The following is a 72,089-nucleotide window of genomic DNA, read 5'->3' on the forward strand; positions in this document are numbered from 1 at the left end:
CCCATTTATATTTCCTACTAGTTGTAGATTAGTAAAAAATAAGTAACTTCCAAGTGACATTGTCATTCTTTGTAGTTGCAAAGAGGAAAATCAAATTCTGAAAAGTTGAGTGTTGAGTGCATATTGTATTACCCTTGTCTAGATGATTGCATTTTATATATTAACAAATATGACAATAAATAGATATGTCAGAATGTGGGCATTATAGGTATAAAAATCAAGAAATGAGGAAAAGTCATAGGGCCCTCCCGACAAGATATTGAGGCACATGTTTATAATCCCATGGATTCAAAGGCTCACTCTTTTGTTGTAAATAACTAGTGATGTTGTGGGGGTGGCATGCCTCATATAGAGTGAACCACGAGTTATATGGATACCATCAAATTCAATAGCCATGAAGCATATAGAGGATACATGGCCCAACAAATTCAAGGATGAAATATGAAGACATCAATTGAGCATAGTCATGTAATAGATTAAGCTATATTCCTTAGGAACACCAATTCCAGTGGTAGTGATCAAATAACAATACCCCCCCATCATTGACTATTAAGAATGAACATTCTATCTTAGTTCTTATAGTCCATGGTATAATACAAATGAAGGGAAGTGATGACTTCCTCTAACCACTAACCATAAATTGAAGCAATTATGGAAAGGGATACATGTATGATGTATCAATACCTGCTCCAATATGTAAATATTTTACATTGTATTATGTATGTGCATAAATCACACGTAATTATCTAGGCCTAAGAGTTTGGTCTAGTAAACATTTGGATCGATTGTTTATATGTGCAACATTATTTGACATACTTATATACATAAAAAAATTATTCCTCCCATAGGCCACCATTATAGAAAGATTAGCATCTAACTTTCCTCCCATAGGCCACCATTATAGAAAGATTAGCATCTAACTTTCAATGGTAAACTAGAGAGCACTAAGACATGATATATTGTTACCAACATATTGGATTAGGGAGTGTAAAAGAGGGAAGGGGAAACAAATTGTACAATTGTTCTATTCAAATGGAGAACCTATGTTTGATAATTCTATATTTTTTGACACCTTTGTCAAGAAAACACTCATTAGGATCAAGAGAAAATTGGTATTTTATGAATTTTCATATCGAGAGAGATTTAAGATTTAATATTTACTAGATCCCATGCATATATTAAAAAAAAATCATTTCTTTAAGGAGGCATATACTATCTAAAGGAAAGTGACTTATTGGGTGTTAGGAGACATAATAATTCTTCAAATACTAAAAGGAAACATTTTCCAATAAAAGAAAGTAAGAGAGACATATGCTTCTTGTTCTTGTAAAAAATGTAATGTCCCACATGTTCATAAGAAATATGATACTTCTATGGAAAACGATGATATATTAGGTGTGAAGGAACCTTTCTTATAGGAGTCGACTTAATGATACTGCTTCACTATAAATCACATTTGTTAGGGCTAAAGTCACATGCACATTTAAACATGTTAAGGTTACTTATGTATATTACATGCTTATTTTGCTACTGTGTAGAGATGTTATCGATCTTGATGTCACACTACATAACATGTCCGAGTTGAATTTTTGGTTGAGGGAGTAAGCTCAAGCCAATTCACCAATAAGCCTAATAATTTCCTGCTCTAATGGGTAGAATTTCATATAAATGTTTTGCAAAAAAGGGGATTCATATTTTCCCAAGGATTATATTGGATCTTACTAGATATACTATACTTGGAGTGTATCTTCTAACAATCTATTTCTTTATAAAGGAAGGGCCTATGAGAAAATTAACTATTCCAAAATGTGTGGAGATTCAATAATATTTTATTGGTTTGGTGGGTTGCTCGTTCTTCAATTCAAACATTTCATTGATAAAAATGATTTTCTTTTATTAATATAAAATCTTAATTAAATATAAGAAATCATATCTTATCATTATCATTTAATTAATTTTATCAATAATGGAAAATTTCTTATCATGATGGAAACCCTAATGTCTTCAATCGCCGCCTTGGTTTTGGAAGAGCTTTTGCTTCAAGACTATGATATTTGTTAGAAACCCCCTCATTCTAGTGCACTAGATGAAAATTCAGAAAATAGGGGAGATTTTTTTTTGTAGAAGGCTTTTCCCAGCTCTAAAGCTAATGCCAATTTTGTTATGTAACTAGTTCACTAAATAGAAGAAAAGATATATCAAAGACTTGAGAAATAGCCTCTTCGAGGGGGGAACCTCCTTTACATCACATAAATGAATAATTCTTGGATGATACAAATGATAAGACCTCCTTGGTATGTATAGGAGTCTAAGGGACCACAATATACTCAGAGCCTACATAACAATAACAATGTAATGACACAACAATAACAATTGTGGGCTTCTATGGGGCATAACAATAACAACACGGGGAATACATGGGCACAACAATAGCAATAGTGGCCTACACTAACAATAACAATAAGGGGAATACACTAGTATTATAGGGACCTAACATGCCCCTGTCCTTCAAAAAAGTGTTTCCCTCAACACCTGAGTAGTTTCATATGCTTCTGTTTAAAATGCTCATCCTCCCATGTGGAATTTCCAGCGGGTAAGTTCTTCCACTTAATGAGATACTCTAAAATCAATCAATTTTGTAGTTGTCAGGTTCATGTTTTTGTGACTGCTACAGGCTCAAATATGATTTTTCCTTCTCTGTTAAGTTTTGGCAACACTTTATGTATTGGGATCTTGTCACTGATAACCTTCTTTAAGCATGAAACATGGAAAATTTGGTGTACTCGGGAAGATGCAGGAAACTCAAAGTTGTATGCCACAGTACCAATCTTTTATAACACCTTGTAAGGACCATAGTACTTGGGTGATAATTTATTATCCTTCTTAGCTTGCTTGAGGGATATTTGTTGGTATGGTTTTAGCCCTAAAAATACCCAATCACCTACATCTAAACTTCTTTCACTACAATGTTGATCTACATTTTGTTTCATTTGATTATGTACCAAGGTGAGGTTATCCTTTAAGAGTTGGAAAACTTGTTGTTTATGCTCGATGTGATCTTCCACTGCCTGAACCTTAGAATTTTCTCTTAAAGATGATGTGATGGATGGTGGATAATATCCATAAAGTACCATAAATGGGGTCATTTTTGCTGCAATATGGAAGGAAGTGTTATACCACCATTCAGTTAGAGGTAACCACTTCACCCATTGTGTTTGTTTATCAGATACAAAGCAACGAAGATATCCTTCCAAACATTTGTTCACTATCTTAGTTTTCCCGTTAGATTGAAGATGATAAGATGAACTATGAGCTAATTGAGTACCAAGAAAGAAAATAATTCCGTCCAAAAATTTCCAGTGAAACAGGGATCTTTGTCACTTACAATAATCTTTGGGTTTCCATATAGATTTTGAATTGTTTCCATAAATGTAGTAGCAACTATAGTGGCTTTAAAAAATGATATAATGCACAAAAGCATGCATACTTGGTAAGTCTATCAACTACCACCATGATTACACTCTTTCCTTCAGACTTGGGTAAACATGTGATAAAATCAATTGATACCTTCTCCCAATGCTGGCTTGGAATGGCTAAAGGTTGTAATAGACCCGAGGTCTTAATTGTCTCAACTTCATTTTGTTGGCAAACCAAACATTCTTCCACAAACTTCTGAATATCAGATTTAAGGCCATCCCAAAAAAATTCCTTCTTGATCATGTGGTAAGTTTTTGAAATCCTAAGTGCTCTCCTAAGGGGGAGGTGTGCAATTCCAAAAGAATATTTTACTTGAATTGGGAATTATTACAAAGATATAAGCGGTCTTTGGACCCTAATTAATCATTTTTCCAGCTAAATGTATCAGATGTACTGGAATCAAATGAATAGAATGATCATGATCATGAATACGTGGAGGCCTTTGGGAGTCTCAAATACCTTAGAATGATTGTCTAAGTCTTTTTGGAGATATCGAGAAATATATAATTTCGATGTTTGAACCTCTAGTGAGCATAACTGTGCAATTACACCCCATTATTCTTTCTTCAAAAGTTTTTTCATGCCATTAGAGATGGTTATCTTTCCTGGGGTCACTGTTACACCCCTTAATTCAACGTCCTTTCCTTCCCAAAAAAAATTCAAGAAAAGTTCTTGAAAATTAAAAGTTATCATCCCCAAAGATTGTAACCATTGGACTCCTAATACAACATCAACACCACCCATTGTAATGGAAAGCATTGGACTGTTCAATACATATTCCCTAATGGTTAGCTTGATATTGTGAAACTTTCTAGATAAATTTATAGTCCCTCCATTTGCAACCATCACTTCACACATTGGTGCTAGATATAACAAGCAATTCAATTTCTTGGCTATCTTACAATAGATAAAATTATGGGTACTACCCAAATAAATCAACACTATTACCTTTTTATTCTTGATATCCTTCTATCTTGAGAGTTTAAGGAGTGGTAATTCCTACCAATGCATTAGAAGATGTAGTCAGATTCATTTCTTCTTTCTCCGGGGTTGTATCCTGGTGTATATCCTCCTCTTTTGATGTTTCTTGTTCCTTTTCTTTGTCCTATTCATAATCTATGTAGAATAATTTCTTCTCAACACACTTATGACCTTTAGTGTATTTGATCTTATAACTATAATAAATCCCATTTTTCTCTTTTTCCTCGAATTTTTGTGGCGTCAAACTTGTAGTTTGTGGATGGCTAGGAGAAGAAACACTTCCATGTTTATAGTTATGAGTGGTAGACTTCCTTGTTGTTGTAATTTTGCTTTCAACTTTTCTTGCCACGATGAATTCCTTCTCCAAAGAATCAGGTCCCCAAAGGCAAACATCATGTTGGATGTTATCCTTCAAAGTCCCTATGAAGACATCAATTCTATGGTCCTCTGGAATATCAGTTACCCTCATATTCAATTTTTTTGAAGTCTTCAATGTGCTATACCATTGAACCATTTTTTTTGAGATTTATCAATTGACTAAAGAAGGTGTTGCACTTTGTATCCTCATAATGTGTTATCATTTCCTCCATAAAAAATGACCAAGTAACATGTGTTTTACAAGAACAAATCCATCGATACCATACAAATTGAGTGAGTTATAAATATAAAGATGCAATGTGTACCTTTTATGTGTGTTGCACATCAAGTATATCCAAATATTGTTCCATTCGTAGTATTCATGTTATCGTATATTTGCCATCAAACTTCCTCATATCTATCTTTGGAATGTGGTGGTTCTTAAATACCACATTGGAGTCTCTAAAATGATAATTCATATTTCTTTTGTCCTCATCGTGATTTTCAAGGATTACCCTGTCACCACTGGGAAGCCTTTCTCGCAACAACTTTGTCAACCCTTCCAACTCGACATTCATTGTGTCCATGTATACTTAAAAAAAAATCCATGTTGCCTTTTATTTTTGCTTCTAAACCATTCATCTTAGATTCCAATTCATTTTTTGTTACTCTTTGCAAGAGCAAAATTTGTTGCACTTACTCTTGTAATTTTGATATATCATGTTGCATTTCTTCGTCTTCTTCATGTGTCATAGTAGAGTTGTTTGGTTTCTTACAAGGTGTATCTATTTTTTTCCTTAGAGGAATTTTCAAATCAAACAATGATATATATGCTTCACTATACCCTTTGAATCACTTCAAACAATTTTTTTAAACAAAAGTTATGCAAAAAAAATAAAAATACACACATTTTTCTTGCTTTTAGGAGGACGACATTGAAACTATTTTATCTCTACAATTTTATCCTCCCAAGGTTTGAAATTTTGTCTTGTAGTAGCTCTCCAAGTCTTATTTCCAATGCCACAAGTGAGATCGAGATTAGATTCCTGAAGAAAGCTTTATTCCCAATCTCCCACGATGACCTGATTATAGACTTGTTCAGTAGAGAGAATTTCTACAAAGTGTCACGTGTCATTGTTTCAACATTCGACTCTGTAAATGATACCCCAAAAATTATAGTCCATTTAAATTCGATTCTCAGAGAGAAAGTTATGATTATTTTCCGTAGGTCACCCATTTGAGATGGAATTCTAGAGTCTGCATAAACCCTAACTTGGATCATATCTCCAAAAATATATCGAACAAAGATCTGAAATTAGTACACAAATTTCATGAATATTTCGGCTCCACGTGGTTGCAATTTTAGCTTCTGGAGCCTCATAGAAAAACGTTATAGTGAAAATTCCAATATGACCCGTTTGAAGATGTGAAACCCAAGAATCCAAAGCCCTGATACCAAATGTTATGCAACCAACTCACAAAATAGAAGAAAAGATAGATCTACAACTTCATAAAGAGCCTATTCGAGGGGGCAACCTCATTTACATCATATAAATGAACAATTATTGGATGATACAAATGATAAGACCTCCTTGGTATATATAGGAGTCTAAGGTGTCATAATATCATGAGAGCATACATAACAATAATAATGTAAGGGCACAACAATAACAATATTTCGTTTCTATGGGGAACAACTATAACAACATGGGGAATACATGGGCGCAACAATAACAATAGGGGGCTATACTAACAATAAAAATAAGGGGAATACACTAGTATTATAGGGACCTAGCAATTGTTTTAGATGTATTGAATTTTTCCATCTTTGTGAGGCCAATCTCTGGGGATTTCTTCTAAATTTAGGAGAATGTTTCCGATATTGTCTCTATGCTCATAGACATAATCCATGATTGAACCGGAATCCCCTACGCCTTATGCAACTCGTCCATAGAGGAAGATAGGTTTAAGAATGGAAATCGTTTAAAGATTATGACATAGCCAAGGATAATACATTCTTCTTGGTTTCAAGATTAAACAGTGGAGCTAGAAGTTGGGATGGTAGATACTTTGAGGATGTCTTAAAGCCAAGGTTTTCACATACAACTCTTAAAGATCTCTCGATTCTAGCCTTCATTGTGGGTTAGGAAGAAGAGAATCCAACTATCAAAGTGAAAAGTCTTCAACCTACTAGTACTCGCATAGATTATTTGCAACATGCCATTACTTTTCATTTTAATGGATTATGGCCTTTGGCAAGTGCGCTTCTAGAATGGGTGCACCAAACCTAGTCACCGAATATTGATCTTTTTTTTTTCAAAGTGTTTGTTTGTAGTACACTTCAAAAATCTTCAAGATCATTAAATGATCTTTTGGGGCTATTCTTAGCGCTTCTTCAAGCAATGATTTCCTATTTTTAACCCTCTTTCTGTGTCAGATCTGGTCACTCTAGTTGGGGTAAGACTCTTCAACACCTTAGCTGATCTGGGTAATTCACTTAGCCATTTCATTAAGGTAGATATAGATAGGCTTGAGAAGGTTATTGTTGCCTTTTCTCGCATATATGGTTAAATAGATCTCACTAAAGAGTTGTTGGAAAAAATCCTCATCAATTGAAACAACATAGTTTATTCACATCCACTAGACTACGAACACACAACTTTCTTGTTGTAGGATTTGTCAACATCTCAATCATCTCTAGACTTCTTGTCCTCCTTCTGAAGTGATCTCTCCCCCCTGAATCCCATGCATAAGGTCCATGCCTAGCAAGATGCAAAATATGAAATGGTTCTATGAATTCATTAGTTGAAAAACAAACCCACATGCAATAACCAAAGACATCTATAGCCAAATCAAGTCCTTAATCCTTAGGTAGCCCCATGTCATCCCTGAGACATCGGGGCCCAACATTTGAAGGGAGATGTAAGAGGCACATCATTGGCCTTCACTATGAAATGAGCAAGCATAAACATTGCTAGAAATTAGATCACTTGGATAGGACCAACATTTGAAGGGAGACGTAAGAGGCACATCATTGGTCTTCACTATGCAATGAGCAGGCATAAACATTGGAAGGAATTAGATCACTTGGATAGTAATAAGGAAACAACAAATATTGTGGAACCACCATAAATGAAATTGTCTCAAAACCTATACATCAAATAGATTAATGTGCAAAAGAAAAGAAGAAAAAACAAATTCTTGATCTAAACATTGAAACCAAAATCTTTATATATATATATATAGTCTTGAACTATATTGATTACATTACGAGAACTTAGATCACTTAGATAGTAATAAGGAAACAACAAATATTGTAGAACCCCATAAATGAAATTGTCTCAAAACCTATACATCAAATGGATTAATGCGAAAGGGAAAAAAAAAAAAACCAAAATCTTAATATATATATATATGGTCTCGAACGTTGATCTAATGAAATGATATAAGTTATTATTTTTATATAAATTTTTTTGTTTTTTTATTTTTAGAAACAAAGAATGATTTTGTTTTGTTTTAATAATCTTACATCTAAATATTACCACCAGAAAGCCCAACTGCGATTGTAGATTCCAATCACTGTAAAGCCCAGCTGCGACGTAATTGGTAATGTGTAAACTTTGTAGATTCAAATCAGTGGAGAGGTTAACCGCATAGTGAAAATCAATGACTGATAGTAAATTGTTAGCATTATGGCCAAGCCTGGCAAAAACTTAAATCTACAATCAAGTTTGGATTTGCAATGAATGGTGAATAAATAGACATTCATCAATAAAACAAGCATATATTATCCTTCTGGTTGGAACAAAATATAGTAGTTTTTTTAATTTAAGATATAACTTTTAACCATTATTTAATTTAAAGATTTTCATATAACTAATTTACTTACTACTCGTTTATTTATCTGATCAGGGATCCATAATCCCACCTCCACACAGCATCACTCAGCGATTCGACTGTTAAAACATACAACCGTCATCACCTCAAAATTTTACCCATAACGGCACTGGATCGTCATTGTCTACAGCACTGGAGTTCACAATCGTGTCTTCAAACTCTTGAAGTGGGGCGCTGTAAAAATTGGGATACGAACCATAGGGCTCATATCCTGTAAGCAGTGTTAAGAGATTGCCATGTTCGGCGATAATGTTAGCGAGCTCTACTTGTGTGGACTCCAGTTGCAATTGCAGCTCTGCTAATTTTCTCTGGAGATCATTGATAACTCCTACACAGCCATGGACAGGATCTCGAATTCTTTCTTCTGCTTCGTACACCATGCTGCTTACAGCATCACCTCTCTTCTCGGCCGGAAGCTCCTATCCAAAATTCACACAATCAACCACTTAATCACATATACTTTTTACATTTAATTTTAAAGCTGGAAGATTGTAAGAGAACAAAAGTAGAAACTGCGAGCACGCTCTCAATGAGTTTACTATTTCTTAGTGTAGAGGTTTTCAGTTACACCAAAAGTTATAGTTGGCTGTAAATTTTTCAAATCCTTAATTAGGATTTTTAGGGTTCTCAAAGAAAAAATTATTAGTGAAGAGATTTGCAGTTACATCATTGTAATTAGGTAAGTAGATCCCAGAGTAAAAATTATAGTAGATCCCCAGAGTGAAAATTATAGATTCTATAGAGATGTCCTGATTCGTCCAATTCTAATATCTCTATTGTGAAAATTAATAATAAAAAAATTTACAGTTACACCAAAACCCTTAAATATTAATAAACTTTCCAAACAAATAACTAAAATCCCCTGAATCAAAATTAGAGATTCAATAGAAATACCATGATTCCTCCCACACTTAGGGATTCCACTAATTTATTTCAAAAGTTGGACCAAGGTGGGAGATTAATTTAACTTTAGGGAATTGATAATAGTCCAAACAATATTTTTGCATTTCAAATATGCAATGTTGTGCCGTAACAAACCTGTAGTAATTTGACGACGCGGCCATGTCCGAACACTCTGTGTACCGATATGAACTTCTGGGGTTCGCTCTGCGGAAAATATGGCGCGAGTACGCATTTATCTGAACATTTTTTTCTCTGGATCCTGCAACCACTGCAAGCAGAGGTCTCTTCCTTCCAACCAGACAGATCGCTCATCTGCACAACAATTGCACACCAAATCAGACTTCTTCTCACACTACATCTCTTAGCTTCGAAATATGATATTATAATATTACGAGTAATTCAGCTTATTATTGCTTGCCTTGCCGCTAATATTTGTTGTCACGGTCCGTGCAGCAGATCTCGAAACCTGTGGATCCTGGACCTGAAAGGAGGAAGGCAAAGACAATGATAAACAGATGAGAAGAAGCGCGCTAAATAGATAGGTCTGTCTGTGGGGATGGAGGTCCTAGACATGACGACGACATTAAATGTATCTTGACCTACCTGACTAGTTTTGAATTTGAATGCATAAACTTTACCTGGATTTAAATTCCAAGGGGATATTTTTGAGTAGGTCCTTGCATTTTGGAGTTTAGGTTTTTGTGGAGTCATACAAGTAAATTTGGTTCAAAAGCTATTAGATATATTTTTGGTATTATAGTTGTAATGATTAAGGTTTATGTTCGATTTTTATGATAAAAGATAAATAAATAGTTTTATAATTTATAATTATTTAGAAAGTCAAATAGTCTTACGGTGCCAACCGTGGTCGGTGTGGCAATCTGAAACTGACCATCCACTGCGCGGAATTGTTATGGAAATTCCATGAGGAGAACAGACAGTGACGTGGCGGCGTTATGAGCTGCATGTTCAATCTCGCTTGCCAGTTGCAACCTGTATTTTCGGAGAAGGCAATTGAAAGGAGGAGATTGGTCGGCAACCGGCCAGCTAGTAGTAATGTACGCTACACTAGGAGTCTTAAATTCGTTGATAGTACATTGAAAACCAAAGGAAAAATCACGTACCCTTTATTGGTATTGATGAGTCTCTCACTTAGTCAATTCAACTTTTGACGTTTTGTATTTTTAGGTTTAAAATTTGTCTAAATGATAAATGGTTTTTTTCGGAGAATTTTTATATCACGTTATTTTTTTTTCTAATAATCGAAAATGTGAATATATATTATATCAAAACATTAGGCTGGGGTCCAGCTAATCTACCAAATATGTATATGGCAAAGTTTTGATACAAAATTTCGATAATGGACCTACCGTCCTTGTGGTTATACCTAGATACCTAAAGTTTCCAATACGTCGTCCATTTATAAATTCTGTTTTGGTTTTTTTATTAGAATATGTTACTTAAATGGTAAGTGTGGATAGATTTTATTGATGTTTTTAGTGTGTTTTTTGGAAGTCTTTTTGTGGATTTTTCTAGCTTAATTTCTTTAAAATTGGGTGGGAATTCATTGAAATCACAAGTTCAATGGATAAACCCTGCACAATAGAAGTGCCCTAAGGGTTTTTTATGGTGTTGAATCCATATATAAAGTCAACAAACTAGTTTAAATAGCACAAATCAAGATTTCACCTCAAATTTTTCCACCGGATTTCCGCAACAAAAACTCCAAAAAATAATCGAACTATAGACAACTCAATTTTATTACTTATTCTTTTTTATAAATATTCTAGGTATACAAAGTCAATGATTTAAATAATTCTAGCTAACCTATATATATGGGGTTGGAAATTTTTATATCCATCAAAATTAAGAATTTAGTATATTTTCTTAACATTATTTTTTAATATTAATAATTTAAAATTAAGAATTTAGTATATTTTCTTAACATTAATTTTTAATATTAATAATTTAAAAGTATTTTTCAAACAATAGTTATATAATTATAAATATTTATTTGGCCTAGAGTACGTTTTAAAATTTTGGCTTGGAGTATTTCTTAAAACTTTAGGTTTGCTAAAAAGAATTTTTTTGGATGTAACCACCCAAGACTTAGAGGCATTAGGAACCACTAACAGGTAATTTTAGGTGGTGTGGTTTTCCTTGAATAACAATGATGAGTCAAATTGCATTCACTAATAGCAACTAGTGATGGATATCCCCTCTACTAGTTTAACAACTAAGTTATAATAGATTTTCCATATATATATATATTCTTATTTTTTCTTTTTCCAAACATTATTTACTCAACCCTAGAATATCTATAATAGTTTATTTTATTAGTTGTGCAATAACGTTCCCCTATGGGAGTGTTAATGTGAGTAATGACGAGACTTGGGGGGTTGTGCCTACCACCCTTAGACGTGATGTGCATTTACAAGGAGGGGATGCAACCACCCCCTTGCATGCATTCACATGCAAAACCCCAAATGGCCTGAACTTATTATAAACCTGTCCAAATGATGTCTTGCAGAGTAGTTAGTGGTGGATTGAGGGGAGGAGGCGAGGCTAGGTCCTTGGCCTCCTTATGGGTGCTTTCTGACCTAGTCGGTGGTGAATGGTGCTTCGTATTCTAGTTTGTGTCTGTTGTAATGAAACAAAGATAGGGCTCTTCGTCTTGCGAGGGTGTTGGTGGCAGAAATGAACTGCCTTTGGTGTTCAGGTCTCTAGTTTGAAGCTTGGAACCTTAGCATGTGGTGGGATGGTGTGGACTTCACTTTCAACCCCCTGCGCTAGAATTCAGGTTGATTCCTCCCATTCCCTGACAATTTTTTTTGACTTATGTGTTTGGGTAAGGTCTTAGGTTGTAGGTTTGATTTCTATATGTTGGGGTCTTTAGATTTAGTCTATTTGTTGGATTCACAAGGTTTTGGCAACAAGTTTTCATCTTTTTCTTAGGAATCTCCTTACATTTGTAATGTTGGTTCTATTGCTAAATTTTGTGATAGATTTAGTGAGCATTGTCTAATGAATTGTAAGGTTTGGGCTAGAAGATTTTTTGGTTTTGGCTTCCTAGGTGTCTAAGAGTTTTCTGCGACCTCGGTTCAATGTAATGTGTGTGTTTGGGCATATATTTAATGGTGTTGGGGAAGGGGACCTTTTAAGAGGTTTCTGTGACTATTATACAACACCCAAGTGATTCCCGCGGGTCTAAGGTCCATGTCACGAGTTTTAGGGATGATTTAGTGGGTTGGAGCTCTATCTCTAACATGGATGTGTCTACTTTCATTTCTTATTTTTTGCATGTAGATGCATTTATAATAGCTGCTCCAGGTGTGCCCACCCAGTTTCAAACATCTCTCTTAGGCAGAAAATGCACTGTAGGCATCAGGGAGGGGGCAACAATCCATAGGGGTAGAAAGGAGCAAGGATTTTTGCTCATGAATTGGTTGTCACACACTTTAATGCATTTCTGCTAGAAATAAGGAAAGAGACACGTAAATTAGAAACTCAAGTTGGGGTGGAGAAATAATCCCACTCTGATTCAAAAATATTAGAGGATATGTCTACTTTTATTCCTAACCTTGGGCACACTAAGGGAAGGAAGAAACAATATATAAACTCTGTCGCCTTACATTGAAAAATGAAAACCATGTTGGGGCTTGTCTTAAAGGAAAAACAAGTGGGGTGGTATAATGTCTTCACCGCCTTAGAAGATATCAATAGAATGTTAAGGAATCAACGCTTTTGCTTGGAAAAAAATTGATGGTCATCTTTCTCAAGTTAAGGGGCATATCCTAGCGAATTTGATAATGAGGATCCACCAGACCCATCAAGTTCGGGCAAAAGGATCCCATGCAAATGTATTTCTCTAAAAATAATTAAAAAGTATTATCTATTAGCTTTCTTTCATTCTATCTACTCAATTTTGCTTCAGCCCAGTGAAAAGGGCTTATGCTTTTATGATGTATTCAAGTCTTAGTTTTTTATATGTCAAATATGGCCTGACACCATGAGGGCTTCACTAACAACGAGATACCATACCATGTGCATCCATATTGGGGCAGAAAAAATGAGGAAAACACAAAATCATATATTGAGCATATAATAGAGGGTAAATGGTTTTTATATATTGTTTATCAATATGTGTATTATAGGGAATTATTTATAACTGGCCAAGCAGAGGGAAAAAAATAGGTATGATGGAGAAATTTGTGGGAGTATGAGAGTGTATGGAGAAATCTCTAGTCCAGAGTAAGTCAAGAGTCTATTTTCAGTCAGCGCTTCTAGATTTTTGCGAAGTCTGGGCCTGAGATGGACTTGAAAAAATACTTATCCCAAATCAATTTAGCTAGATTTTGGAGAAAATTTTCCAAGGTTCTTTTATAAATTTTTGATCAGATATAATCTTTTGTGCCTATCTATCTTGAATTGATCATCTAACCAAAGGAGAAAAAATAGGGAAGGGAGAAATGTTTCAAGGTAATGAAAATGGGGAAGGTGGTAATATGGCTCCATGGCTCACTGAAATAAACACTCTTCATCCAACCCTTTAAACTTTTGCCTCCTGGTAAGTCACTACTTAGTTTTTTCTTGGCTTGTCATTCTATCTCGTGGGAACCTTGGAGAGATTAATTAATTAATGTATATTTAAATGCATGTTGTTGCAGACCCTCATGATGCAAAGGTGTGCATGAAGGATGTGGGTATCTATGGTAGATATTTCCACTATTTGAGGGTATGATGTTTTGTTTATGTATGCTTTTAACATAGTTTAAGAGTTGTCAGATCTATAGGACATCCTCTAATATAAAATTGAATTTATTCATAATTTGATCTAGAATTTTGGGATTTAAGGTCTGGTTGAACACATCACTTATAAGTTTCTTAGTTATGAATGGATAGTCCCCCAATTTTCTGCAAATTGTGAAATGGAATTTCAACCTATAAGATACTCTTTTTTTGTGAATGGATTTCCTACCTCTGTTTATTGATACGTTAAATGTAGTTGTTATATTTGTGCAGTTCATTGCACCCACTGCAAATAAAGGGAATAGTTAGATAACCACAATAAAACTAGTTTTAGGGGGTTTTGATGTGCTTTCCACAAGAAAGGGATAATGTATCTCTTTTTTTCATTTTACACATAATAGTAATATGAAGGTCTTTGTATTAGATATTGAACATTCATCACCAAGGTGTAGGGGAATTGTTTATAGGCCATGTAGATATTAAAGTAGGTTAAAATAAGGATCAATCAATCAATGGATATGTACTATGTATTATTTGGATGATCTAATATGTAGTATATATTTTTGGATGATCTAATATCAATTGAGTAAAAATTATGTTTTCCAACTAATTCCGGCTAGATGCACATTCTACAGTGCAACATGGGGAATTATGTCATCTAATTGCAGCTAGATGCACATTCTACATTCAAGCATGGGGAACTACGTTCACTAATTAAAGTTGTATGCACATTCTACTCCTTTAAGATTGAGATCCTGAAATACCCTATATCATGGTAGATATCTACATCCTATCTATTCAAAAAGTACCTAGCTCTATATGTCTAATAATTAAGGCCACCCCTAAAGTCCTAGGATATATCCCATAGTGTGATAGGACTTCCTAGTGAGTCACATCTATCACTATAGGGTTAGAATCAGATTCACTAGTAGGATATCTAGATCCTCCAATTAGCCCTGATGGGTAGCCTAGTTGGATGAAGCCCCTACCAAGTCATTACCCCTTTGTCATGAGGTGCAAGTTCAGTTATCCTTGGGTATATCAGGGTCAAGGCTTGACATTTTTGTCAACTAGGCGCGAGGCCCCTTCGGGTAGGCTTGCCTGTCTAAGGGTGTTGCGAGGAAAAAAATATCTAGATCCTCCAATTGTAGATTCAAGTAGAGAACAAACAGACCAGTCTACAACCCAGTATGGGGAACTGTGTCACGCTTGAGTGAGTGTAATGTTATGCCCAAGGACATATCATATTACCTAGTATGGGGGAGTTGTGTCAGGAGTGATTGACTGTAACATTGGTTGTCCTAGAAGGTGTATCATATAGCCTAGTAGGAGAAGTTTTCTTTCAAATGGGTTTAACATTATTTGTATCTAGATGCACATTTTAGAGTCCAATATGGGGATGTATTATATGCAGTATAGTATGGGGATGAGTTATAAGTGTAGTCATGAATGAGTGTAACATTGGTGTTATGTTTACTTTTCACATTAAATACATATAGAGAGAGATAGATATGTCTTAACTTCTTAATCCTAGATCTATCAAGTAGCAAAAGTTAATCCCATATTTATCAAGTAGGAGTAGGGATGGAATTATTTTAGGTGTATTTTTTTATAGAACTATTTTTACTTCATCAAAAGGGCTTACATGTCCAAAGATTTGATGCCTCTTCTTGATTAAGATGAAGTTGAAGTTAAGATAGATCTAGATTGGTCATATATCATTTTCAAAGAGAATGATGTATGGAAACCTATTATAAGAGACTCCAAGCCTATTCATGATGGTTGAAGGCAATTGACAAAGGAACTCAATGGCTATTACGTGCATGTTCCTTCTACAGTGTGACGTTCTCTTTACCAACTTCTAACTTCCTCGTGTGCTAGCTGGAAAGGTAGACCTTGTTTAGGAATTTGTGATTTTATGGATAATAATCCGTTGTGGTAGTTTTAATTCTTTTACTTAGGGTAGTTATATGTTTAAGTTTAAGGGTGTTTAGCTCATGGAAGTTTCTTTAGCAATCGACAATTTTACTTAAAAAACTAGCTTTCTTGGTTTTGGTTTCAAACATTATGGTGTGTAGAATTTATCGTAAAACAACCAATGGTGATTGGTCATGAGTATGCTAGAATGATTGAGGAGGTCGGAAATGAAGTGAGACACTTGGCTCCTGGTGATCATGTAGATTTGGAGCATGTAATATTGTGCTGGTGATGTGAGAAATGTAAGTAAGGTTCCTACAATATGTGTCCCAACGTGAAGTTCTTTGTAGCACCTCTCGTGCATGGTTCCTTGGCCAATCGCATTTGTATTTCCATCCCCTTTTTCTTACATAAGAGTAACAACAGGAAACAAAGGAGTTTTTTTTATATGTACCTTTATATGAACCCAATATAATGGATGTCTTTATACCATCTGGATTCTAGAGTTTTCTTGTATGTGTTCAAACATTCTCTCATGATATATTTGGAAAGATGGACATGCGTGATTTGGAAAATCATTTGCGATTTAACAAGTCATTAATATTCTTGATTTGTATATCCTATGTATTGTTATCAATCTTTCATTATTGAATGTTTATATACCATAGTCCAAGTTCACACTATCAAATGCACTTGGTAGCTTGGTTGTAATGTTTCTATAGAATGTTAAATAAGTAATATATAGATGGTTCATCTCATCAAGCAAATCCATCTGTGCAGGTTATTTTTCATTCTCTAGTTGTTGATAGAAACATTATATCGTTGGTGGAAAACTGTGTACTTGACATGGGAAAATGTGACTTAAGCTACGATTTTTGACATCGAGAACATATGCTCAAAAATATTTTAGAACCTTATTTATTTGGTGTTTGTTTGGATGAAGGAAATCATGCCCCACAAATTTTGAAAGAAGGAGAACACATTGTATTACTTGATTTACCTAGGCCTAAGGGTATTGAATTAGAAAAGTCTCAAGGTAGTTCTATAAAGCATGATGTTGGTGAAACATCTCTTCCATAGCATGAGATTCATGCAAACTTGTTCCCTGCACTTACAAAAACATCCTTCTTTTGCCCAAGCTGGCTACATTATTGCATCTAGGAAGCAATGCTTGGATTTTCTTGCCTGGTTCCCTTTCTCACATTGTCCAAGATACAAATCCAAGTTATATACCTTTTCCATAACTAGGTAGTCTGTGCCAATTTCACATCCATTAGACTGATGAGGTTAGGAAACCTACTGTATTAAAAGGCAAGGATAAGGAAAATGATCAAGATAGTTTCACTAATATAAATGATAATACATATTTTCATTTTGATGGTTCCTTTAGTGAAGAAAGTGTTATCACCTAGATTGACCTCAGGCTGAAGGGAGGCAATCCTAGTGTAACCACAAACCAAGCTTAGCCATGTAGTTATCCCTACGAGGCTAGGAGAGGTCTCTCTCCGTAAGGATCTCAGTCAAGATGACAAGATCAGGTAAAGGATTTTAGGTTAGGTATAGTAGCACGAAATTTTGATTGGATTTTGAAGGAGTTTTTCCAGATCAGGAGGAGCTAGGTAGTTTAGGTTTGGGAAATTAGGTTAGAAATGCAGGGTGTTCTATGGGGCAAGGTAGGCAGAGGCTTTAACACTCTTGGGCTTGATGGGGTGAGATTTTTAAGACTGGTGAGAAGCTAATAAGGGCATGTGACAACTATGGATCCTTCTTGGACTACAGAAAACATGAAATGATGAATGGTTTCCCAAGGCAGAGCACTGATACAATGGATTCTACCTATCAAATTTGAAAACATTCAACTAGAAGCAATGAAATGTTATATGGAATACATAAAACATATAAAAATATAATCACAGAAGAATAAACTGTACTAGAACTCCATACTACAGGGATCCCATAAAAATAGCTGCAAATCTTATTAATTTCCTACCAAACTGCTTACAAAAGGTGTACAATCAATGTCTGAGCATCTAGCTGAGTCCAACCCTTTACAATGAGAAAGAAGAAGAAGATATAGACATGATTTCAATATCCTCCCATCCTCAAGGGTCGAATCCCTAAGATGAGGAGCTAATCTAACTAATACTGAACAAGAAATAGGAATATAGGCATCATCAACAACTTGCCTCTAAAAGTGAAAAACTGATTCATTTGAGCTCAAACTAACTTCTATAGAAATGAATCTACCCTCTATCACTATTTATCTATCATAATTACATGCCAAGTAATCATTTACAATACCAAATCATCCACCATGAGATATAATCCATGATTACAGTCAAAAAACTGGAAAAATATAAACCCTGAGCAAAACTGTCAAAAGCGCAGCGCTACTGGCCAAAAGCACATCACTAATTTTAGGTCCCTTTTGGAGGCCTTCCCAGAATCCAAATTGAGCCCATAATAGCTCATTGGAAAGGTATTCAAGTCTACTTTCCAAAACACCTAGAGTTTCTGAACTTGATGCTCATTTGACCCATCAAAACTTGATTCTCCCAAGACTACTTCTGTGTGTCCAAACAGTGGCAGAAAGGTCACTTTTAAGGTGTTTTTTGACCTTTTGGTGGGCCAGTTCTTCCCCAAAAAAATTGAAACGTGCTAGGGTGCATGTCCTCATCACTTTGAATCCAAAAATGTAAACCATTTCTTCAATGGGTGCCCCTAGGAAAAGCGCAGCGCTAGTGGCGCTGCGCTTATAGGCAGTTTTCCTATGTATTGAAATCCAAAATTTGCAAATGACAAAATATGCTCAAAAATTCCCAAAAATTGGTGAGAAGAACCATAATCATGTGCTCTAATTAGCCAAGGAAGCTTCAGCTAGCATCCTAAGTCTATCCTCCTCTTTCTTTCCTTTCAAGGCTCACATTAGCCTAGTTTTCATTCTCTTGACCCTCATATTGTAAATATTGTTTCGAGTCCTATAATGATAGGCCATGTGTCTGATCATCTAATTATCATTTTTGGCCTTTTGTAGCAGCTTCTCAAGGTGTAGGTTGACTTTTTAAAGCCAAGTCTCCCTATCATCTTCAATCTCCTGCTCAATAGGAGTCAAAGTGACTTGTGCTTCTTTGCCACTTTGTCATTCCAACTTGAGCATTTATAGCTCCACGAGGACTTGTTTGTCACTCAATTGTTTGTTTTCTTGATCCAAGTATGCAATGGCGTATTTGGCCGTCTCCAAATTGTTTGCCAAAGCTTGCACTTGAGCTTCTCTTTCCCGTATGATGATGTCTTTGATGGTTTCTTCGTCCTGAGCCTCTAAGTCAATGATTTGAACCCCATGACGATCCTCATGCTGAGTCAAGTCAAAGTCCCTTTCCTCCTCATCATCAAGACTCTGCTCTGGCATCTTTTCCTTGCCTTTGTGTAGCTGCTGCACCTGTACCTATTGTGTCGATGAAGAAGGCAAGGCCCCTTCCACATCCTGTGGAGAAAACACTTGCCTATGAGCTGATGAAGAAGGCAAGGCCCCTTCCACATCCCATGGAGAAAACACTTGCCTATCTACTGCAAATAATCTCCTAGTGCCCCTCTGATATGTCATGTAGATGGGCACCTTAGTAGTTCTTGTCTCCTTGGCTTCCTCATCTGTTTTCACTGGGCTAGAAGGTCCTCCTATTTCTTGAGGCACTGGTGAAGGAATTTGAGGACCTCTGAAGATCTCATGAGAAATAAAGGTCTCCCAAGGGATGTTAAGGAGACTGAGATGATGAAGCACAATGACCTTGATCAGAGAGTAATGATAAAGGTTGCTCATCTGCTGAGGGTAAGCATTCCTTTAGACAATAAAAGCCATCTTGTTGACACTCTTCAACAAGTAGTAAGGGAGGTTTAACATCCTCACCCTAGTAAAATGCATGAGGAGCCTGATGTGATAAGTGTATAGCCTGGAGAACCTGCCCTCACAAGTGAAATACTTCATGATGATTTTCATCATGGGGACATACTTGTTCTCAAGAAACCTAAAAGGAAATAGTCTCTTCACCTGATTTTTATACTGGGGTTTAATATAAGGTTCATAATAGAACTCATCTAGATCTTGGCGCTTGAACCAGTTCTCCCCTACATTAGGAATCCTAGTGGCATCTGAAATAATTGATCTGGATTGGATCCTAAACAATATCTAAGTTTTCATGACTTTCTCAAATTATGCCAAAAGATTCAAGTCTTAGAAAAATCAAGCTATCAAAAGGAATCCTCATGACAGTTGCAATTGTGTCCAGAGTGGAGCAATGAGGACCCTCGGTCGAGCGCGCAGACCATTGGCCCATGGTAATGTGCGCTGGCACAAACTGGCAAAATCGGAGGTTAGTTTGAGAAACAGAGTTATATTATGATACGCGATTAGTGCTAAGCTCTAATCGCGTATCGTAGGGTGTCCCCCTCAGTGAAGGAAATCCCCAAAGCACTCGGACCAGAAATCTCTATGAAATGCAGAAAAGTAATGCATTCGGTTCCATAGTGCGGGATTCCACAAATCAGTAGGATATCGGAAGGCCTTGAGGTAGTAAGCAGCTTTGACTGAGTCTCGCCCGATGCCACACATTGAGCGACATGCGTCCGGTGGATGAGAGAGAAAACTGCCCACATCGGACGGGTAAATGTCATGGAACTTGCCCACCCGATATGCACGATGACCGTAGGATCTAGGGGGCCCAAATCAACAGTGGAGGTGCATCTCGATAAATGACCAGATTTGACAAGGTTGTAGAGCAAGATTACAGGGGATTTGAAGTCCAACATGGAAGATGAGTTGGCAAATGAATCGTATTTCACGGGCGATCTTGAACCAAACAGAATTAATGGCCATTCAAATATGATTCAAGGAATTTGACACCCAGTTTGTTAGGAAATAGGTGGCCACCTCCCTGCGAAGCATTACACAGTGATGATGATGCAAACCAAGGAATTCGAATGAATAGGGGAAGGGAAACCAGAATGATGAGAAGAGGAAACGAACTGATAGAAAGCAGACTAGCTTTAAAGCCATGAACTGACAAAGAAAGCTTGAGAGGGAGAAGTTAGTTAGCCGCAGAAAGCTAAGAGCAGAGAAAAAAGAGTAGAAGTCGAGCTGACTTGAAGGCAACATCCAGCCAGACAGAGCTAGAGAGAGAGCCAGAGAGTCTATGCACTCCAGAGAAAGCTTGAGAGGTTCAAGCGAGCTCCTCGGCTTAGGCTTGTCATGTATGAGTTTCAAATTTGGCTCATACTAATGTGACCAGTAGAGGTCAAGTACCAGTAAGGAGAGTCTGTGTACTCAAATCCTACTAATTCATATATGTTGAGTGAGACTCAAATGGAGCTCACTGTTGTAAAGAAACTCTACTTTGAAAACATAATAGAAAAGCCACTACTAAAAACTGGACTAGGAGATGTAGCCCAGGAGTATTGGGTGAACTTCTTATTAAACTTGTTGTATTACATGTTTCTCTGTTATGTTTTCTCTAACTACCTCAGTGTCTACGTATTTTGCAATCTTATCGATCCATTACATAAAGTAACATAGGCACATCCATGCACGAGTCTGTAATACCTTTAAATTCTTTGTCTTGGATAAATTCCATATCAAGTGGTATCAGAGCTCAAGTTTACTAAGTTAGACAAGCTTGTGCTAGATTTTGTTATTGAATGCTAACTAGATCAAAGCTTAAACTAGGAGAAGGAGAGTTGATTGAAACTAACCCTGAAATTGGAAGAGTCTATCCTAAGAGGAAAATGTCAGAAGAAACTCCCTTGGAATCAGACCCTCAGTTCATGGATAGTTTCATGACCATGAGAGCCATGGTAGAGGAAATGTTTAGAGAATTTAAGAAAGGTAGAGAGGAAGATTCATCAAAATCCAAACAAGATAAAGGTGCAAAAGAATCCTTCCTCCATGAATACTCTAAAGGAAAGGGGAAAGAAGAAAAACTTCCCACACCTCCTAGTAGCCCTAAAAACAAAAAGAAAACATCTTTGATTAAATTAGATGTTAAATCTGATTTACCAATAAATGATGGAGAGTTGAATGCAGAGAAGCTGGATAATTGCATTAGACAGATTGATGTTTATTGTAGAGTGCAGAATATCGATTAAGACAGTAGCAAGATTCAGCTGGCTAGCCTATGCCTTGGAGGCACTGCCTTTGTATGGTGGGAAGGCGGGACACAAGCTGACTTGAATAAGCATGGTAAAATTCTTTCTGTCTGGAGTGAATTTGTTTCTGTAATTAAAAAATAGTTCTATCCATTAGCTTATATGCAGCAAGCCATGGTGAGTTGGCAAATTCTTCGACAATTAAAAGGGAAAAGTGTACAAAGTTACACTCAAGAATTTAGGAAAAGAGCTTTGATTCTAGGAATTTCTTTAGACTCACCTGAAACTCTGCTAAAGTATATAGGTGGTCTACACAGCTACTTAAGGCACACAATTCTCATGTTTAATCCCACTAGCATAGATGAGGTATCTATTCAAGCTACACATCTAGAGGCTAGAGGAAAGAATGTGAACCTAGAAGTTGGGGGATCATCAAAACCCATTGCAAGTAAGAATAAGGAGAAAAGAAAATAGAAATGGAAAGAGAGGAAGACAAATACTATACGGAAGGCCAAATATTCATGCACTCACTGTAAGAAGGATGGGCATGATGATGAACACTGCTAGATTTTGCATTCGAAGCTGAAACCCAAGAAGTTCGAGGGCAAGAAGAAGAAGACTATTGTAGTTATTCAAAAAGATTTGGGGTCAGACTTAGGAGATGAAACAAAAATTTTAGCCACAAGTATAAAAGGTAAAATTTTTGAAGCATCTACTAGTACTTCTGCATAATCTACTGATAATGAATAAAATGAGAGGAAAAGGCATGAGTTGTTTCACATTAGAGTTGTTTACACGAATCAAAAGATTGATACTTTGTTTGATAGTGGCTCACAAGTAAATTTAAAAACTATGAATCAATTGTAAAGAAGTTGCGACTACCAACCACACCTCACAAAAAGCCATATCCATTAGGTTGGTTAGGTGATAAAGCAGAACTACAAGTGACTAGACAATGTAAACTTAGGTTTTCTTTTGGGTCATCATTTGTAGATGAGGTTGAGTTAGATATAGTTCCTTTGGATATATGTGGAATTGTTTTAGGAAGTCTTTACTTGTATGATAGGAAAGCTATTTTCTATAGAGCTGAAAAAAAGTATCAACACGTTAAATATGGAATCGAATATATTGTAAGAGCTCATAAACTCAAGAATAATTATACTCTCATAAACTCAGGGCAGATGAAAAGAATTGTAAATTCATGCAAACAATTTTTACTGATGGTTGTAAAGGAAAAGAAACCTGATAAAACCAATGTGTTTGAGGGTTGTAATGCTAAACAGGAAGTTGATTTAGAAAAAGTTGTTTCAAAATATGATATAATATTTCAAGAACCTAAAGGTCTGCGATGCAAAAAGGAAATAGTACATGATATTAATTTGTAACAGGATGCTCCATTGCCTAACATCAGAATGTACAAGTTGTCTACTTTAGAGAATGCAGAAATCAAGAAGCAGGTACAGGAGCTGCTCGAGAAAGGGTTCATAAGACCTAGCACATCGCCTTGTGGGTCTCCAATTGTCTTAGTGAGAAAGAAAGATGGCTCATGGAGAATGTGCATTGATTACCAAGCATTGAATAAGATAACGATAAAAAATCATTATCCCCTTCCTCGCATAGATGATCTATTAGATCAGTTGAAAGAAGTTGTTTATTTTTCCAAGTTGGACTTGCATAGTGGATATCATCAGGTTAGAGTTGCAGAGCAAGATGCACGGAAGACTGCTTTCAAAACAAAGCAGGGATTATATGAGTGGTTGGTTATGCCTTTTGGCTTAACTAATGCTCCTACTACTTTCATGAGAGTAATGAATGATGTACTCAGACCTTTTCTTGATGATTTTGTCATTGTATATTTGGATGACATTCTTATATTTAGTAAAACATGGGAAGAACATTTAAAGCATGTTAAGTAGACTCTAGATGTTTTGAGGAAAGATAATCTTTATGTTAAGCTCTCAAAATGTGAATTTGGAAAAACATCTTTGAATTATTTGGGTCATATTGTAGGGGGTGGTGAATTGAAGATAAATTCCTCTAAGGTTGCAGTCATTGTAAACTGGCCTAAACCCAAATCTGCTACCTAGAAGCTTCTTAGGAGCAGCACAATATTGGGGAAAGTTTATTTCTAACTTTTCCTTAATTGTAGCTCCCTTACATGCTTTAACGGGATTGAACAAGGTGTTTCAGTGGGGAGGCAAGCAACAAAAAGCCTTCGATACCTTGAAGAAAAAGATTAGTACAACACCAATACTAGCACTGCCCAATCTTCAAAGACCATTTGAGACTGAAATGGATGCCAGTGACTATGCCATGGGAGCAGTGTTGATGTAGCACGGTAAACCCATATGTTATCATTCTGAGACATTTAATTATGCAGTAGTTGATTATCCCACATATGATAAAGAATTGTATGCATTAGTACAGAGTGTGAAAAAGTGGAAACATTACCTAATCAGAAAAGAGACAGTTATACATATTGATCATCAACCACTTCAATATTTACACTCACAAACTAAGTTGCAACACTCAAGACACTATAGGTGGATGGGTTTTCTATAACAGTTTCATCTTGTCATTAGATATAAAAAGGGCATACACAATAAAGTTGTAGATATGTTGTCCAAACCGATCATAAGTGCATCCACTATGCTTAAGCATAATTCAGTATTGCATGAAAGCTACATTGAACAGTATGCTCAAGATATAGATTTTAAAGATGTATATGCAACTTTAAGTCATGGAAAACAAGTAGAAGAATTGGATTATCATGTTAAAGACCAACTCTTGTATCATTTGGGAAAATTATGCATTCCTCAAATAGAAAGAGTAAAGATAATTCGAGAAGCACATACTTCTCTAATATCAGGTCACTTTGGTGTAAGTAAAATAGTTGCACAGCTGCAAAATTTTTTGTTATTGACCAAAAATGAATGAGATAGTTTCTAGATATGTAAGAGGGTGTACCATGTGTGCTAAAAGCAAGCCCAACAATAGAAAACTAGGCTTGTACACTCCACTACCAGTCCCTTCTCATTCTTGGGAAAGTGTTTCCATGGAATTTGTTGGAGGACTACCTAAATCTAGAAAAGTTCATGAGTATTTATATGTTGTTGTGGATAGGTTCAGCAAAATGTGTATTTTAATACCTTGTAAGAAACAGATTACAACTGAACAAACTGTAAAGGTGTTCTTTCAGCATGTATGGGTTCATTTTGGATTACCCACTTCCATTATATCTGATCAAGATACCCGATTTGTTGGGAAATTTTGGTCAAGTCTGTGGGAATTAATGGACACCAGACTGAAAAAGAGTACAAATTTTCATCCGCAAACAGATGGCCAAATAGAAGTGGTCAATAGTACAGTCATCCAGTTGCTCAGAGGCTACTATAACAAGCATCCCAGGCTTTGGGATGAACATTTATGTAATGTACAACATGCTTACAACTGAGCTAAGAATTCTCCTACACAAAGATCTCCTTTTGAGACCTGTTTTGGTTTCACACCAAGGTCTCCCTTGGATTTTGTCTATGGTAAAGACATAACAGTTGATGGACACAGTGATGTGGAAAAGGCAACCAAGTTCATCGAACAAATCCAAGAGATTCACCGGGCAGTACAGGAACAACTGGAAAAGAGCCAAGCCAAGTACAAGGAAAGGCATGACAAGCATCGAATGGAGCATAGTTTCCAAGTTGGTGATCAAGTCTGGCTGTATATCAGCAAAGACAGAATGCAAGGTGAAGGTAAGAAGCTGAAGCCAATACGTTATGGACGTTTCAAGATACTTGAGAAAATTGGTGAGAATGATTTTCGCCTTGATTTACCAGCTTACATGCACATCTACTCAGTTGTTAATGCAGATAGCTTGAGACTATTTGAGCCTTCATTAATTGAAGATCCTGAAGAGCAGAGTCAATTTCCTTCTATTGATGATCTGTTGCTTGAATATCTTAATGCATTGCAGGAAGATACAGTTCTGGACAAGAAGGTGAGAACTACGCGCAGAAGGGATGTTGAGTACCTAAGAATTGGACTCAAAGGTTCAAAGCCAAGCAGTGCGAAATGGTTAGAAATTGGGCAAGCGAGGAATCAATAACCTAACTTGATCGATGCTTAAAAATAAACTTTTGGTGGTCCAAAAGATTTTCTAGTGGGAAGGCCGTGATTCGAATTGGATCCTAAACACTCTCTAAGTTTTTATGACTGTCTCAAATTATGCCAAAAGATTCAAGTCTCAGAAAAATCAAGCTATCAGAAGGAATCATCATGATAGTTGCAGTTGTGGCTAGAGAGGAGCAACGAGGACCCTCGGTCTAGTGTGCAGACCATTGGCCTATGGTAATGCGTGCTGGCACAAACTGGAAAAATCGGAGGCTAGTTCAAGAAATGGAGGTAGATTCTAATAAGTGATTAGCTAAGCGTTAATCGCGTATCGCACGACATCCCCCTCAGTGAAGGAAAGCCCCGAAGCACCCGGACCCGAAATCTCTATGAAATGTGGAAAAGTAATGCATTCGGTTTCGCAGCACAAGATTCCACAAACCGGTAGGATATCAGAAGGCCTCGAGGCGGTAAGCAGTTTTGATTGAGTCCCGCCTGATACCACACATCGAACAACACACATTTGGCAGATGAGAGAGAAAACCGCCCGCATCAGACAGGTAAATATCATGCAACTTTCCCAACCGATATGCATGATGACCATAGGATCTAGGGGGCCCAGATCAATGGCGGAGGTGTGTCCCGATAAATGACCGGATTTGACAAGGTTGTAGAGCAAGATTACAGGGGATTTGAAGTCTGACGTGGACGATGAGTTGGCAAACGATTTGTATTTCATGGGCGATCTTGAACTAAATGGAATTAACGACCATTCAAATATGATTCAAGTAATCTGATACCCAGTTCGTTAGGAAACGGGTGGCCACCTCCCTACGAAGCATTGCACAGTGATGATGATGCAAACCAAGGGATTTCGAACAGATAGGGGAAGGAAAACCAGAATGCCGAGAAGTGGAAAGGAACCGATAGAAAGTAGACTAGCTTTAAAGCCATGAACTGACACAGAAAGCTTGAGAGGGAGGAGTTAGTTAGCCATAGAAAGCTAAGAGCAAAGAATAGAGAGTAGAAGCCAAGCTGACCTGAAGGTAGCATCGAGCCAGACAGATCCAGAGAGAGAGCCATAGATTCTGTGCACTCTAGAGAAATCTTGAGAGGTTCAAGTGAGCTCCTCGGCTTAGGCCTGTCATGTATGAGTTTCATATTGGGCTCGTACTACTGTGACCAGTAGAGGTCAAGTACCAGTAAGGAGAGTCTGTGTACTCAAATCCTACTAATTCATATCTGTTGAGTGAGATGCAAATTGAGCTCACTGTTGTAAAGGAACTCTGCTTTGAAAACATAATAGAAAGGCCACCACTGAAAGTTGGACTAGGAGACATAGCCCAGGAGTATTGGGTGAACTCATTATTAAACTTGTTGTATTACATGTTGTCATGTTATGTTTCCTCTAACTACCTTAGTGTATACGTATTTTGCAATCTTACCAATCCATTGCATAAAGTAACATAGGCACATCCATGCACATGAGTCTATAATACCTTTAAATTCTTTGTCCTAGATAAATTCTAGATCAATAATGGAAGATGAAATGGTGAAATTTACCCGAGCAAGAGTCACCCTATTGTCCTGAAGGTGTGCTACAAAAATTCTAGTGAGCTCCGTGTGATATTGAACTCTCTCAACCTGTTCACAGAATTCATCGCAACAAAGGTATCTGAAGCATGTGATAGCTAACTCAGAGACCTGCAATTCCCTAAGGTTTGATGGCTCTTCTCTGATGATCTTGCCTCCCTTGTGTGGTTTTCTCAGTTGCATGGCTCTATCAGCTGAAGTGTCATTGATTGTGTTCTCCTCCTAATAGTGTTGGTCTTCCAGGTCCATGTTTGCAAGTTTGAGGTGTATGGAAATGAGGAATGAGGGGATAGAAGATGAGCTTGTGGCTAGGAAATGAATGGAGGAGTAGGAAATGAGAGGGAGGGTTTTGTTTGCTTGAGATTTTCTTTTGGGAAAAAGGACAAAGGGGAATGTGAATGATATGGAATAATGGTAAAGGGGAAAAGGGATAGGGTGATAGTGAAATGGGGATAGGGGAATTTTAGGATTGTAGGGCTGGGTGCTAGGATGAATAGTAGGGATTTAGGGTTTAAGAATCATTAGGGAGATTTTAGGGTTTGGGATTAAACATGGAAAATGATGCTTATAACTTAGATTTGCAAATCAAAAACAAGGTGAGGGATATCTACTTACTTGTGATGATGGAGAGCAAGAGAAATTTTGAAGTTTGCTTGAGGGTTTGGAGGTTTTTGGGCTCTCCTGCTAAAAGCACAGTGCTAGGACCAAAGCACATCACCTATGTTAATTTGCACTAGGAAAATTGGGCAAAAGCGTAGCGCCAGGAGAAAAGCACAGCGCCTATTTGCAAAAGCGCAACGCTAGTCTGCTTCAGCCAAAAGCGCAACACCACTCTGCCAAAAGTGCAGCGCCGAGATTTCTTCACTCTAACTCACTCAAGCTTGTTTTCTTTTCTCACCTTTTCACTCCTTGCTTGGCAAATGAAGATAGTGAATTTGAAAATGAAATGTGAGGGCTTAAATAGGAGTGGATTTTAATTTTTCACTTGAAAAACCCACTTTTCTAAAGTTTCTTGTTCTTCTTTAAAACTCTATTTTAATGCCTTTTTCTTCTTTGTGTCTTTGCAGGTGGATAAATGCTCAATTTGACTTGATTTTTGTAGTGTTCTTTGTCTTGCAGCAAGGAGAAATGCTTTGGTGCAGCTGAGATCAATTATTACATATAGGGACTTAAAATTACATATGAAATACAAATAAACTTAAAATACTCAGTTTTTTTAGGTGAAAATTACATTAGGTTAAAAGATCATATCTCACTAGCTATGACTTACAAACCATCATGCTTGATTTATCAATCATCCTAATACCCTTGCTGACCTTTATTTACACTTTAAAATCAAAATTTTGACCTTGGTGGTGAAACCCTAAGACTTAATGAAATCATGCCCTATGACCTAATGAAATGATGACTACATATTGATCATAAAACCATAACTGAAGACAACCTGAAGAAGGATCAACAAGTATACTCTATGAGGGAAAAAATTATATTTTCTGAAGAGAGGACAACTATCAGTGGATTGGTATGTCATGACCTAATGGAATGATGCAAAATTTTTAGTATGGGACCCCTAAAATGAAAATGCAAAGAGAGAATTTTGATCCCTGATGGAAGTATGCAGATACTGACACTAAGATTGGCCTTATTGGGCATGGCAGCTCCTTGGAGGTGTCAAGAACATCATAGACCAAGTGTCTCATCCATTGGGTAATACAGTCAAAACTAAAAAAGAAAATGAAAAATGACTCAATACAACTGAACACTGACTCTCAACCAAATTGACTCAAAACTTGACTATAAACCAAATTGACTCAACTTGACATTAATCATTCAAACTTTATAGCCTTCACTTTGGGCCCCAAGCTTAAATGATAGTTTTCTTGAAAACTTGCTAGGAAAATCAAATTGGTATATATAATGGAGGTGTAGTAACTTCAGAAAACAACCTCAAAAGTAATAATGCTTCAAGAGCCTACCATTTATTGGCCCTCCTGAACAATCCTGACCATCCATTTCCTTCAACAAAAAGGCATTTTGTCCTCGATAGGCTGAGATTTTGTACGGTCCCTTCCATAGTTTTTTAGGCTTACCATGCTTTCATTTCTCCTCATTTCGAGTATCCCACCACAACACTACATCCTCCAGCTGAAACTTTTCTTCTTTGGTTTTGCGGTCATAGATCTTCTTTATCTTTTCTTGCAACTGGAAAGTATTTTGAGAAACCTATTCTCTTGTTTTCTGAAGGTGAATCATTTTATTAATTCTTCGCTAAATATCATCCTCTTCGCTGCTAGCTTCCTGTAGTAGTCTCATGACTGGGACTGCAAGTGACATAGGAAATATTGTATCAGTACCATAAACTAACTCAAAAGGTGACATACTTATGGATTTATTGCTGCTCACTTTGTTGGCCCACAAGGCATTAACAAGCTTTCGATGCCAATTCTTCTTATTTGCCTCCAACATTTTCTTGATTATATTCACCAAGGACTTATTTGACGACTCGGCCAATCCATTACCCTGCGGGTAGTATGTTGTGGAATGACCTAATGTAATATTATACTTGTTGCAAAACTCCACCATTTTCTTGGACTTAAATGCTGCTGCATTATCTTTTATAATCTTGTGAGGGAAACTAAAATGAGATAGGATATTATATTCTAAAAATTGGATAATTACCATATCCATGGCCTGCCTTGTCGGAATGGCTTCAATCCACTTGGTGAAGTAATTGGTCACTGTCAAGATCCATCGGTGTTGTGCTGATGATATAGGATGGATTTCCCCTATGAAATCAAGTCCCCACTGTTGGAAAGGTGCATTTACTTCAATTGGTTTCAAAGGAAGAGGAAGCAACTTCATTTTTCCTTGAAAAACTTGGCATTCATGGCAACTCATCACTATCTTATACAAATCTGAAAATAAAGTCGGCCAATAATATCCTGCTCTCAACACTTTGTTAGCTGTTGTTTTCCAAAACAAATGACCACCACAATCACCTTTATGAAAATTGTGCATCACCTGCTGAGCTTCGTCTTCAACCAAACAATTAAGAAGAACCCCTCCTGGATCTTTCCAATAGAGAGCACTGTTTAAATTCATAATTTTGATGATTTGAGTTTTAGTGATCTACCTTTGCTGCTTGACATTCCAGGAGGTGGTGAAAGATGCTGAAGAACATAAACTATATCAGAATACCACGATGATTGGAGAAACATTTCTAAAACTTGAATGAGCGAGTCACCATCCTCATCCTCTGACATTGCTGCTATGATACTTATGTCTAGAGCATGTAGATTTGATTCTGCCATCAATTTTGCTAAGAATTGTCCCTTGATCAATTTAGTGGGTTTAATCTCCAGTTCATATTCCAACATTACTGCTATCCACTTACCTCTTCTTCCCTCTGGATTAGTTTGGATCAAAACATCTTTTACCACTGCATTAGGAAAATATGCTATGGTATGTGAATGTAGAATGTACACTCTGAAATCCTTCAATGCTTTATGAGAGCCAACGCTTGTTTTTCAGTGATATTATACCATAAGGTAGCATCTCAAATAGTCCTACTAAAAAGAGAAATGGGTTGCTCAATCCGATCTCTCTTTTGCATCAATACCGCAACCATGGTATGCTTGGATGCAAATGAAAATATAATGAAATCTTGAGTGTGATCAAGACTAATCAAGACTAGGGCTGTGGTCAAAGAAAACTTTACAAAATTGAATGACTTCATGGCATCCTCATTCCATTTCACAGTGTTGTCCTTTTTCAACATATTAGTCATTTCACTTAAATGTTCCGCCAAATTGGGTATAAATCTGCGTAAGAAATTCATCTTACCATTGAAAGCCTAAATCTCCTTTTTGTTGCACGGAAAGTCTATATGTTGAATTGCCTCCACCCTTAAAGGATCAATGCAGATACCATCTTTAAAAATGATATGACCAAGGAGCTTACCCTCATCCATGCCAAAAAGACTCTTCTTGGGGTTGACAGAAATCCTGAACCTTCTACATCTCTAAAAGACAATCCTTAAGTGGTGCAAGTGTTCATCATCAAAACTAGAAGATACCTTCAAATAATCTAAATAAACAACCAAGAAAACATCCTTCTCATTAGCGAAAGTGATGTCCATCGTTCGCTGAAAATTGGCTCCATCATTCTTCAATCCGAATGGCATTTTGGCATACTGAAAAGTTCCCCAAGGTGTTGTGAAGACAGTTTTGTCTTGGTCTTTTTCATGCACCAAGATCTGATTATAGCTTGAGTAACCATCGAGTAGTGACATCTGTGATGCTCCAACTACTTTTTGCAGAATATGGTCCATCTTTGGAGGTCGATAGTTATCCTTTAAGGATACTTTGTTGAGGTTTCAGAAATCTATGCACAACCTTATTTCTCTAGTCTTCTTTCGTAATGGGACCAAATTCGAAATCTAATCAGAAAACCTGATTGGAACAATGATGCCAGCTTTGAACAATTTGTTCACCTCTTTCTTGATGGATGGCAGCAGCTTTGGATTCATCCTTCTCAACTTCTGTTTGAAGGGCTTTTGATCCGGCGTGATAGGAATAGTATGCTGAATTATATCCTTGTAATACACCTTCAAATCTGAATAAGCCCACATAAACACATCAGAAAATTCAGAAAGTAATCTAACATATTGGGCCTTTACCTCAGGAAACAATGCATTTGATAAATTTACAATCTTGGGCTTGTCAGCTGTTTCAAGATTGACATCTTCAACTCCTTTGTCGGTAGGGACCATGCTCAGCTTTATTAGAACATCATCTTGATCAAAAAGCTCCTCTAAAGGTATGAGACCTCTAGGAATAATGTTATCCTTCAGCTGTAATACCTCAATCTGATTCACCTCAATCTCTTGTTCATCGGTATCACAATCATCAACAATGGAAGCATTCTTGAATTTTCCTTCATTCTGCAAAAATGCATTGATTTCATTATCATCCCAAAAAAGTTGTTGTTACCTTAAATTATCCAAAACAACAAGCTAGTGTTTGACATGAATTTCAAACTTGTTGCTGGAGTTCATTGGGATCTTCAAATTTCTTGCCGCAATAGCGAGTGAATCTACATTAATGTTTTGAGTGCGGGGTATTGCTGTCAAGGTATATTCAGGAAACATTCTCAAAATATCTAGAACTGCATTTCTATAGGCTCTCATCCACGGATGCTTTGCTTGTTACTCTCCCTTTACCTGTTTGATCACCAACTCTGAATCACCATAGACAAAAATCCTTTTTGCATTCAGTTTCTTCAAATTTTAAGACTTGTAATCAAAGCTTCATACTCTGCTTCATTGTTAGAGCAATCAAAATCCAACTTGTAAGAACATACTCTAATAGTACTCGGGACTTCTAGAAAGTAGGGCTGTGAATGCAAATACCAATACCAGCACTGTCCTTACCCACAGTGCTATCAAAGTCCATGCTCCAAAGGCCGGCTTCATCTTCTAAATGCTAAAATTCTATTTCTTTCTCTAACTTACCTTGGTTGATCACTTCATTTTTCTAATCTTCACTGTCCTTTTGCTATTGTGTGGGATGCTCAGTGGAACTTGCTTTTTTCTCTTTTTCCTGATTAAGGAGTGCTTTAAAATTCTCAGAAATTTCTGGTACATCATCTACTTCTACAAGCTGAATATCTAAATCATTAAATCCACTATCAAAGTACAAAACAAAGGACTCTAAATTAGTATGTACAACTTTTATTGGATGATTCATAGGCTTCTCTTTACTAGTGACCATGTACTTCATTTTCTTTTCCCAGTACAACTTCCACAATTGACCGAAAACAGGGATGGTAGCATAAGAGAAGTCAAGTTGTAAAGTGCCTTTGAGCTTAGCACCCCATGATCTAGATAAAAGCATACTGAAAAGAGGTTGTATATCAGAAAAAACCACATCCATCAAGACATTCTTGGCTAGGATTTCATCTAAAGAAACCACCAAATATTTAATGAGACTGATGTAATGAACTCTATCGGAGTCAAAGGAGTACAAATCATGATATTTCTGGGTAATATCCAGAACCAACTTCTCCATAATGGATTTAGGCGTCAAATTATGAGAAGCTCCAGAATCCAACATGGCATTATGAAGAATGTACTCATGGAATCTAAGACTCAGATAGAAGGGAGGGACTTCACTATCTTCGGGCTTACCTTCTATAGCGGGAGCAAAAATGAGTTCAAGATGATCATCGTTGACATTCACCATGTCTAACAAAGGATCAATTTGAAATATTTTGGACACGTCATGTTTATAATTGCTATTCTTAACCAACTCAGTCAAAGGAATGGACACTTTTAACTTAGAGATTTCACTTTCTAAATTAAAAACTTTTTCTACCTCTTTGACACCAATGTCCTTTTTCTCCGCTTACTCTTTTGCTGCACCATCTTTTTGCTGATTGTTCTTCTCATTTGTAGTGACACTTTTTGATGGTACTTTGCTGGGACTTGGATCAGAAAGTTCTTTCCGTTTCTTCTAAGTGTTTGAGGAGTCATTCTTTGATTGCACATCCTTTATTTTCTGAATGGGTTTGACCAGTACATCTCTGCTCCTTAAAGAGTACTACCTCTGCTGTGAAGACAAAGAATTCCTATAACCACATTGATAATCATCAGAGTTAGCCTCCAGACCTACATCATTTGCTAATATGTAATCTTCAACCCTTTGAATGTCTGGAACCTTTGTATATTCTTCATCTTCCATTAGAAAAATGGGCATACCATCGGTAGTGAAAAAATGGTTTTCTTCAATTACGGGATCATCATCATCTTCTCCTTCCATTCCTTGAACATAATTCTGCTGCAAAGGAGTTCTAATATATTGTTGTTGTGCTATTTGGTCTGGTGCCTTTTGTTCCCTCTGCTTGATCTGGAACTGGGACTGCTGTTGTCCTCTAAAGTTTGGATTCCTGATTGGTGGTTTAGGTCTATCTGTAATGGTCAGCCTTACAACCATCTTCTCCATTGTTCGGATCAAAGTATCCATCTTGAAATCTAAGGTAGATGCTTCCTCCTTTATGGTTACTCTCTTTTTAGATCTTATTCTTGCTCTTTTGGCCAACAGATTGGCTTATACACTTACAGTGTTCTTCTACATGTCTTCTAGTGTGGTGGGATCACATTTGCGTAACTGATATGCCATATCAGCCTCGATACAGTATGGAAACTTGAGCAAGGCTAACACCTTTGGTGGTTTAATGTTGGCCGTAATAGCATTATAGATTGCACTAAACCTCACACAATAATCTTGCACACTTACACCGACACTCCTTTTGATGTTTTCATACTTAGACAAAATTTGGACTGGATTCTTCTTTACTTCCCACCAATCGAGGAATTGCTTATGTAGGAATGGCAAAGTGGTGATAGAGGCTGCAGGTAAAGCTCTAAACCATTTTCGAACTTCTCCTCCAATGCTTTGTACAAACAATATCATAGTCACATCCTCTATCTCAACCTCATGAAGGTCAAAAAAGTCATTCATTCTATCAACATGATGTTGAGCTGTAATGTTTTGAGTGGCATCAAAAAGAGGTATTTTAATTTGGTAATCAACAAGAATATCACCAAGATTATAAGGTAAAACAAGGGGTGCATATTGGGCAACCATGAATCGAGGTGGATTTGAAACAATGGTTAGACTTCTAGGGTTTAATGGAGTCGTTAATGGAGAAGTAGGGGTAATAGGTGTTTGATAAGATATGATAGGTTGAAAGGGAAGGGTAGGTATAAACTAAAGTTGGGAATGAACTTCAGAGGTTGATGGGAATAATGATGAACTGAGGGCAGTGGACATTGTTTCAGAAAACTCAGGGATCTTAGTAGTAGCAAGGGATGATTGAGGAGAATTTAGGATATACTCATCAATTTACCGGTTTTCCTTTTGAATTTCAAGATCTGCAATAAAATCCAGGTCTAGAAAAATATCATCAAGTGCACTTTCATATTTTGTTCTAAATAGAGAAAGGTCAAACGACAAATTGAAAGAGAGATATTCTAAGAACAACCACTCATCCACGCAGGAATCTACTTTTATTATAGGTGTCAAGCTGACTGAACTTTCTAGTCTTCTTGAAATCAAGTTGGGATTATCCACTACTGGTGCAGGATTGGGATCAGGATTGGCCCTAGTGTACTTTCTCGAAGACAGTGTGCTCAAATTTCAAAGTTTTTTTATATTTCTTTACAACTTTCTATTTCAGCCTAGTAAATTCTAAAACTCATCATCCAAAGTTTGTTAGGATATTCCGACACAAAGGAAATAGTTAAGTTCAACTTGGTCTAGTATAGAGTTAGGTATAGAGTTAGGTAAAGTGTGTTTCTTTACCGTTGTACATTTTGTAACTTACAATCCGACGGTCACGATATGTAGTGATCCGACGGTTCACTCTCACCTCGGTATTACCGACACTTGATCCGTGGCTTGACACCCGATTGGTCCATGAGTTCTATTTAAAGCGCATGGAGGGTCATTGTTCGGGTAATCTGTGCATGAGAGAAGCTTATGTAAATTTTCATTCTTTGATTAATAAATTGCCCGTAGTACCCACATTGGGACAGGCCGTGGACTGTTTCCCTCTTTGAGGGTTTTAACCATGTCAAAAATATTGGCGTATTGATCTGTGATCTGGTTGTGAGCGGTGTCCTTTTGGTGTTCTTTCTGAGGAACTTACCCTGTAAATTCCTACATGGTATCAGAGCTATTTGAGGGCCGCGTCCGTTGGTGATCCAAATCTGAAGCCGGTAGAACTGCATGCGGCTGTCGTTTCCTAGATCTGTTGTTTCTGACTGCTTTCGGGCCGAGAGGACTGCTCTGTTGCGTTCGGAGCATCTGTTCCAGTGAGGAACCCCTTTCGTTTCACGCGAAAAGGTTTCCGGTAGCCCTAGCTGCGTCATTTTTCAGATCTGAAGGTATACAATGTTTTTGCAGTTTACTGTTATTTTCTCTCTGCTTATTTCGGTTTCGGTTTATTTAGCCATTTTTTTAAACCGGATCTATACCTTTCATTTCTGCGTATGCTCTTTTCCCTGCGACTCTGTGCGATCTGGGCAAATCAGAAACAGAAAGGAAGGATTTTTCTCATGCGTATGCTCTTTTCCCTGCACCTTAGTGTGATCTCGGAAAATCAGAAACATTGAGAAAAATATTTAGTTTTTCGGCTAAAGCTAACTTTGAGATTTTTTTTTTTTAATTTCTAGTTTTTTGGCTAAAGCTAACTTCGAGCCGCAAGGTTCGTTTTTATTTGCATATTCGTGTGATCTCGGAAAATCAGAAACATTGAGAAAAATATTTAGTTTTTCGGCTAAAGCTAACTTTGAGATTTTTTTTTTAAATTTCTAGTTTTTTGGCTAAAGCTAACTTCGAGCCGCAAGGTTCGTTTTTCTTTGCATATTCGTGTTGGGTTTTGTGTTTTGTGTTTTGTACGGAAAAAGAGCTTTCTCAAGGCAAGCACGCAAACCAAGGGCCCCCCCTCTCTCTCTCCCTCTCTCTCTCTCTCTCTCCCTCCCTCTCTCTCTCTCTCTCTCTCTCTTTCTCCTGATCTTAGATTCCATATTGCAGAACTTGAGACTCCTCATGAAGCATTGGAAAAACTCGCTAAAGTTTTTGGGATTAAAAATGAAATTAGAGCCCATCAACTTGAAAATGAGTTGCTTACTTTGGGTCCTAATAATTTTTCTTGCATTGAAGATTTCTTGTCCAAATTCAAGACCCTTAGATATCTCTTGGAAGGTGTTAAAGTTAAGAAAGAAGATGGTAACCTTATTTATTCCATCCTTACTAAGTTGGGACCAGCCTACTCTGTATTTGTTTCAACTTTCCATTCTACAAGGGAAGCTTTCATTTGTCAAGGAAAAGACTACAAGGCCCCTTCCTTTGACTCCTTTTGTGATTCCTTAATAAGAGAACAAGAAAAACTCTTACACCTTGGTCTTCTCAATCTTGGAAACTCTTCCACGAAAGCGTTAGCCGCCCAGCAGCAACCAAATTCAAAGAATCCTAAGAAGTCATATCCTCAAAAGAATGGTCCTAAACCAACTCAGCCTCAAAATGAAAGATCATTTCAGCAAAATGATAAGACCAATAAAAACAAATGGAAGAAGACTGATAGACATTGTAACTTTTGTAATCGATATGGCCACTTAGAATCTAAATGCTTTAAGAAGATGGAAGCCTTGGAAGCCGCAATGAAGAAACATAACATCCATGTGGAGCCTACTTCAACTTCAACTTCCAGAATGGAACTTTCTGCATGTCGTTGTCAATCATCTCAGTCTGGTTATGCATTAAATGTATCTTCTTCCTCTCCTTCTCATGAGTGGCTCATTGATTCTGGAGCCTCTTATCACATGGCCAAAAACCAAGCCATGTTTTCTTCTTTAAATGATTGTAACACCAAAAATATATATGTTGGTGATGATAGATCTCTTAATGTTGTCGGGACTGGAACTGTTCATCTAGACAATGGTCAGTTTAATGATGTATTATGTGTTCCAACCTTATCCTGCAACCTTCTATCTGTATATCAGATAACTCATTCAGGTGAAGGTAAAATTGTTGAATTTTCACCTCATGATGTTGTAATCAAGGATCTAAGAGATCCTAAACAGATTCTAGCTACTGGTATTGCTGATGATTCCACAAGGTTGTATAAGTTTCACAACTTTGGGTCATCAAATCTTCCCTCAGTATTTGTTGCTCATAATGATGAAGTGAGCAAACTTTGGCATGAGCGATTTGGTCACTTAAACTATCGCTCCCTTCAGCATCTATGTAAAGAAAATATGGTGACAGGTCTTCCTATGGTATCATGCAGAGATGGTGTTTGTTCCGGATGTGTACTCGGAAAACATCATCGGGACAGTTTTGACAAACGTGCCTCTTGGCACGCCTCAACCCCTTTACAACTTGTGCACAGTGATTTATGTGGTCCTCTTCCTGTTGCTTCATTCTCTGGCTGCAAGTATTTCTTAACTTTCATTGATGATTTCTCCAGACACACTTGGGTATACTTCTTAAAACTCAAGAGGGAAGTATTTAACTCATTTTTGGCCTTCAAAGCCTTTGTTGAAAAACAATCTGGACATCAAATTCTTAAACTAAGAACTGATAATGGTGGAGAATATGTTAAAAACACATTCATCAACTTTTGCACCGAAAATGGAATTCAAATGCAACATACTGTTCCATACACTCCACAACAAAATGGTGTAGCTAAAAGAAAAAATCGCACCTTAAAGGAAATGGCTAATTGTATGCTACAATCTAAAGGACTCAGTCTTAGTTTTTGGGCCGAAGCAATTAATTGTGAAAATTATATAATCAATCGCACTCCTACTAAGGTTCTAGAGAATATCACTCCAGAAGAAGCTTGGAGTTCCACTAAACCTGATGTAAGTCACTTTCGTGTTTTTGGAAGTGAAGCATGGGCCCATATTCCAGATGAAAAGCATAAAGCTTTAGAACCTAAGAGTGAGAAATGTACTTTTGTTGGATATTCTGAAGATGTAAAAGGTTATAGACTTATTCCATTTAAGTCCAAAAAATTTATCATTAGAAGAGATGTAAAATTTGATGGAAATAAATCGGCCTGCGAGCCTAGTCCGACGGATGTGCCACCTCTTCCTATCTCTTCTACTTTTGAAAACATTTCTTCTTCAGATGATGAAAGTGAGGATGATAATCCTCCCCCACCTTCTCAGGATCCTCAACTTCCAAGATGGGTCCATGCTACTCGGGATGCAGCAGGTGATCTTGCCGGTGATCTTACAGATCAACGACGTACACGTTCTCAGTTTGAAAGAGCCTCTTCTTTACTGGCTCAAGCTCCAGTAAATCATGATCCTGACACTTTTGCAGAAGCTTCAGGCCATCCACATTGGGAAGCAGCTATGAATGAAGAATATCATTCATTGTTGACAAATGATACATGGGATCTTGTTCCTCTACCAAAGGGATGCAAACTTGTAAGATGTAAATGGGTTTACAGAACCAAGTATGGACCAGATGGGAAAATTGATAAACATAAAGCTCGTCTTGTTGCTAAGGGCTTTTCACAGGTTGAAGACATTGACTACACTAAAACCTTCTCCCCTGTTGCCAAAATGAACTCTATCTGCCTTGTTCTTTCCCTTGCTGCCTCTTTAAAATGGGAAGTCCATCAGATGGATGTTAAATCTACATTCTTGCATGGGGACTTGCAGGAATAAATCTATATGGAACAACCCATTGGCTTCATACAAACAGACTCCAGCCTTGTTTGTCGACTTAAGAAATCCCTTTATGGTCTCAAGCAAGCTCCTCGGGCTTGGTATGCCAAAATGGATAACTTTCTTTCAGAATCTGGCTTTTCTAGGTGTCATTCTGACAATACTGTCTACACCAAGAAAGTGGGCAACTCTCTTATCATCCTTGTTCTTTATGTTGATGATCTTATCCTTACTGGTAGTGATCCCAACCTTATAAACCATGTGAAGTCTAGCCTCAAAAGGAAATTTGAAATGACAGACTTAGGACACTTACACTATTTTCTCGGTCTTCAAGTCTTGCAATCCAAGGAGGGTATTTCCCTTTCCCAGTCCAAGTATGCTTGTGATATTCTTCGTCATTTTCACATGGAAGACTATAAGCCAGCCCCTTCTCCCTTTCAGTCTGGAGTCAAACTTTCAGTCTCTTGTACTTCTCCTGAATTTGATGCTACCTTATACCGTCAACTTGTAGGAAAACTCTTGTATTTAACCCATACTCGTCCTGATCTTTCCTTTGCTGTTGGCCTTGTTGCTCGCTTTATGCAAAAACCCTGTGAAAGTCATTGGAAAGCAGCTAAAAGAATACTTCGTTATGTTCGAGGTACAATTCAGTTTGGGATTCATTACAGTGCCAAAGCAGCTCCTCTATTAGTTGGTTTCACTGATTCTGATTGGGCTGGTGACCCTGATGATCGAAAGTCTACTGCCGGTTATGTCTTCACTCTTGGTTCAGGACCTATTACATGGTCTTGTAAGAAACAGGCTGCCATTTCTCTTTCGTCAGCAGAAGCAAAGTATCGTGGTGCCGTGGAAGCTAGTAAGGAAGCCTTGTGGCTTCATCAGATCCTATCAGAGTTTGGCTTTGAGCAGCAGCATCCAACCACACTTTGGTGTGATAATCAAAGTGCCATTCAGCTATGCAAAGATCCAGTCCATCATCAGCGCAGTAAACACATTGAACTACACATGCACTTCATCAGAAAGCTCATTCATGACCATGTTCTTGAAGTGCAATATTGTTCAACAGATGATCAGGTTGCAGGCATCTTCACAAAGGCTCTCACAGAGGCGAAGTTCACTAAACTTCAATATATGCTTGGAGTTCAGGAAGTTGTCACTAAGGGGGGATAGGCTCTAGTGCCTCCTTCCTTCTCCTATTGTGTCATATTTGTAAATCCTTCAATCCTATCCCAAGTTTTTCTTAAGGGGGGATGTTAGGATATTCCGACACATAGGAAATAGTTAAGTTCAACTTGGTCTAGTATAGAGTTAGGTAAAGTGTGTTTCTTTACCGTTGTACATTTTGTAACTTACAATCCGACGGTCACGATATGTAGTAATCCGACGGTTCACTCTCACCTCGGTATTACCGACACTTGATCCGTGGCTTGACACCCGATTGGTCCATGAGTTCTATTTAAAGCGCATGGAGGGTCATTGTTCGAGTAATCCGTGCATGAGAGAAGCTTATGTAAATTTTCATTCTTTGATTAATAAATTGCCTATAGTACCCACGTTGGGACAGGCCGTGGACTGTTTCCCTCTTTGAGGGTTTTAACCACGTCAAAAATACTGGCGTATTGATTTGTGATCTGGTTGTGAGCGGTGTCCTTTTGGTGTTCTTTCTGAGGAACTTACCCTGTAAATTCCTACAAAGTTCAAGAATTTAAATGAAAGATATTATTGGGGTGATTAATCTTTCATTCCACAATATGTTCGCCACTATGTTATCACCTAGATTGACCTCAGGCTGAAGGGAGGCAATGCTAGGGCAACCACAAACCAATCTTAGGCAAGTAGCTAACCCTACTAGGCCGGGATAGGGCTCTCTCCATAAGGATCTCAGTGAAGATGACTAGATCAGGTAAAGGATTTCAGGCTAGGTATAGTAGCACAAAATTTTGATTGGATTTTGAAGGGGTTTTGCCGGATCAGGAGGAGTTGGGCAGTTTAGGTATGGGAAATTAGGTCAGAAATGCAGGGTGTTCTACGGGGCAAGGTAGGCAGAGGCTTTAGTACTATTGGGCTTGATGGGGTGAGATGTTTAAGACTAGTGAGAAGCTAAGAAGGGCATGTGACAACTATGGATCCTTCCTGGACTACAGAAAACATGAAATGACGAATGATTTCCCAAGGCAGAGCACTGATACAATGGATTCTACCTATCAAACTTGAAAAAATTCAACTAGAATCAATGAAATGATAGATGGAATACATAAAACATATAATCATATAATCACAGAAGAAGAAACTGTACTAGAACTCCATACCACAGGGATCCCATAAAAATAGCTGCAAATCTTATTAATTTCCTGCCAAGCAGCTTACAAAAGGTGTACAATCAGTTTCTGAGCATCCAGCTGAGTCCAACCCTTTACAATGATAAATAAGAAGAAGATATAGACATGATTTCAACCTCCTCCCATACTCAGGGGTCAAATCCCTAAGATGAAGAGCTAATCTAACTAATATTGAACAAGAAACAGGAATATAGGCATCATCAACAACTTGCCTCTAAAAGTGAAAAACTAATTCATTTGAGCTCAAACTACTAAAGAAATGAATTTAACCTTATCAATATTTATCTATCATAATTACATGCCAAGTCATAATTTGCAATATTAAATCATCCACCATGAGAGATAATCCATGATAACAGTTAAAAGACTAGAAAAATAGCAACCCTGAGCAAAACTGTCAAAAGCGCATTGCCACTTTTAGGTCCCCTTTGGAGGCCTTCCTAGCATTCAAATTGAGCCCATGATATCTCATTCGAAAGGTCCTCAAGTATACTTTCCAAAACACCTGGATTTTCTAAATTTTAAGCTCATTTGACCCAACAAAAATTGATTCTCCCAAGACTTCTTCTGTGTCCAAAATGTGGCAGAAAGGTCATTTTTAGGGTGTGTTTTGACCATTTGGTGGACCAGTTCTGCCCCAAAAACTTTGAAACTTTCTAGGGTGCATTTCCTCATGGCTCTGAACCTAAAAATACAAACCGTTTCTTCAATGGGTGCCCCTAGGAAAAGCTTATAGGTAGTTTTCCTATGTATTGAAATCCAAAATTTGCAAATGACAAAATTTTCTCAAAAATTGCTCAAAATTGGTGAGAAGCACCATCATCATGTGATATGATGAGCCAAGGAAGCTTCAGCTAGCATCCTAAGTCTATCCTCCTCTTTCTTGCCTTTCAAGGCCCACCTTAGCTTAATTTTCATTCTCTTGACCCTCATATTGCAAATCTTGTTTCGAGTCCTATAATGATAGGCCATGTGTCTAATCATCTAATTATCTCTGTTCGCCTTCCATAGCAGCTTCTCAAGGTTCAGGTTGACTCTTTCAAGCCAATTCTCCCTATCAACTTCAATATCCTACTCAATAGGAGTCAAAGTGACTTGTGCTTCTTTGCCACTTTGTCGTTTCAACTTGAGCATCTCTAGCTCCATGAGGACTTATTTGTCACTCAATTTTTTGTTTTCTTACTCCAAGTATGTAATGACGTATTTGGCCCTCTCCAAATTGTCTGCCAAAGCTTGAATTTGAGCTTCTCTTTCCTGTATGATGATGTCCTTGATGGTTTCTTGGTCCTGAGCCTCTAAGTCAATGATTTCAACCCCATGACGAGTATAACACTGCTGCGGCTCCTCATGCTCAGTCAAGTCAAAGTCCCTTTCCTCCTCATCATGAAGACTCTACTCTGGCATCCTTTCCTTGCCTTTATGGAGCTGTTACGCATGTACCTACTGTGTCAATAAAGAAGGCAAGGCTCCTTCCACATCCTGTGGAGAAAACACTTACCTATTTATTGCAAATAATCTCCTAGTGCCCCTCTGATATGTCACGTAGATGGGCACCTTAGTAGTTCTTGTCTCCTTGGCCTCCTCATCTGTTTTCACTGGGCTAGAAGGTCCTCTTGTTTTTTGAGGCACTGGTGAAGGAATTTGAGGACCTCTGAAGATCTCATGAGAAATAAAGGTCTCCCAAGGGATGTTAAGGAGACTGAGATGATGAAGCACAATGACCTTGATCAGAGAGTAATGATAAAGGCTGCTCATCTGCTGAGGGTAAGGCTTCCTTTGGACAATAAAATCCATCTTATCAATACTCCTGAACAAGTAGTAAGGGAGGTTTAACATCCTCACCTTGGTAAAATGCATGAGGAGCCTGATGTGATAAGTGTACAGCCTGGAGAACCTGCCCTCACAAGTGAAATACTTCATGATGATTTTCATCATGGGGACATACTTGTTCTCAAGAAACCTGAAAGGAAATAGTCTCTTCACTTGATTTTTGCATTGGGGTTGATATAAGGTTCATAATAGAACTCATCTAGATCCTGGCACTTGAACCACTTCTCCCCTACATTAGGAATCCTGGTGGCATCTGAAATAATGGAAGATGAAATGGTGAAAGTTACCCTAGCAAGAGTCACCCTGTTGTCCTAAAGATGTGCTGCAAAAAGTCTAGTGAGCTCCGAGTGATATTGAACTCTCTCAACCTATTCATAGAACTCATAGCAGCCAAGGTATCTAAAGCATGTGACAGCTAACTCAGAGGCTGGAAATTCCCTAAGGTTTGGTGGCTCTTCTTTGATGATCCTACCTCCCTTGTGTGGTTTTCTTGGTTGCATGGCTCTATCAACTAAAGTGTCACTGCCTGTGTTCTCCTCCTCATAGTCTTGGTCTTCCAGGTCCATGTTTGCAAGGTTGAGGTGTATGGAAATGAGGAATGAGGGAATAGAAGATGAGCTTGTGGCTAGGAAATGAATGGAGGAGTAGGAAATGAGAGGGAGGATTTTGTTTGCTTGATATTTGCTCTTGGGAAAAGGGAAAAAGGGGAATGTGAATGATATGGAATAGTGGGAAAGGGAAAAGGGATAGGGTGATAGTGAAATAGGGATAGGGGAATTTTAGGATTGTAGGGCTGGGTGCTAGCATGAATAGTAAGGATTTAAGGTTTAAGCATCATTAGGGAGATTTTATGCTTTTAGATTAAACATGGAAAATGATGCTCATAACTTAGATTTGCAAACCAAAACCAAGGTGAGGGATATCTACTTACCTGTGATGATGGATAGCAAGAGAAAATTTGAAGTTTGATTGAGGGTATGGAGGTTTTTGGGCTCTCCTACTAAAAGCACAACGCCTGTGTTAATTTGCACTAGGAGAATCGGGCAAAAGCATTGCGCCAGGTGAAATGCACAACGACTGTATCCAAAAGCGCAGTGCCACTCTGCCAAAAGTGCAACACCGAGCTTTCTTCACTCTAACTCACTCAAGCTTGTTTTCTTTTCTCACCTTTTCACTCCTTGCTTGGAAAATGAAGATAATGAATTTGAAAATGAAATGTGAGGGCTTAAATAGGAGTGGATTTTATTTTTTCACTTGAAAAACCCACTTTTCTAAAGTTTCTTGTTCTTCTTTAAAACTCTATTTAAAGCCTTTTTCTTCTTTGTGTCTTTGGAGGTGGATAAATGCTCAATTTGACTTGATTTTTGCAGTTTTCTTTGTCTTGCAGCAAGGAGAAATTCTCTAGTGCAGTTGAGATCAATTATTACATATAGGGACTTAAAATTACATATGAAATACAAATAAACTTAAAATACTCTGTTTGTTTTTGAGGTGAAAACTAAATTAGGTTAAAACATCATAACTCAGTAGCTATGACTTACAAACCATCATGCTTGATTTATCAATCATCCTCATACCCTTGTTGACCTTTATTTATAGTTTAAAATCAAACTTTTGACCTTGGTGGTGAAACCCTAAGACCTAATGAAATCATGCCCTATTACCTAATGAAATGATGACTGTAGATTGATCATAAAACCATAACTAAAGACAACGTGAAGAAGGATCAACAAGTATACTCTACGAGGGAAAAATTTATATTTTCTGAAGATTGGACAACCATCAGTGGATCGATATGTCATGACTTAATGGAATGATGCAAAATTTTCAGTATGGGACCCCTAAAATAAAAATTCAAAGAGCGAATTTTGATCCCTGATGGAAGTACGCAGATACTGACACTAACAGAAAGTTTGTAGGGATTTGAAAGTGGATATGACTGACAAATTGATCAGTCAAATGTAAGTGAAGGCCCAGACCTTGAAATTATGTGCAAGGATAGGTTAGGATATTCACCAACCAACTTGAATAGAAACTCTTGTGTGAAGTTGAAAGATTTTGAGTCAAATGATAAAACAAGTAAAGATGTATAAGGAAAGAGAAAAGATGAGGAAAAAAACATGTCGAACCACTAATCTCTTTATCACATGATGAGCATGGAAAATACAAAGAAGTTGATCACTATGATCTGTCTACATTTTCTGATAGTATAACGCTAATGTACTAGGATGCATTGGAGTCATGGCTATAGGGTCAAACCTTCCTGTTCATGGACCTTTTTCAACTACAAAAGAATCTTTGATGTCTAGCTATGCCAACATGTCTATCGGAACTATGGATAGAGAGCTAACATAAGTATACACTTTTAGATTTCAGAAATGTTGATGGTATGAATGTCATGTATTCAATCTCTAATATACAATCAAATTTTTCACCATTGATATTCTGCGTTTGTCATTTTTCTATAATCATCTAGTAGATGAAATTTATAACATTGTTATAAAAGATGATGAGTCAATAGAGTCTTCTATGGAATCTGGAGCACCAACAACAAAAGTACATGATCATTGAGCTTCTAATCTTGAAGTATATTAGGAAATATTTAGTTTCAAGCTATAGCTCAAGTATTTTTTGATGTAGGTATTTGAATATCTGGATCCCCCCTTCAACACACATACACACATTCTCACTCTCATCTCCATGGTTCCACATAATATTTTTGCATATATGGATTTATTTTTTCTATTAAATTTTTGAATATGTTGTGGTCTTCTCGAGTTTGGACTAGAGATAACATGTAAAATTTGGATTGTATTGCAGACCTGTGGTTTCACTAGAACCACCAAAAGTTATTTCTATGTAAGATATTCCCTGTCTTGGTCAAGGTCAAACAATAAAGGAGGATCTATATGTTTCCTTTCATCATAAGTTAACATCTCTCAATTTGGGTGTCTATTGCAATAAGGAATGCTATTTTGTTAGATTGAGGCATAAAATAGGGACCTTGTTGAGACCAGTTCCCATGAATTCATCTAGATTTACATCTAAAGAATATCATATGTCAAGCAAGCTGAAAAATTCTCCTAGGTGAAATTAAAGCTTTCATGTAAAGATAATTTATCTATGTATCCTTGTACTACTACAGATAGTTTACCTATGAATTGTTATACTACTAATGGTAGAGTGGAACCTTGTGTGCCTAAACACTATCTAGTGCTAGTAGCCTTTTTATTTTATGGTGATTGAAGATTGATAATTTTTTTAATTGTGACAAAAAGGACCCAAATCTACTTATTTCTAATAATGCCTTTAATTAAAGGTGCATGTTTCTAGGACGTCTTTGAATTCCCTTTGATGTAAATGATGTCAAGCTTTAGCATGATGATCAACTTATTTTTGTTGCTCAAATTATTGTATCTATAATTCCTGGAAACTTTCATGTTTCGGTCGTATATGTAACAATCCCAATTTCTACATCATTCATGGATCAATGTGGTGGGCATGGAGATGTTCAAGGCATGTGGCTAAGGTATGGTAGTGAGACATTGTCAGTGTGCATACCTTGTTTGATTACAATCATCGTAGAAGTTTGTTATAGTGTTTCATCAAAATTTCCTATATTAGTCAAAGTAAAATATGAAGGTACGGTGTTCGAGTTGAATCTTTTGAAGAGATTAGTTGAAGTTTTGACTGAAAGTCAAATTTAATAACCAAGCATTGTATATAACCACATGTACGGTACTGCATTTCAATGTGAGCAGTCATTCTTAGTGGGGAACGGGAAATAAGATGATGATGTGGCTCCATTATTGTGTTTGTTTCATTTGGTATATTTGAAAATTTCTACCCCTTGATTAAAGAGATACTGAAAAGAAGAAAATGCATGTTTTTTATCCATTCACATGTTGACCATTGAAAGTGAGATATGCTAATTAGCTTCCCTACATTCTAAGATTGATTTCATTGTATTGATAATGACTTTCCTTTCAGTGTGAGGTTCACACTTCCCATTGATTAGATGATTTCCCATCATAAGAAAGGCATGTAACTTAATGTAGGTAAATGTCTATGAAACAAATTAGCTGAAAAGATGTAGTGTTCAAGTATTCAGGACATTTTTGCTGGGAGGGTGAGTGAGAATTGTTTACAAAGGTGTAACTGATTTTATGTGATGATATAATCATAATTGACATCGCTTGGAATTTCTTGCACCATATTAAGATGCCATACACACTTCAGTGTATTGAGCCCTCCTTCATGGCAATATTCTATGTATTTCTTCATGATAATTGAGGTGATCGTGATATGGCTTTGAAAAATAGGTTGAGTATGGTAAATAAAAAGGTGGTGTCATAGATAATTTGGGTTTCTTCCATATTTGTAGAGATGACTTAGCATCCTTTTGGGCAAATGCGTCATTCCCTGTACAAATAGATCAAGTTCAGTGTTTTGAATTGGTGAATATCGAGGCTTAAACTCTATCACATGGGAATTCATTCCAATTCATGTTTAACTAGAGAAACTGATGAAATTGATTGAATTGTATAGACATCTGATTTTGTTCTCTATTTTTTTATAGAAAATATTCACTAGGTTTTTTAAAATATTATACATTAGTTGATGTTTCTCTACATGCATTCATAATAAATTGTTAAATCACCCTTTCTTCCTTGGAATTTATAGATGGAGGGGGGCTTAAATTCTAGCTACAATAGTTGTTGGTAACCCGAAGTGACTCAACCAAACCTGTGATCGATGGTCTCCTGATCAGCAACATGCATTGGGAAAATGGTTTGGCCAATTGAGTAGGGTTGAATTTCTCTCATATGTAGTGTTTGGGCTGAAGCTTGAAGAGTTGTGGTGCAATACGAGTTTTTTCTATCATTCTCTATAAATTATTTAATTTTCAAGGATCTTTGGATGTAATTTTTGAATGATGTTCATTCCTTCACTAGATAAGAAATATTCCTATGGTACACATTCATAACAAGATATTCGTTCTCAAGTTCAATCAGACATAAAAGAGGTTAAATCATCAACATTATTAAATAATTGCATTGGATAAATAGCTTTAGAAATTTCTTTTTATCAACCATAAGAGCGCGAGGAAATATCTTGCTTGACCATTAAATATTTAACTTAGATAATGTGCCCTACCTTGATTAAAAGTTATAATGTATCGTCTTAAAAAAAATTGACAATGTGCTTGGCCAATTGTAAGAGACTTAGAGCCTATTCATGATGGTTGAAGTGCACTGGAAAAGGAAATCAATGACCAGTGTGTGCATGACCACTGTGTGCATGTTCTTTCTCCATCTTCATGTTCTCTTTGTCGACTATTAATTTCCTTATGTGCTATCTGGAAAGATAGACATTGTTTAGTAATTTGTGATCTTATGGATAATAATTCCTTGTGGTAGTTTTCCTTTTTTAAACTATGGTAGTTATATGTTTAAGTTCTAGGACATTCAACTCATGGATGTTGCTTTAGCAGTCCACAATTTTACTTAAAAAAATATCTTTCTTGGTTTTGGTTGTAGACATTACGGTGTGCAAAATTTATTGTAAAAGAACCAATGGTGATTGGTCATGAGTGTGCTGGAATAATTGAGGAGGTTGGTAGTGAAGTGAAATATTTGGTCCCTAGTGACCATGCAACTTTGGAGTCTGGAATATCATGTTGGCGAAGTGAGAAATGTAAGAAAGGTTCCTACAATTTGTGTCCTGAGATGAAGTTCTTTGCAACACCTCCCATGCATGGTTCCTTGGCCAATCAGGTTTGTATTTCCATCCCTTTTCCTCTCTTACATAAGGGCCTTTTTTTTCTTACATAAGAGTAACCATAGGAAACGAAGAAGTTTGTTTTGTATCTGTATCACTTGATTGCATATGGAAATGTGGTTTGATAACTAAGTTCAAGTTCATGGTTAGGATCTACTTCTATGTGAATTTGTGAATCATCGAGAACTTCTTGTCTCTATTAATATTTTCTTAGATAATATCATCAATAGACAAGAGATGAAATCTTAAGAGAATGGATTATCCCTTGTGCTCTAACTTCCCATTGAGGAATAATTTTAATCTATATTCGAGTAGCAAGTTAACTATTCAAAAGAAAATTTACCATACAAAACGTTCCTACATGCTCATTGTATCTTTGATTTTGCTTAAGCAAGTTCTTGTCCAATGCCTCTTATGCTACAACTTATAAAGCCTTAAATTCAACATTGTAAAGAAGATAATTCAGACTTAATTAAAGAAGAAAGTTGTAGTAACCTATGATTTATTTCATAGAGACTTTCGTTAGTAATTATTGTGGGAACTGATTTTACAAATTTTTTGTCAGTGACTAATAGCTTTTCCTATTAGGATAATGGAATCCTCCACAAATTTTTAGATCAACCTTTCTTTTCATAGCTTCCAAATATGTGGCATGAACATTTTTTAGAATTTGTTCATGATTAAACCATTTTCAAATGATAGGTTTGGAATCAAAAAATATCCTAATGAATATGATATTGATGGAAATACAAAATGAATATGGTTCTGATTCCTCAATCACCTAATCAATAAATGTTATTCCTTTGAGAAGAGCATTATTCAATGAACCTTATATGACTTCAAATTTGGTTATGACCTCTTCCAAAGTTAAATGCAAACTTCTGGTTATGACCTCAATGTACTCAAGCCTTCAAGTGTGGGTTATAACTTTGATGATGATACATAGATAATTGATCTAGGCAAATCATAAATATTTACCACTTTTCGAGTTTCAAATTGTGTTCTTGCACATATTGGTTCGTTGTCTTCGTAGGTGCTTAACTGGTTAGTGATAATTGTTCACATATTTAGTCTCAAACTATTTAGCAATTACACATGATTGTAATTAGGATTTAACTATCTTTCAATTATTATGTTCAACAACTTCCAACAAGTCTTCTTTTGAATCTAGAAGGCATTCTTTGTGTTAAAAATATATTTTTCTTCACATATTAATTTCAATATGAGATTATATTATTTCATAGAAAGATGCCTTCTATAGTCCAGTATGAGGAGTGGATGTTTAATTCCTTCGATGCTCAACAATATGAGGGATATGTTTAATTTCTTCTGTGTTTAACATGGATTTTACATGTTACATTAAAAAAAAGTAATAATTTTTTTCAACATGAGCCTTAAATAAAATACTTGTATCTAACATGCTCTTAAAAAGATCAAATCCCCGACTGTTACGAGCCTTTCCTAAAGTTTTTCTTAATTTAAATAGGTTTTCACTTGGAGAAACTTGATCCATATCAATACATGATACATGATAGGTCAGGAGTTAAAATAGATTTATGCTAATTTACCATTTAGGATTAAGATTAGTGTAGTAGCTTAGCTTGTAGCTAAAAATTAACTGTTGGCCTTTGGGTAAGTTAGGAAACTTATATAGCTATTCATCTTCTTTTCTTGAAGGCATCATTTTAGTCTGACACAATATTTATCTACTTCTTGATGTATATTGATAATTCATATTATTCATAATTTCATACATATGAAAATTTGATAATTGTTTGATTTTGAGTTATAGATTGTTCATCCTGCATATTTATGTTTCAAGTTGCCAAATAATGTAAGTCTAGAGGAAGGCGCCATGTGTGAACCACTCAGTGTTGGGGTTCATGCTTGTCGTCGTGCTTTTGTAGTACCTAAGAGAAATGCCTTAGTAATGGTGGTAGGTCCTACCGACCTTGTCACTGTGCTATATGCACATGAATTTGGAGCTCCACGGATTATTATTGCTGATGTAGATGAAGAGTGTTTTTCAATGGCTAAAAATGTTGCCTCCAATGAATGTATATTAGTTTTTAGAGACTCTAAGGCATAATCCTAATCATGTCGTTACTTGTATTCACATATGTATGATGATTAAGTGGTGGAAAGTTTTATGGATGGGATAATTTCCTACCAAATTCTTTTTTCTACTAATTGGGATGATGATTTTTCAAGAAATTGATGAAGAAGTGACTCGCATACAAATTGCTATGGGTGGAAGCATATATGTAACTTTTGAAATGTTGGTTTTTCTAAAACCATGTCGATGAATCTAAAGGCTACATTCATTGGTGTTAAGGTATGCCTTGTGGGAATGGGCCATAATGAGATGACGGTGCCAGTCACCCTAATTGCTGCCATGTATGGTCTTCTCATATCTGATATTCCGTATTCCATATTTATTTTCTGAATCATATCAGGAGTATATTTTGGCATTTCATTTTAGGGAAGCATTTATGCTCATGTCCATTCCACTCACAAGGAGGTGGATATTTTTTGGTGTTTTTATCTACAAGAACACTTGGCCTTTATTCTTGGAATTATTAAGGAGTAGAAAAGTGGATGTCAAACCCTTGATCACCCATTTGTTTGGCTTATCTCAGAAGGAAGTGGAAGAAGCTTTTGAGACCAGTGCTGGTGGGGGTAATGCAATCAAGTCATGTTTAACCTTTGAGCAGAATATGGTGAAGAGAACCTAGATAGGAATGTCTATATATGGTGTAATGTTATTCATAATGTCTATAAATGGTATAATGTTTTATGTGGTATTTTTCGCTTTTTACAATGTTAATGGAGCTTTGAGGTAGTGAGGGTAAACATGAAGCTATGCGTTTTACTTGCAAAATAATATATGACATGAGTTAGTATGCTTATGTTCTAAAATTGATAAATATAAATACTTTCTGAAATTATTTTTCACTATGGAGCTCTTTGAAACAACTATGACATGGTGACACGTTTAGATGTGAATGACCTGGCATTTTTCTTGGCACTAAATATTACTTATGAAATTTTTTTCTAGGCTTTTACCGTCAAACATCTGCATGAAAGTTAATTCTAACGAAATTGATTTTGACATTTATCAACTAGGTAGTGTTCATCAAACATTCGGTTAAACTCTAGTAGATAATATTTCATGTTGTATCTATCATTTTATTCGATATTTCAGTTGGAGTTTTCAATTCATGTTGATAGCTATCTCACTCTAATTCAATCATGTTATGGACGAGAGTTTTTTTGAATCAAAAAATAATTCCTTGCTAACAATAGGGTCTTCATTTATCCTCAATTTAAAAATTAAACAATATGAGGAATATGTGGAAGGAAATAAGGTGCATTGCAAGTGCGGGACCTAATTCGGTGCTTTATCCACTGGTTATTTTCATATGTTTCTAAATGTTTTAATCAGCTCTTCATGCATGAATTAGATACCAATGACAATTCATGGGGCTAATTCTCTCAGATTTATTAAGAAGAATGATTGCATTTAAAATGAATGGTTAATCTGATTGAAAACTTGCTCATTTTAGATTACCGTGAAATTTTATGAGAAAGAATTAGAACGAAATAAGTATAAAAAATAATAATATTGGTACTTGACACTAATATGCTTGACAACAAAATAATCGACGTTTATACCTAACCTTTCAATGGAAACATTCATCTCAAACATTATCTAACCCTTTTGAAATTGATTCATCCAATTTCTTGTGACACGTTGTTTGCTTCCATTTGGAGGGATTGCAAAATGATTCAGACCATCCCATCTCTTGCGACACAATATTTTGTCTCATTTGGAGGTATTTCAAGATTCAATGATTTTGCAAGATTCTTGATATCTGATTGTTTAGCATCTGAAACCAAACAAAAGGTGGGATTGCATGTTATAATGTAACATGGAAATGAAATCTTACTAAATACAATAATACCACCTCACTTTCGTTGACCCCCACCTTGCTTTCAACCGACCCCACAATGTTGTGGCCACATCCATCCATATGGTTATGCAATATTCAATGCTTTTGTTGGTGATATACAAACTGTTATGTTTAATGAATGTCATTATAAATGATATATACACCATCACATGCAAATATTCAAATTGAACGATCTATATACCACCTGTCACAACCTTGAGTGCTACAGAGCCTGGTGGATAGAGGTGGTTCTAAATATTAGGGAAATTTTCCACAAATTATTTAAGATACTTAAACAGTGAATAAAACTATTTAAACTAATGAAATATAGAATGTATATCCCTGATATTACTATGTATACTATCCTTACAAATGGACCATGCAAGGGAAGACACACTCCAAGAGATCAGTAGACTATTGCACGAGATTTAAAAAAAGTTGCATGCCACTCTGACATATTCAAAAATGAAAAAGATCTGCTGTAAGATATTACTACAAGCCTGCAACACTATGGAAAAGACTCAATTGTGAGTGTTTAATGAAGTTCCAGGGTGATTTCTATAAAAATACGCTAGCAAGTTATCTAGAACAATTTTGGTAGCTTAACTTAACAAAGTGATATGAGTGGAATTTCAAGTATTACGTGTGTCTTTTATTCTACAAACACGTTTTTATTAGAGTTTAGTGAGTTTCACATCTCATTAATTCACCAGTTAATCAATCTAAAATGGATTTGGCTTAGCATTAGTTTATTAAACTTACAACTAATGAAGCGACTCGGAGAAATTTCATTGACATTGTTCACAAGAATAGTCTAAAATTGGTTAGATAAATTGGATAGTGGCTCGTGTTCCATAAAGGTTGAATCAATTTTCATTTGAAACACAAAATACAAAGATTTTCAAATTCGTAAATGTCACAAACTAATTATATGTTTAAACAATGGAATCCTAAGTTAATTTACAAAAGCTATTTTTAAATTGTCTTTTCCCATATATGTGCATCATATAAGCAAACTAATCCATATATAGGTGTGGAAACGAGAGATTTATGTTAGCCTCTCCTATGTTTCTCTTCTAAAAAATGATGTAAACAGGGAAAATGTTGTGTCAAAAAGCCTAAGTTCTTGCTATCATTATTCCTAGAGACGATCATTGCAAGGTGATGGATGATGATTAAATTCATAATTGTTTTTCGTCTACAAACTCTGCATTTACCCAAGGAAATTTGTCTAGATCGTGAAGCAATAAATCCACACAATGATTGACATTCTAACACAAGGGATGTCATCAATTATCTTAAATATCTCCATGATCAACTTCTTAACACCCACATAATTTGAAGCACCATCCATAACAACCTAGGAAACACTTTCTTCTCCAACCTTAAGTAATGCTTCCCAAAGATATTGAAAACATAGTGTGTTCTTCATTCAAATCATTGTGTCCACTCTCAACCACATGTTAAAAAAATATGCCTCAAGAAAAAAATACCACCATATTAATAAGAGATCTTTCTAACATATCTACCCAAGAACCCATTAGAATTATGTGACCAGTTTGATGTCAGGTATCCTTAATATTAGGAAAAAAAATCAATTTGCATCTTTTCAAAATGCAATAAGATGGGGTAAAGAGATCTAGACACAATAATTGGGATAACATCTCAACTTAAAATTTATATGATATAGGAAAAAATTATATGCACACATGCACACCTATATGCACACACATATATCAACCACTTATAGTGTTGTTGACAAAGTAATGGCTAAGATAGGGTACATTGGGAAAAATCTAATGCAAGTAGAAGCCTCTGGATAACTCTTCAGTTCATCTCATCTAAAAATTAAAGGATAGGAAGTTTCCATTTTAGTTATCTCAAACTTGAATAACTTATGGGCCTTGGATTAGAGGCTACAAATGATAAATATTTATCATTTTTACATTTCCCTAATACTCCCATCACCTTGACATACTAGTTTCACAGCATACCATGTGTCTGAGGGGATATATTTCAAAGACTGTTTTCTAAAATAAAGGAAGGTTAGATATACATTTCACGTGAATTCTTAAAACTTGGAATCAAATGAAGAATAAGAACATGATAAAGTGCAGTTGAATGGAATACTGGGGATATAAATATAAAGGGGTATAAAAATGTTAATACCTACAATATCTAGTGAAAGTAGGGGTTTTTTAAATTTGGAAGGTGTATTGGGTTCGTATTTGCAGACGGTTAAATAAAGTGATTTTTAGATGTATTTTCCAATATGTAGTCAAATTAAGGGTATTGTTTAGTAATCCACGAAGACACATGCTATGTGAAAGGTTCATTGAGTGAAGCCTCTGTGTGTGGCATTTTTTTTTTGCAAACTTTTGTAACCATGAATATCTAGATAACTGTTGGTCTATTAGTTTCATTGTAAATGGTTTGATGAAGATAAAATCCTCACATGAAAATGTGGCACAACTATGTAATCTTGGAATTTTTTATAATACAAAGTATCCATTTACAAAACAAAATAATAATAATTTCAAAAATAATGTAAAAATCATAAATAACTCTTGTGCTTCTTGATCCAATTGATATAAATCTCTTATCGATACATTGATGTTTAATATTTAAACTTCTCTTAATAAATATACTTAATACTTAATATTTAAATTTCTTTTAAATATTATTTAGAATTTTTTAAGTTTTATTAGATGAGTTTACAAATATTATTTTCCCACCATTTAAATGATCCAAACTTAAAAAGGAACACAACAAATTACAAATATAATCATAAACATAGAGATACAATGGAAAAAGACATCATTTCATTAATAGAAAAATATTGAACTATGCTTACAAACATAATGGAAATAAGATAGCATGGACGATGGTAGCTTATCTATGAGACGAGATGTGGCGGCTACATGCCTTTGAACTGTGTTACAATGAGGCTAAAGGGCCTATTTATTATTGAAAAACATGAGAAAACCATAAATAACCAATAGCTTAACCCCAGGAGGTGTAACACCAAGAGTTTGTGGGCCCCATTGGGGTTAGTTGGGAAGCCAACTTCCTGTGGTCGTAACTTGGTCGTATTACCTCTGTTTGGCGCGTACGATACCCTGTTATAAAGGTCTATCTGATTACTATAGGTTTCGCCATAGTCCCCCACCTATGACTATGAACCTGCCACAGACCCCAATAAAATGCCTTTTAGGGGGTCAAAGCTGCTCCAGAAGTTGAGGACACAAAAAACTACTAAAAATAGTAAATGCTAAAATGAATAAGGAAACATATGAAACTGACTAGGGGGTCTAGGTGGAATAGGTGGGTGGCTACCAATATCCACCTGGAGCATTCCTCCCCCCCTCAGGAAACATTGGTCCCCATTGTGTGCAAAGCCTCCAGGAGCTAAGGAAATTTATGTTGAACCTATTCCCTAGTGAACCACTTGCCTTGGTGAAGGAGTTGGAATTTTTTGACAACTTAATATAGCTATATCCTCCGTTGAAAAATGTTCTTGATATGTGTGTCCATGATATGATTAGTTGTGGTCTGTTCCATGCAGTCCGGGTTGAGATCTATTGGTGTGAGCTATTTTGTAATGTTAGATGTGTCCAACAATGGTGGAAAGTATGGCCGAAGGAAATCTACATTGAATACTAGGTGTAGACCAAGGAACAGTGGGAAGCTGAGCTTGAAGGAATTATCACTGATGGCCTTTTTTGTAGTATTTTCTTCTCAAAGGTGTACGGAAATAAATCACCTAAGACCGTGGATGACAAACAATCTCAACAATATAAATAGCTACTAAACATTGTAGATCTGGAACAAATGATAGAAGCAAAACCTGCCAAAGCCTTGATCTATGCCACAATCATAGTTAAACAACAAAAGGAAATAGTAATAAATGTAGGTAACTCCAATAATCCAATGGAAACCAGATATAAAAAGAATATATTTTATTAAACAACACATGTGAAGGGAACAAATAAATGTTACAAGTCCCCCTCTATGGGATGGGTTCTTGGCTATTCTCAAACGTCTTCAACTTTTGTTGTGTCTCTCTCCTCTATAATGTGTAAACCGAACAAATAAAATGTTTGAGCTCAATGGGAACTCAAATGGAAAGAAAAATGGTGTGTGACAATAATAATAGTTAAAGTTACAATAGTGAATGCAATAATGAAAATGATCAAAAGTGAATAATGAATGGAAAACCCTTCTATTTATAACAAAATATTGGGTTATACTCGAATAATGAGTAACAATAAAATATTATTAACCCCATTCTAGAAATAACCACTTGGAATATTTTATTATATTTGGTTAGGAGGGAAAATTTATTTAAAATTTTATTTAGAAATAATAAATAAATAAATGATTTATTTACCATCTCAAGAAATATCGTTGAGGAATAATAAATAAGTAATGACTTATTTAATTATTCCTAAGGGATTTAGTCAAACTTGACAATATATAATAATTAATTATTGATTAATTAATTATTCCTAGAGAAAAATAAGACAATTAATAATTTATCTGTATATTTTTCATAACCGGGTTAAATATGACAAGGACTATTAATTAATCAATGGTTTAATTAGTTATTCCTAAAAGAAAATTAAATAAATAGTGATTTATTTAATTATTCTTCATGGTTTTAATTATAAATTACTTAACAAATCTGGTTTATTAAGTAATTTCTCATAGTGAAAGCAATTTTACTATGGTAAAATTGGCCTTACATGGTGTACTTCAATCCATCTAGTAAATTAAGGCTAGATGATCAATTTTTTGGTCATAATAGATTTCCCCCAAATGTACGAGTGTTAGGAGTAAAACGTATGACCAAAGTATGTTGTAAAGACACAATCACTAGACAACAAAGTGGTATCAGAGAGAGAGAGAGAGAGAGAGAGAGAGAGAGACCAATAGAGCTGAGGTGGAAGATGATAGGGACATATGAGGAGAGACCAATGCAAGTCTCCTTTCATGTTGTGGTACCAGATCTCAGTGAGGCAGGAGAGGCATACCTATACCCGTTGAGATAACTTAGTACAAAAATGATGATGCGCCCAGAAACATAAAACTGAGTGATGAAGTACATGCTGAATGGTACATGACACGTTGGAACTGAGTCAAAAACAAATACTATGTGTCCCATATACATAATGCACCTAGGAAAAACATCAGCTAGGACTAAATACAATATCATCTGAGTACATGAGATATAATGGCCCTTACCTCAAAAAATGGGTGGGAGGGAGGGTAGAACAACCGAAGAAGCCCTTCTAAACAGGGATGGGATTTGCAAAACTGAATGGATCATCTGAAAGAGACGTGCATGCTATGAACACTGCGATCGGTAGGAACCGAACCCATAAAATCTGTGAAACAATATCTGAGGTTGGAGCATAATATGAAGGCATCCGAGCATGTGGGGGGCTACCTGAAGGGACATTCCTTCATGGGGTTTGAAACATCTCACACACACCCAAAAATCATTGGTACAATCTGCTGCATCATTGGGTGATCATGTGTATGAATCAGGAGCGTGAAACAACCAAGTAAAAGGGAAATAATGAGTCCCTCTACTCGATCCAAGGTACCAAATAAGAATGGAAGCTGGAACCAAGATACACAACCCTCTAGGTTGTTCTTCTAGAATAAATGAGCTGATGTTGACATAATAGGGTGTGCGATAGGTGAGGCAATGAGGATCCTCAACTAAGGCAGGAGGGAAAATAGTAATGTCACTGATGGACTGACACTAGGGACTGTTACAAATCCACTTGGGCACATCAACCCCAACCTACAAATCAACACTATTAGGGCCCATCAAACCCTAATTCAGTTGTTACATGCCCTAAATGAAGTCAACCATCAGAATGACTCCTTCCCAAGAGATTCCATGACTAAAATCATCCAAAAACTAACTCTTAGAAGATTAGCTCAGGAAGGCCTTCATTAGGGTGCACTGCAGTGTAGTCCAATACATTCTATGGGTGCTATGCAGTGCACTTGAGCCCTCTTTGGCCTGCGCTAGGCGAATTTGAGTGAAATTTCATTGGGGTTTGGGAATATTCTTATCCATTGGGTGCATCGAGAATCTTCCCAAGTTTATCTACTCCTTCGAGCTCGAATTTGGATGAGGTAGGGAGTTAAGGAACATCAATCCCTTTATACCTTCCTCCATGGAACTAAATTCTAAGTTTGGAAGGGCATTCATTATCACCATTTATGGCATAACTTCCTTAATTCACCTAGAAAAAGACCACTCATCTAAGTGATCAGTGGCTGGAAATCATTGAATTATAGGGAGATGCTGTTAGTATGAGACTTGAGTTGATTTCAAGTATTTTAATGATGTCAAAATGTCTTGCCTGATATGAGGAGAGGATGGGATTGAACTAGAGGAGTGATATTGAATCAAGCAAATTGGGTTGTAACTCTTCCTTTTACTAATAAAGTGTTCAAATCTTTTTCCATATGTTTGTATTGTCCATTGATGCTTTCATATGTGTATTATGAACTTGATTCCATTCTATGTTTAATAAATAGATCATTATCATATGCTTTGATCGGTTTTTGTCTTCTGCCTGTGTGCAAGTACTTTTCAAGCATATTCAGTATGAAAAGGAGTGATAGAATTGGTCAAGGGAGATAAGCAGTAAGCGAAAGCTACAAGTAGGCTTCTTTACTGTCTTATTTAATCTATTGGTTATATAAAAGGTAGAGAATTCTTTGCACTATTTTTCTAGACTTAGGTACTAGCCTAGGGGTTTAAGCGTTTATACCTAGACACTAAAACTTCCTAAAACAAGGAATATGAGGATAGTTCCTGGTATTGTGTTAACCTCATTAAAAAATGAAACAGGGGTCCATGAGGATAGTTCCCTGTCTTGTGTCAACCTTATTAAAAAAAGAAACAAGGAATATGAGGATAGTTCTTTTACTGTATCAACCTCGTTAAAAAATGAAAAAGGCCCATGAGCATAGTTCCTTGTCTTGTGTCAAGCTCGTTAAAAAATGAAACAAGGAATTTGACCAGATTTCCTTGTCTTGTGTCAAGCTCATTAAAAATGAAACAAGGTCCCCTGGAGTAAATTTCCAAGTAGAGACTTTGAGTAGATCTCGTAAAATTCTAGTCGAGTCTTTCACTTTATCTCATAAATGAACATTCATTCGATCCACCTGATAGCCATGAGTAGTCTACTTAGGTGAATGTAATGAAGCTTGGGGAGCATGCACCTAGTGCTAAAGTTAGGTTTCCCTGTAGGTTATGTGAAGGGAATCACCCCATTCACCTTTGACCCTATCTGGACAAAGCCAAAAAGGTGTTGGATAACTGTCCTACTTCACCGCAACGTCTTCCATCTGGTTACAAGAGACTCTCCCTTTCATTATGTTGGGGGCATGTAAACCAATCTCAAGCATATTTTTTTTATTTCAAGCTTGTGTAAACATGAAACTGAATTCAAGCATAGTTTTTCATTTCAAGCTTGTATAAACATGAAACTGAATCTAAGCATAGTTCCCTATGGTTCAAGTTTGTGTAAAAATGAACCCATTTCCAGTTTAACCCTCATGATTTCCATTCTATCAGCCTCTTTCATTAGATGAGCCTTGGTTGTTTTCATCCCATCGCCACCATCTTTTTGGCCGATTATACACATTTACTTGGTTACTTTACCCTTTTTGAGGAATAGTTGCAATGAGTGGTTTTATTAGCTAGCCTCTTCACATAAATCAACATGTTTTGAGAAATTTCAACATCACCGAAACTAGTTGCTACCCTAGACACCAATCGTTCCTCAAAATGAAGTCCTCTTTAAGCTCTTTTCAGAGTCTCTAAATATGAAAACATTCTTGAGCGCTTGTCCTTTCCATCTCGTTAACGGATTGGAAAAGATATCTCTCTTGTATTATTTTATGCTTTTTTGGACTTGAGAGATTAATCTATGAAAAAGAACTTGTGGAGTTTCCTTTTCATCCCTTTTCAAACTCTCTAAACATGAAAAGTTCCGAGTTATCATTGTCGTTAAACTCGCTAAAAACATCAAATAGTGACAAACTTGTCTATCTAGACAACTCTGAGTTTCGCCTTTGCTAGACTCGTTAAAATGTCAAATAGCAATGGATTCACCCAAAGGGTGGAATTATACAACAAGCATATGTTATCCTCCTCAAGCTTGATAAAAAGTAAAGAGGTACTGGTTAGCAATGACTGGGGAAAATTGGAAAAAAGGGAAAACACTTTATGGTAGCAAGTCGCTCTTGAACATGACACTTTCACCTCATCACTTTGACTATGTGGGTTGGGTCATTCAGCTTGATGGTTATCACACCGTTGGTCTATCATACCATCCATTACTTTGTTTGGGTCAATGCTACCAGTTCATCTTAGTGTCACCGACATGTTCAAGAGAAGTCTTTCAGTTCAAACTTCATCCTTTGCAATACCGTAAACCTTCATTTTCATGATCGCCATTCCTGAACCTTCTGTCATTAGTCGATTTTTCATCTCCAAAACCATTTACCTCATTTCGTGTCATTGATGTGGGATACATCAAGGCCCTCCTACAATGAGTCACTTCTTGTCAACATCAGCGCATTATCCAAGAAGTTGACTTAGAAACACCCCTTCAGTACCTCAAGGCTTGCATACATCAATGGCGGGTTTCTCACTTCCAGCGATTGGTTGACATCACTGACCTTCGACCGAAAGACTTTGTATGGTGTTCGACATCAAATCATTTATTCACACCATGTGAAATGTATTGTAGTACCTTTAGGGTCACTATCATTATCGGTGATTCCTCTCATGTCTGTTAACAGCTTACATCATTGGCTGGTAATCAGATGATGTCTTTGCATGTTCGACTTCAGATCATCTATTCACATTGTTAGACTTGTATTTGAGCAAAGATTGAATGAGATTGAAGACCCCAGATCTACTTTCATCCATCTGAGTTGCGATATTTTTAGGAGTACTAAATCAGATGTACAATGGCCTTACATTCATGGTCATCCATTCATGGTTCTATATTTGTAGACGACTATATTTGTACATATAATGAAATTTTACAAGCTGAGCATGGGTATGCCTTCCCTCAGTGAGTTCATGAGAAAAAATCAAATTATCATGCTATATGTATTGTAATTGATGCAGGTCACCTTCAGCCTCGAAGCCTCCTCTCCACATGATAAATCATTTCACTCGACATACATATTTATGACTTCATGCTTTAGGGGACAATTGTTGCAGATCCATTTGGGCACATCAACCCCAACCTACAGATTAGTACTATTAGGGCCCATCAAACCCTAATTCAGTTGTTACATGCCCTAAATGAAGTCAACCATCAGAATTCCTCCTCCCCAAGAGATTTCATGACTAAAATAATCCAAAAACTGCCTCTTAGAAGATCAACGCAGGAAAGCCTTCATTAGGGTGCATTGCAGTGCAGTCCAGTGCACTGTCTGGGTGCTATGGAGTGCACTTGAGCCATCATTGGCTTGCACTGGGAGAATTTGAGCGAAATTTCATTGGGGTTTGGGAATATTCTTATCCATTGGGTGCATATAGAAGCTTCCCAAGTTTGTCTACTCCTTTAAGCTCGAATTTGGATGAGGTTGGGAGTTAAGGAACATCAATCCCTTTATCCCTTCCTCCATGGAACTAAATTCCAAGTTTGGGAGGGCATTCATTATCACCATTTATGGCATAACTTCCTTTATTCACCTATAAAAAGACCAATCATCTAAGTGATCAGGGGCTAGAAATCATTGAATTATAAGGAGATGCTGTTAGTATGAAACTTGAGTTGATTTCAAGTATTGTAATGACATCAAAATGTATTGCTTGTCATGAGGAGAGGATGGGATTGAACTGGAGGAGTGATACTGAATCAAGAAAATTGGGTTGTAACTCTTCCTTTCACTAATAAAGTGTTCAAAGTTTTTTCCATATGTTTGTATTGTCCATTGATGCTTTCGTATGTGTATTATGAACTTGATTCCATTCTATGTTTAATCAATAGATCATTATCATATGTTTTGATTGGTTTTTGTCTTCTACCTATGTGCAGGTAATTTTCAAGCGGATTAAGTATGGAAAGGAGTGACAGAAATGGTCAAGGGAGATAAGGAGTAAGCAAAAGCTACAGGTAGGCTTCTTTACTATCTTATTTAATATATTGTTTATAGAAAAGGTAGAGAATGCTTTGCATGGTTGTATAGACTTAGATACTAGTCTAGGAGTTTAAGCGTTTATCCATAGACACTAAAACTTCCTGAAACACGGACAATGGAGGAAAATGGGACTGAGGGAGAAACAAATGACTTCCCTTGTGAGAGCATAAAGTGCATGGTTGACCTCATAGTGACTGACTCAACTCCAGAGGAGATGGGGGATAGTATGATTAGAGGAACACATGGGAAACACATGATGAATGGTATGAAAATATGGATGGAATACTATGATATGATATAATGGGATGTGAAACTGACTCCATGGATGCAAGGGTGAATCATCACGGATTCTCTGAACAAGGGTGACTCAATGATGCTGCCACACAGAATAGGCCTAGTGCGGACCATGAAATCATGAGTAAATGATGGTTATGCATGACGAAAATCAACAAGTGAGATGACAAGTGCTAAGGGTAAGTGGTCCGAAAAATACAAGTGTCTATTATGAAGAATTTCGATTTTGAGAGGCGACGAAGTGACCCTTCTTGGAAAAATGGTTTCCTAGTGAAGTGTCAAATCTTCAAAAAATAAGAGACACTGATTATAATAATCTATGAGATATTTCCAATGATGTTGATGGTTCATCAAATGAAGCTATGGTATAGTTGCAATGTGTGAAAGAAAAATTGTGAGTTTTCCTATAAAAGGGTGTTTCCCCTCCAATTTGAGAGGAGGAGAAGGCCCTAAACCTTGTGGAGATCATAGCAGACACACTGACCGTTGTAATCGAGATCTGTGACTTTCACACAAGTGGTCTTACTTTTATAAAGATGATCCTAATGCTTCTTGGAACAATGGTTCCTAGTGAAGAATTAAGGGAAGAGGAAAACAAGAATGAACTACTAGAGGAGGTCTAGAATCATCCTTACCACGAAGTTAAACATGGGGACTATGTGGACATAAAGCAGAATATTTGAATGTATGGTATCAAATGACTACTATATGCGATGTGAATATGACACGCCAGAGAGGCTGGTAGGATAAACTATGAAAGGAATGGGAGGATAATCAACCATACCTAGATTCGGTGGGATTTGGGCTGAGTCTTATATTAATCAATTGAGAAGATGGCTAGGAGAGAAACCATCATGCCCCCAAGCATGGGATACTTCCCGAAAACATATTTGATGGGGGGGACTGATTTGGTATGCAAAGGTGGGAATGATGCCCCCTAGTAGGAGGATTTTGTGGAGCACCATTGCATATGGAGTGCTCAAAAAATGGATTCAAGCATCTCAGCCAAACTTGGCATGAGATCCTCCAAAGGAGATGTAGGGTCATGTGTTCTCCCCAGTATGCTATGGGTGTACTGGATGTATTTAAAGTGATGGAATCTAAATATGGAAGTGAGTATGCATGATAGTGCATATCATCCCAAGGATAATCAAGGGTATTCATGGATTCCATGATGTCTTCATCAGAATGGAAGATGGAGGGATGAGAGGAAGATTGACTACAAGATGCAATGGAGGTACCTGGTGCATCCTCCTGAGAAAAAATGTTTCACATATGCATCATTTGGAATGGTAGGCGACGAGCTAGTAGATGAAAATTCTACCAATGTTGTGACCTGTGCTTTCGTCGAAAGAGATTCAATAGGAGCACGTGCAAAAACCTCATAGAGGTTTTCCTATGAGGAACTCAAGGATGATGATAGGTAAAGGATATGGACTGTGGAGTCCATCACCTTGAAATCAGGGGGAGGGATCACAATGGTGGGACTATAGTCCCCTTATTCTGGTTTACTAGTGCTACCAGAATTGACAGGCAGACGAGTATGTGATCCACTATGAGTGGTCTCGCATTCATGAAGCACCTCCATGCAATGGAGATGAGGGAGACAATGGTAATAGTGACCATGATGATCGCACAAGGCACATGGGTGATTTATGCGTAACATTATGAGTTTCTTAGCTGGACCTGGTAAGGTAACTTGGACCTTAGGGATATTAAACCCAAGGAATTTTTCATGAACCAAAGGTTTGAGATGAGGAAGTTCAGGACAATTATTGGTGGCGTGCACAACAACATTACAGAAAGTTTATGAAGGTGATGAATTTGGGGCTTTGGGGGCTGGAGAAGCTTGGGGGACCTTGTCCTTAGGTTCTTTCCTCTTCGCTTTGGCCCCCTGTCTGGATGCTTTCGCAACAGGAGTGGATTCCCGTTGAGGTTTCGATGGAACTAGAGTAGCGGCAAGGGCCATAAGGACCAGTTTAGCCAGGGTTAAATCATGATATGGTCGTAGCTAACGAGGCGGAGTGCTTGCAAGGGGATCAATGTATTAGACTGGGATCCCCAAAGTCATATTAGGGAGGACTAGCGAAGCCATGACAGCGAATACAATATTCCTAGAGGAGGAAATAAGAAAGGTATCTGGCCTGCAAGGTAATGTCCCGACAGTACAACTCCTGGATGGTTGAGACCTGGAGGAACAGTTTGTGGGGAGAACATAGGAGAGGCACCTAAAAATGGAGAAGGCCTTGGGGGTTGGATCCTGATGGCTCGGCTGAAAGAGTAACACGAGGGTGCTAAAGAGATAGCTGTTGATAAGATGTACCAGAATGCTTGTGAGAAGCCCGTGATGCGTGTAACATGCAAAGACTCAAAGAGATAGGCTCAGATATAAGAGGGGAAGGACCAGGGAAAGAACATAATAATGAGGAATATTTGTAGACTCTGGGTGAAACACTAGTGAGAGGATTTGAATACTTCTTATCAGACATTGATGAGATAATGGACTTAGGGGAGGTCATGGATGCCAACTTGTAGTATCTCAGTTGATCGATGGTGGTGATCTTCCCTTCATGGGGGAATCCCATCTTGCGGAAAACTGCAGATGTGATGACTGACATGGAATAATTGTAAATACGACCCAAGAGAATGTTGTAATCTAAAGGGGCATCAATAACCTCAATGTCTACATGGACAATCTTGCTTGCAAGAGTCACTGGACAATTACGATACATGTTGAGAGGCTGGGAGGAGTGATCATCCCATGCATGCAAAGTGATGGTGGATGGAGACAGTTTAGGTGACTTGAGTCGTTTCCAAATGGCAGTAGACATCACACAGGTGGATGTAACTTCGTCAATAATGCATCGAGAGATGATGGCATTATAGAATCTTACTGGTATCTGGAAAGAAACAGATGAAACTATTTGGGGATGTTCTGATGCATCAAGTAGGAAGACAATAAAACAATCATCAGAAGGAACTACTGTGCCCAAAGCATTTAGTAGAGATTTATTTTGAGATGGGCATGACAAGAGTACTTCCATTGTCGACATGGAAACAGGTTATTGTACCAAGTCATATACAATACTGTATGTATGGGCAGCTTGGTTGAAGCCACTTTACAACGTAATGGTCCCTTGGGGATCTTAGGAATTAACTCAATTTTAGGTTTAGGGATCTTTAGCAAACCATTTGGCATTGTAAGAGGCTAGGTAGATGCTTTGGCTTTGGATTCAATAGTAGACGAAGTCGATGGCTTGTCATACTGATGTGACCAAGTTTGCAGGTTGATATCAGAGGGATTAACCTCATTAGAATTCATCATGAGGATCTGGTAGTCACCAGGACCAGAAGATTGGGGCGAGGTGGGCTGCCTGACCTGGATGATGTTGAGAAATGACAAATCCTTGATGGGGAAAAGGATTTGTAAGCATTTTCGGCTGACATGGCGCAGGATTCTGAGGCAATTTTTGGATGGGCGGTTGACCTCGAAAAGGTGCTTGAGCTTCCCACATTTGGTGCATCTGCGGTAAGAGAGGACACTCATGTATATAATGGCCATGTACACCACAACAAACACAAGGCGTGTTTGTATGAATAGCCTTGTTCCTCTTGGGCTGGCTGCCCTGTTGTTTGTTGTTGGTGTTAGTCTCATTCCCTTGGGGTTCACTAGGTTGATTAGGTTGATTACCCTAGTTACCCTTGTTACATTTCCCCTTTTTCTTTTTCTTTGAATTTTGGGGATTGGTCGCACTCTACTGTGCAAACACTTGACCTTGAGGGGGCAGTGGTTGCTTGGGTTGAGGATGCATGGGAGGTTGCGGCGCTGAAAACATGTTGCTAACAGGAGGGACATAAGTGTTGGAGGAACTGGTGCCCCCCTACGGATAGCCATAACTATGCAGACTATATGGCGAAGGATGGGAAATGGATCTAAAGATATCGTCGGCGACATGATATTCCCCGGGTGCATTGGCACCTCCAAGACGGGGGAGGTTTGGAATGATAGCATAGACATAACTAGATTGCGCATAAATCAAGTCATATCTCAAAGTAGTTTGGAGAGCTTCTTCCTCTGTCTGAGGAAAGTGAGACAATAAATCTTTTGTAATGGGTGGTAAAAGGCTCCTAAGAAACAAATTGAGGTAGACACGGTCTTGGAAGGGCAGGGCACGGCATGTGCTCCTCCTTCTACGCCATTCCCGAATATGATCGGAAAGAGGATTGGTAGAGGACTGACGGAATGTGATGAAGATCTCTGTACTAGTGTAGTATCAGAGAGGTAATTGAAAATATGAGAGGAACTCTTGAGCAAGCATCGTGAAAATGGAATGAGAGGTAGAGTGTTGGTCCACATACCATTTTGTAGCATCTCAAGTGAGCGTTCATTGGAACAATCGAAGACTAATGGAGTCATCGGTAATGGAATTGGATGAAAAACACATATGGAAGGATCAGACATGATTGGTAGGGTTTTCTCTAGAATTACCCTAAAACTTGGGGATTTCGTAGGGGAGCATAGTCAACATAGCTTGCCAACCAACATCGTGGTGTATAGGGTCATTTATCAACTGGCTAAAATTCGGGAGGCTTAACCCAACCATAAAAGGTAGCATGGTAGCTGCCAGAATGGTTCGTGAGACAGTTCTGCTAGATGTGACCACCCGGTAGAATCAGTGCCAACACCAAGTTGAGTTCCTACACCAGTAGTAGGTCCAGGCATGGTCACGGTATGCAGTGGAGGAGGCTTAGAATCTGATGAGGAATCAGATGAACCGGAAGAGGAGTCATTATGGGGACTTAGGGGACTATGAACCCGAACCCTATGGGGAGGAGTAATATGCCCAAGTGGAAACTGGGGATGAAGGCCTAAGAGTCTCCATGAAAAACGCCTTGGTGGTGCAATGGTGGTAAGACACAAGTGACATAGAAATGGTGAAGGGAGATTAACAAGATGTTTTTGTGTTTGTGTGGGGAGATAAATTAATTATGTTAAGTCTTGGATTGGTGGTGTAAACCAGGCACCCTTGGCTTAAGGCGTGATTGTGTGTGCAAGTGAGTTTATTAATTAAGCCCATAGTGTGTTTGAGAAAAGAAAAAATATTGTTGAAAATAAACTAAAATTGAAAACAAAAAATGAACAACAAATCAATTAACTATACCCCACCCAAACTTGGTTTGAAAAAACTGTGTTGGTTGGTGGAAAAATCAACTGAAAACACACTAAAAAGGCCAAGATATCTAAGCGTCAGTGTGACTGGGATCAAATGACACTATGCTGCTGGAAAGTGGTGCAACAACAACAAAAAACCAGAGAGGAAAATTGTTGCAAAAAGATAGGGAGATGGGTGTAAAACCTAGGGCAACCAATGGGACCCTAAGGCAAATGACCAAACAAGGTTTAAGATGAAACTTTGGATGGAAACAACCTATCTTTGAAGATCTGAAATAGAAGGGTACAAATCTGGAAAATATGGTTGAAAGCGTTGCAGAAACTCAGACTTCTTACTCAGCTAAACTCCTCCTATAAAGGTGGAAGTGTACTAGAAGCCCTAAGGGGATAAATTCCACTTCGACGAGAAAAATAGAGTAGATCAAGGCCTAAGTAGGATAGGATAGTGGTCAACCAACCCAACAGACAACTCTCGGCATAAGCGAGAAATATATATGAAAAAATCCCGTAAACCCTAAAAATTGTAGGTACTGACCTGATTCTTGGGAGATCACACTTTTCCGGCCATAAGGTGTGCTATGGACCTCTAGATCACACTTTTGGAGTAGAGCAGTGCGATTTCTACTCCTTGATTCCCAGTCAGCAAGTCGGGGAAAAATTTGTTGTCTTTGTCGCGGTTGGTTACTTTGACCCGCAGAAAAGACCAGAAAACTTACGGAAGATAGAAATTTGATAGGTCTAGGGTTAGAAAGCTAGTAAACAACATTAAGGTACTGAAAAAATAAGAAACCCTAAGTTGAAAACTGAAGGTCACCTAGGTTTCTAGATCAGAAATAAAAACCCAGTGGAGTCACCAATTTTGTTGTAGTGTTTTCTTCTCAAAGGTGTACGAAAAGAAATCACCTAAGATTGTGGATGACAAACAATCTCAACAATATAAATGGCCGCTAAACATTGTAGATCTGCAACAAATGACAGAAACAAAACCTGTCAAAGCCCCGATCTATGCCACAATCATAGTTATACAACAAAATGAAATAGTAATAAATGCGGGTAACTCCAATAATCTAATGGAAACGCGATACACAAAAAATATACTTTATTAAACAATGCCTGTGAAGGGAACAAATAAATGTTACTATTCCCCCTCTATGGGATGCGTTTTTGGCTATCGTCAAATGTCTTCAACTTTTGTAGAGTCTCTCTCCTCTATAATTTGTAAACCCAACAAATAGAATGTTTGAGCTCAATGGGAACTCAAATCAAAAGAAAAATGGTGTGCAACTGTGATAATAATAAGAGTTACAATAGTGAGTGCAACAATGAAAATGATCAAAAGTGAATAATGAATGGAAAAACCTTCTATTTATAACAAAATATTGAGTTATCCTCGACTAATGAGAAATAATAAAATATTATTAACTCCGTTCTAGAAATAGCCACTTGGAATATTTTATTATATTTGGTTAGGAGGGAAAAGATATTTAAACTTTTATGTAGAAATAATAAATAAATAAATGATTTATTTATCATCTCAAGAAATAAGGTTAAGGAATAATAAAAAAGTAATGATTTATTTAATTATTCCTAAGGGATTTAGTCAAACTTGACAAGGAATAATAATTAATTAGTGATTAATTAATTATTCCTATAGAAAAATAAGATAATTAATAATTAACTGTTTGTTTTTCATAAGTGATTCAAATATGACAAGAAATATTAACTAATCAATGGTTTAATTAATTATTCCTAGAATATAATTAAATAAAGAGTGATTTATTTACAAAAAAATTGTAAGCTTGGTAGGACTCTCCAATCTTCGAGTTTACATGTCCATTATTCACCCCACTACGGTGGAGGGTAGCACAAGATTTGAACCCAAGATCTCCGGTTCGGTGAGACTTCATTCCACAGCCATCACCACTTGAGCTACCCCAGGCAGAAAATGATTTATTTAATTATTCTTCGTGGGTTTAATTATAAATTACTTAACAAATGTGTTTTATTAAGTAATTTCTCATCATGAAAGCAATTTTACTATGGTAAAATTGGCCTTACATGGTGTACTTCGATCCATCTAGTAAATTAAGGTTAGATGATCAATTTGTTTGTGATAATAGCCTTGGTGATCATGTATGGCCCGTATCAGAGCGAGTGAAGCTTGC

General features: G+C 36.9%; 1 protein-coding gene and 1 pseudogene across 1 annotated transcript; one reads left to right on the forward strand and one right to left on the reverse strand.

The window, feature by feature from the left end:
• Positions 1-8,758: 8,758 nt before the first annotated feature.
• LOC149154147 (LOB domain-containing protein 1-like) lies at positions 8,759-32,887 on the reverse strand. The gene is made up of 4 exons (XM_089444060.1): positions 32,723-32,887; positions 10,034-10,096; positions 9,751-9,927; positions 8,759-9,131 (listed from the first exon to the last, which is right to left on the reverse strand). The coding sequence occupies exons 1-4, from the start codon at positions 32,885-32,887 to the stop codon at positions 8,799-8,801; spliced, it is 738 nt and encodes a 245-aa protein (XP_089300186.1). The 3' UTR covers positions 8,759-8,798.
• LOC149154148 (sorbitol dehydrogenase pseudogene) lies at positions 14,076-53,045 on the forward strand (annotated as a pseudogene).
• The last annotated feature ends 19,044 nt before the right edge of the window (positions 53,046-72,089 follow it).

Source organism: Pinus tabuliformis, chromosome 9, assembly GCF_031772625.1.
Source record: "Pinus tabuliformis cultivar Carrire ecotype Pingquan chromosome 9, CPIR1, whole genome shotgun sequence".
Lineage (NCBI taxonomy): Eukaryota > Viridiplantae > Streptophyta > Pinopsida > Pinales > Pinaceae > Pinus > Pinus tabuliformis.

What these genes read in the sequence shown, in the direction of transcription:
- LOC149154147 (XM_089444060.1), bottom strand. Translation starts at nt 32,887, where the DNA reads ATGGTCCCTACCGACAAAGGAGTTGAAGATGTCAATCTTGAAACAGCT. An exon ending in CAACAAATATTAGCGGCAAG is followed by an intron (nt 9,928 to 10,033) that starts GCAAGCAATAAT and finishes ATTGTTGTGCAG; the next exon opens with ATGAGCGATCTGTCTGGTTG. An exon ending in GCGTCGTCAAATTACTACAG is followed by an intron (nt 9,132 to 9,750) that starts GTTTGTTACGGC and finishes AATTTTGGATAG; the next exon opens with GAGCTTCCGGCCGAGAAGAG.